This window comes from Phaethon aethereus, assembly GCF_964289735.1.
Source record: "Phaethon aethereus genome assembly, chromosome: 1".
NCBI classification, from domain to species: domain Eukaryota; kingdom Metazoa; phylum Chordata; class Aves; order Phaethontiformes; family Phaethontidae; genus Phaethon; species Phaethon aethereus.
In genome coordinates this window covers 91,060,912-91,121,790 of record NC_138575.1, presented here as the reverse complement: position 1 = coordinate 91,121,790, position 60,879 = coordinate 91,060,912, and the positions used below count along the sequence as shown (strand labels likewise).

General features: G+C 47.8%; 1 protein-coding gene across 1 annotated transcript; it reads left to right on the top strand.

The window, feature by feature from the left end:
- Window positions 1-14,172: 14,172 nt before the first annotated feature.
- Window positions 14,173-45,079, top strand: VANGL1 (VANGL planar cell polarity protein 1; the record flags this gene model as incomplete). Its single annotated transcript, XM_082014292.1, has 7 exons — window positions 14,173-14,255; window positions 16,017-16,143; window positions 18,948-19,555; window positions 37,795-37,928; window positions 41,172-41,304; window positions 43,313-43,547; window positions 44,819-45,079. 7 exons carry the CDS (start codon window positions 14,173-14,175, stop codon window positions 45,077-45,079), a joined length of 1,581 nt encoding a protein of 526 aa, XP_081870418.1.
- Window positions 45,080-60,879: the final 15,800 nt, after the last annotated feature.

The following is a 60,879-nucleotide window of genomic DNA, read 5'->3' as shown; positions in this document are numbered from 1 at the left end:
TCTACGAGAAGGTGAGGCTCTGCCTCTGTCCTGTGGCCCCCCACCCTGCTATAACTCTGACTAGAGTTACAAAGACGAGGAGGGCATGACTACCTGCCTGCTAGTGTCCCTTACCCTCTAAGAGAAGGTCCACAGGGGGCTGCAAGGTTCCTGGCACACGCAGAGGAAAGGTTATGGTATGCAATAGATTCTAGCCCTCTAACTTAGGGGCAAGTCAGGCAAAAGATGTTCTCTTTTTTCCCCCTCTAGTCCTCTTGGCCTGTACAGATGAAATCTACCTTATTTTTTCCCTTTTAAATTTACTTATGAAATGCTTCTGGCGTGTGGGGTTTTTGTTTTTTGGGGGTTTTTTTCTTTTTTAAACAATAATATTTAATATCCTTTAAATCTGCTGAACTCAATGAAAAGTCTTACCTCTGACTTCTTTGAAATGGAAGTAAAATTTCAACTGAATCTTTAACTGGGTTTTGCAGAATTTCAGCCAAGTGAAGTTTTTCTAGTGTTTGCTACCCACCACGATTTCTCTTTATTTGGGGAGAAATCATGTATTTTGGATGATTAATTTCATAAAGTGCTCAGTAGCTTTTATGCAAGTTGCTATGCAAAATAAATGTGTCACACTGTTTCTTCAGCTGTGCAGTACTAGCACAAAGCGTTTTCCTTTTCTAAATAGCAACCACCCCAAAAGGGAAGGAAGGTGTTCTTTTGTAGTCATGTCCCTCTGGCCTCTCTCTTCCTCTAAACATGATGTTCTGCAGTATAAGAGATGAAATGTGGCTCCTTGTGTGTATCTGTCATTACACATTTACTTTAGATGCATGTTGCTAGATTGAGGTCAGCGGCACAGAGCAAGATCATGCACAGTTCGGGTTGGCTACACCAAGCAGTTTCATCAGGTAGGACTGATGAAGTGGCATCCAGTCTCAGTGAAAAACGTTCCTCTCCACCCCATGCTGGGTGCTCCAGCTGATGCCATATAAGAATGAGCAGTAATTCAGAATGATGTTTATACATGTGTCGGCTCAGCTCATGCTTATGTTTCTTCCTTGACAAGGCACTGTCTCTGATTCTCAAAGCAGTGTGCAGACAAATTCTGTCTTTTGTGAGGACTCTCTATGGCCTGTAACTTAAAAAATAATCTTTTCGTTCTACTCGGGAAACAGTAAAAAAATTGAGAAACCAATCAGATTTTATGGACTTGTATAGATATGTGATTTTGTCACTGAATTTTGTCACAGACAAAAATTCTCCAGATAACGTCACTGTATGTTGCGGAAGGTGAAGTCTAGATTTTGGGAGAAGAAAGAGGAAGACTGGTTTCCAAGGTGATAGGGAAAATCTACAGCAAATTCAACCTCAGTATCTTAACAAAAATATTGTATGTATGTGTCTCCAAACAAGGCAGAATCTGGCCCACAAAAATGATCATTAGTAGAAAAATACAAGGATAAGTAGATGGTTTTATATAAAAATAAGTGAATCTAATGGTCCTGGAGGAAAAAAAAAAAGCAAACCTTTGAGCAAAGAGATGACTTAAAAGTGTTACCTATATGTCAAATTGTGTGAAAACTCCCACAACTTTACAATCCTAGAAGAGAGAGCGTAGACCTTTATTTAGCTAATTTGATTGGATAGCAGGTTGGTCATGCACTGTGATCAGGAAATCAAAATGTAAGACAAGAGTGATTCAAAACACTAAGGGATTTGCTATAAGAAGGGATAATGCCCACATTCCAGAAAGTACCTCTTCTAGTACATCCAAGATCACTTCTGTTCCACAGATGTGACTGAAAATCCATCTCTCCCTGGTCTTCTGTCCAACTTGTGCTTTTCAGAGTGAAAAATACAAGCCTGAGGAATGCAGTAGCAGGATTATTAGAATTTCAGATGAGTATTTCCTCTAAAAAAGCAGGTGTGTCTATCATTTTGAATTCCTTGCATTAATGAGTTTGGTGTGTGTTTTCCATGCTGGACTCCACCATCCGTCCATCTTGGCCTCGGTCAGATGGTATTGCATTTGTGGGAAGACACTTAGAACCTTCTGAAAGTACGATGAGGACAAAAATTTTCTGGATCCTCATGTTTCAACCAGAAAAAGAATGTTCCTGCTTGCACTTCCTAGCATTTTCTTGAGTATTTCTTCCAAGTTACGGATAGAAATAGTCCTCTCAAGGAACTACATGAAGTGAGAATGTCAGTCATCTTTCTACTGGAAAAACAAGCCAAAGGAGTGTTAAGGGAAGCCAGAAGCTGCTTCTTGTAAGATCTGAAAAAGTCTCAGGTTTTACTGCCTTGAGCAGAAAAGAATTATTTTATTAACTTATTTATTGAAGTAAGTGTAGGGCATCTACTAGCCTTCCTCTCCTACTTCCAGTGAACTTGAGGTTGTAGCATCAGCATTCACATGATAAGGTGAGGTTTTTTTCCAAATAGGAGAAAAGAGACAAATTAGGAGCAAATCAAAGGAATTTATGATCACATGCAAGTCTGCTGCAGAAAGGGATGAATAATCTGAGATCATATCACTTTTCTGTGTGCCACATCATTAAACACGATGACTTTGGGCCTGGCTTCATATGGATGTCTTGCTTCTTCATCAGTCTATCTGCGTGTGCATCTAAGAGCATGCCATAAAGTAGTGCCAGTCCAGCTACTTGATGACTTGCAGGTTCTTTCTAAAACATGCCCTGGCCACTATTCCAGCAGGAGTAGGAAAAGATCAAAACAGAAGCAAACTGAACAGTGAAGGTGTCTTGCATTACATGTAGACAGAGCACTCTCTGGACCAGAGAGAGTCTTTGTTTGACATGGACGTACTGGAGTTCGAGTCCAGCATAGGTCCACTAAAATGCTCCACTAATTGGAGCATCTGACGTACCAGGAGAGGCTGGGGGAGCAGTGGTTTTTAGCTTTGAGAAAGAGAGGTTTCAGAGTGGAATCAATGTGTGTAAATGTGTATCGATGTGTATAAATACCTGATGGAATGAAAAAAAAGGAGGCAGACTCTTCTCAGTGGTGTCCAGTGAAAGGAAAAGAGGGAACTGGCACAAACTGAAATAAATTAAATTCTGTTTAAACGTGAGGAAAAAAACATTTTTACTGTGAGCATGTTCAGACACGGGAACAGCTTGTGGAGGGAGGTGCTCAAAACACAACTTGGCACAGCCGTAAACAACCTGCTCTAGTTGACTTTGTTCTGAGTAGGGAGACTGGACTAGATCATCTCCAGCAGTCCATTCCAACTCAAATGATTCTCCTGTGAAGCTGTAACATCTGTTCTGGGTAATCTAAAAAACCCCTCTGATCTTACCTACCTACACTATACTCAGTAGTGTACAGGAGCATAGCACTTTACACATTTCTGAGCTATGATGCTGCCACACAAGGAGCTCAACTCATGCGAAACATTTCCTTGTGTCTCAGTGGTCTAAATAGACGATGAGAGAGTGGTTTAAACAGTGTCTTGGCACCTGCCCCTGAGCCCATCTTCAGTGTATGCCTCCTTTGCCAATGCTCTGTGTAACAACTGGACATAGCTGGGTGCAAGTTGGCCTCACTGCTGGGACCAGCAGGTATCTACACCAGCTAGGCCTGGGCAGGGCTGAGGTTTTGTATACATCCCCGGCTTAGATCTCTTAGCAATGTCTTCCTCTGTGAGGTACTGCAACAAGGCCTGCTGCTCTAGGCCATGAAACTTGTGTTTAGAAATCCTTCAAATCTCCTTGAGCAGCTGCTGGGGCAGCATAGTAGGAGAAGAAATACAGACTTAGCTGAGGAGTTTCTTGGTTGCTTTCAAAGAAGTCCAGTTAAAGACCTTTGAAGAAGTCCCCTTGCCCTCGCTGAAGTTCTTTCCCCTGAGCTTCTGTAGCCTTTCAGGCAGGGCACCATCTCTCCTTGTCCTCTTCCCCGCTCAGCACAGGTCAAACCTTGCTCCTTGCACCGAGTCTCTCCCCTGTGCCAGATGCATGGCCTGCATAAACTCTCGCCTGTTGCCTTCCATCACGTTTCCCCCCACCTCTGAGCGGGGAGGAAGAAAGCCCCATTCAATAGGTGAGCCATGACGAGCCCTTTGCAGGCAGCGAGGGTGAGAGGCAGGTTTTCAGCAAGTTGTCAGACGCTTTCCATGGCAGGGCCATTGCCTGGAATGCAGCAGAGTACTGAGGCCTTGGGCAAGTTTAGACACGTGTTGATGCATAATACAAGATGGAGCCTATCACTTGATATCGGCCTCTTCCAGTCAGTCGCGGGGCTGGGTAAGCATGTACACCATGCAAAACAAGAGGTAATTCCCAAAACAGAGTTATATGGAAATGTTTCTTCTACTTCCTGGTTGTCTGTTCCATCGTAAAGTCATTCCACGTTGTACGGATGTTGAGTAGGGGGCAAGCACCACAAATAAAATGGTGACATTGTTTCAGAAAAAAGTGAAAGGGGAAATAGGAGGGGAGAAATAAAAGATGCAATCTCCAGAAAAATCCACAACGGTGCAACACTGAAACTATCTCATAGGAGTAACTTCGGTATCTCCTGCATTTGTTCCCTTTGTAGACTGGATTGTTCTTACGTTGTTCAAAACACAGGACTGGAATCCAGGAGGTCTAGATTTTCTTCATGGATTCCCAGCTGCTGGTTCATTGCACAGCCTGAAGACTTAAGCATTTTCAAAGGGTAAGACAACCCAAAGGTGAAATAAATGAATAAAGGAGCAACATTTGAACATAGAAGAGGTGACTTGCACTGCATGCAGAACTCAGCCTTGTTTCCTTCCCAGCTGCCCAGAGCAAGTGGCACAAGGAATTTGGTGCCCAAGCTTTGGGCAAGCCTGCTAGAGGCTTCAGGCAAACCAGGCCCTTCTCTCTGGGCAGGCAGGAGGTCCTCCTCCATTGCAGACCTCTTGTGACCAGCGGCAAAGTGCACTGCAGCTGTGGGCTATGGTTGGAGGAACAGACCAAGCGGTCCCGAAGGCTACAGTGCCCAGCAATACATTTGGCCTTGGAGAGAAACACAAGAAGATGTTTGTCCTGGACGGGTGAGCTCAAAGGGACTGCTCTTTCTGTTGGAGGAGAGCGTGATGGTGTAAGAACAGGTGAGGGACAAGGCTGGGTGGAGGAGAGCTGTAGAGCCAGAGGGCTCAACCTTGGAGGGCCTGTGGGGTCGAGGAGGTGGGCACCCGGGAGCGGGGAGGGGGGGGCAGTAAGTAAGTCCCGGAAAGAGGGGCAGCGGCAGGAGATGCAAGGGTGCGTGGGTACGAGCCGAGATGCGAAGCTGCAGGGAGGGGCTCGGGGGGCGAAATCGGGCCGCGAAGGGGCAAGCGGCGGGTTCAGCTGGGCCAGGGGCTGGCTGGGAGGTGCCAGGGTCCGCGTCTTACGGGCGGGCAGCGCCGGGCTGCCGGCGTGCCGGGGAGCAGGGGCGGGGTCCCGGCGCCGGGGTCCCGGCGGGAGCGAGGGGAGGGAGGCCTCGCCCCGGGGGCGGTGGCTCCGGCGGGCCGGGGGCGGGGCAGCTGCCGGCGGGGGAGGGCCGGGGGTGCGGGGCGGTGCCGGGCACAGGAAGCGGAAAGCGGCGGCAGCAGCGACGGCGGCCGCCGCCGGGGGAAGGTGGCGGGGCACGGCGGCGAGTCGGTGCCGGTGAGCGGCATGGGGCGGCCGCGGGAGGGAGGTGAGTCTGCCTATCGGTCTGTCTGCCTGCCTCTCTCTGTTTGTTTGTTTGCCTGCCTGTCTGTGTGTGTGGGGGGCGGTGGCGGCGCTGCCGCCCTCCACCACGCCCTCCCGCCGCCTGACCCCGCTGCCGCTCTGTCCCGGGGTGCCCGGGCCGGGGCGGCGGGAGCAGCGGTGGGGCATCCTCCTCCGCTCCCGCGCCGGTGATGAGGGGTCGGCCGTCGTGTCCGTCCCGCCCCCCCACCGCCCTCAGCCGGGGGTCTGAGAGCCTGAGGGGGCTTTTGGTGGTGCTGGCTGCGGGGGAAGCCCCCTGTGTCCCCGCTCCCCTTGCTCGGCGTTTTCCGGGGCCGCTGAGGGCCGGTTCCCGTGGCTGGGCGGGCGGGGGCGGCTGCCGGGCGGCCTCGGCGCTGCCCTCGCCCGCGGTGGGGCTGCTGGGGCAGCGGGTCCCGGCTCCGATGCCGCGGGCAGGAGAGATCTCAACTCCCCGGGGTGAAAAAACAAGGGGGTGACTGCCGAGGGGAGGCAGGACACAGTCGCGCTTCTCTGCTGGGAAGCTGGTTTGGTCGCTGAAGCGATGCCCGAAGTCATGGGCTTGCAGGACCGAAGGGTTGTTTCCGTTCAGCGAGGTAGGGCGAGGGGAAGCTCACATGGCCGGAGGCAACCCTGCGCCAGCGAAAGGAGGGTTGTCTTCTGCGCCTTGGCAGCGCCGGCCGGGGCGCGTACCCGGGTGTTCCGGGGTCAGAGAGCGAAGCTTCAGCCTTGGCTCTGCGGGGCCAGCAGCGGCAGGCTTCGGAGAGCCGCCCTGGAACAGCGGCGTGTTGTGTACTGGGGGTTTGATCGGGGCCCGTAGACTTCTCTTCCTTTTTAAACTCAAATAGCTGTTTTCATATTTAGCAGACTGCCGAGGTTGTATAGTAACTCTCTTGTGCCAAGGGCTGAATTCTTTGACTGCGGGGTCTATGAAAGCATAGGTGACTTGATGGCAGGGGTTTTGGGCTGGGGAGGCAGATCTAACAATTCTATCACTGTTTGAAGCCGGGTTGGGGATTGGCCTTGGGTTTGTCGATAATGGCTTGCCCACGAGATCTTTGCAGCTATAAAGAGTTAAGAAATTAACTCACGCTGCCTGGAAGAGCAAGTTAAGATATTGCAGAATATTCTGTGATATCGTGGGGTTTTTGTGTTCAAAAAATGTGTGAATGTGTCATTTTGGGACATGGTTTAGTGGGCATGGTGTTGGATTGATGGTTGGGCTCCGATGATCTTAAAGGTCTTTTCCAACCTTAATGATTCTATCATTGCCCATGAGCCCATCACTGGGGCATCCTGTCTTTGACGAGAAGAGTTGTGGAGAAGGGGGCTTCAGGAATGCCTTGCAATCTTTGAAGAGCTTCATTCTGACCATGCTTGGTGCTTTTCCTCCACTGAGGGTTTGGCTATATAGCTGGTTGCAACTGTGCAACCAGTGCTGGCTCTGTGATAATTTCACTTGTTAATTTTGAAAAATAAATGGTGAATAGAGTCTTACAGAAAGCCTCCCTTAGGAATGCTCCCTATGAGCTGAAATTTTGGGAGGATTCCAGCCTGTGTTGGAACAACCCAGGCAAGTATCTAACTGCCCATGGTCAGTGGCCAGCAGCTCCCTGTGGCTACTGCTGGCCTTTTGGTTTTGGTGAGTAGTGGCAGTGTTCTTGGTAGCCCTTATCTTATGGATATGTGTACCTTGGGAGGGCTTGCTGTCACTGGAAGGCCAGGATACTGTACTAGGAAAATGCTACCAAGATGACTGCAGTTGTCCTAGCAAAACTGCATGTTGTGCTGTTGTGGTAGCCTGCCTTCCTTCCACCCCCACCTCTGACAACCAAAGCGAAGAATGGCATCAGAAATGTGGCTTTGCCGCTGTAGGGCATGTTGTGCTGTGTAGGGACCTGAGAGGCAGACCCGAGTAGAGAACTGTGATGTCTGTTTCTGCTGGTGGGAAACAGTAATTCACAAGCAGTGACATGCTGCACTGTATCTGGTACCATCGCTGGGGAAGATGAACCCTTGTGAAAACTATCTTAGGACTACTTTTAATTTCTCATTAGCCTTTACTTCGGAATTATCTAATTTGGGTCCAATTAAAAAACAGTGGTTATTTCCGCAGGGGTCAACACTCTTGCCCTTTCTCCTTGCAAGGTCGGAATGGCATTGGCTTTTACAGGGTTGAGCAGGAGGAAGGAGATAGAGGGAGACTCCATACTGTGGAGTCCCACTGTGTTGTGTACTGGGGATTTGATCAGGGTCTGTAGACTTCTTTTTCTTTTTAAATTAAAATAGAAAATGCAGAAAGACATGCAGTATCCTAAAGGAGGGGGTGCACTTTCAGTAGAGTAGCCTTTTGTAGTTTATAGTCTTTAATGCTATCTCAGTATCTAACTGCTGCGGCTAAAAGTAAACTTTGAAAATAAGGTACAGGTACTGCCTGCTTGGATAGGCAGAGTCTGAAAGGTCTTTCAAGAGTATTTCCCCTTTTTGTTTCAGTAAGGTTGTAGGACTTTCAATATCAGTATGGAAAAGTGTGTTCCTGTGCACAGCCCCAGGTGCTCTAGTATCATGAGGGTGAGGCCACAATACTTTCTACCATGTTGTGTGGCTCTGGGGTTCAGAGGTGCACTTGAAGGTCTAGCAACACGGGAGAGACGCATGAGCAAGGAAGCACAGGCTTTCACCAGTCTGACAGGATGGTAGCTGAGGTACAATTTGCATGATAGACTGGAATGCTGGTTGTGCTTCAAAAACTTGGACGGCGCAGGCTTTTGGAGTGGGCGAAGAACATCCTCCTGGGAGGTACTTCACTGATGGGTCCCACACAGAGAACTTCCCAACTTCCAGCTGTGTAACAGGGAGGCAAGAGGCTGGGGCTTACCTCTTGGAAACACTGCTTGCTTGGGTGGTGGTTTTGGCTGGGCATTTCTGTTGTCAACTTAAACAGCCTTGCTATGTTTTCAGACCTGTGGTGTTGCGTGTTCTGATTAAACATGCAGGTAGATTGCTTCAATAAACCAAAGTGACTTTTCATTTTGAAATATCTATGTCATGGAGTAATGGTTTTCAGCCGAGGGGCTGGAAATTCCCGGGGGTCTGAAATCTTTCTAAGAAGCCTCTGAGAAGCCAAAAAAAAGGAAAACCTATTGCTAGAGAGCTTGTTTGCTGACGACTAAACATTTTTTAAGGATGAGGGACTTGCAAATCAAGAGCCACTGCCATAGAGTAAAAGCCCTGGTTTATATCTATATTGAAGGCCAAAATTAACCTTATTTGATTACATGCAAAAATAAATAGAAAGCTTTTGGAAAAACTTTGTTTCCAAAAGCTTGTTGGCCGTTAAAACCGAAAGCCGTGGCTCTGCAAGTGGATTAGCACGGGTGAACTTTGGTGCTTACAGATCAGATTGCTGGATTGGGGCCTCCTCAGGAGATTCAAAAGCAAAAGGTTCCTGTGGCATTGCTCATAGGTCTTACTATATATGCAGTTGAACATAGCAAGTTATGTAACTTCTTATTTTTCTGAAATGAATAATAGGAGTACGTTGCAGCCATACCATACAGCCAAGTTAATGCCAGAGTTGGAAGGCTTCCTCACTGCCTAGCCATCTTTTAATTATTTTTTACTCTGGAACCCTAGCGCTATCCCATAGCTTAGCTCTTGGGGTTTTGTGTGCTTAATTTGTAAAGCTCTTCGTTTTGCTAAATGAAGAAAAAAGTTTTCTCAGTGTGATAGCTCGTGGGCATCCATTACAATACAGACAGCTGGTGCTGTTTAACAAGTGAGGCCGACAGCGTGCGGAGCTGAATGTGCGCACATCCTTGCGGACACTTGTGGCTGCTTGTGCTCCAGATGGCAGTTCCAAATATATGTAACTTCATGAACCAACTGGTAAATCAACTCTAATTGATTGCAAGCTTTAAATGGGGTAAGATTGAAACTATATAGACAAGGATTTCAAAGCTGAGCAGCTTTGGAGTGATTTGCCTCATTCATAGGGGAAAATCCATCAGGAAAGCACGGGATGTAAAAGAGCATTCTTGTTTGCATTTGCCCTCTTTGATTTAAAGATGTAACTTGCTCTTTTAAATTTCCCTTGGGCTGGGAGCCAAACTGTGCTCCCTTGAAGATGATCACAAAGCGAACTTCACTGGAAATGGGACTGGGCTCCCAGCATGGAAAATCACGATTCAAAAGAACTCTTTTCTAGAGATTTATGAGCGTATGAAAAGAGGGAGTTACAATGAGTTTGTAGCTGCGTAGAAACTATAATTACAACGATCTCTGCAGTACTTGGGGGTAACTACATTTCTCGGCTGTCATTTGGGATGCAGCCATCCTTCTTGCCAGAATAGGGTCCCAAAATTTCATTTGGGGCATCCTTAGCATTGTTTCCCATCTAGTATTTACTTGCTGATGACAGAAGGATGCTAAGGGGAAGGCAAAGTGAGAGTGCTGGCCCTACTGGGAGCCAAGTGCTGGGTGTGCCGTCACACCGTGCATTGGTTCGAGAGAGGAGGCACTCCCGTCTTGCATCTAGCTGTCTGCTTGTGTTGCTATTCACTCGGGTGTTGATTTTGCTGTTTGGGGCTGTGCTGTGAACTAGGTCACGGAAAGGATCTAAGACAAAAGCATGGCGAGTGAGAGAAAAGGGATTTTTTTTTGTTTTGTTTTCCAGTGGTGCTGTTTGCTCGCTGAGAATTGTGTTGACACAACCAAGAGTAGTGAACCGTGGTGTGGAGGTGGAAGCTACTTACACCAGCTTCAATGTAATGTCAATGCCAAAATACAGTGCAACTGTACCCTTGGGCCAAAGGCATGCAAACAGAGCATGCCTTCAGTGGCGTCCTGCGAGATGTAATGATCTTTTGTGAAGCTGTTTCAATTGGTTAAATTGGACTCTCAATTCACACTTGTTTGTGGAGGGATGAGGCCCCAGATGATGGGGCTGCTGCTTCACGCAGCACAGTTGTCTTTGCCCAGAGGAATAGGGTAAGAATCATCATTAATAGTGGTTTAGTAATGGAGGTGTTTAAAGACTGTGCTTAGTTTGGATATGGTTATAATATGTAGGATACACATAACAGCTTGTCTTCTCTAGCTTTGCTCAGGCTCTAGAGGTGGGCACTATTGGGGTGGTGGCTAATCCAGGGTTGACTTCTGTCTATGCCACTGAAAGACCTCCAACCCAGAGATGGTTTAGTATGTTATTTGTCTTTTGGTCCCCTTCCTACCTCTCCCCCAGTAGTTCCAGAAGCTTTTCTGGGGTAAGGCTGGTCCCCTTCCTGCTGTAAAATAGACCAGGAGATAGGTAGCCGGCTTGGCTGGGCTATGAGGAATGTGTGTTTGCACTGTGCTCCTGCCTCCTTGGTTTCTTCATCTCATCCTGCTCCATCTGGGAGTGGTGTCTAGCTAGCAGCCCAGGCTATCCTTTGTTGGCCAAATCTAGGAAGTCTTGTTGAAGATCAGCCTCAGCTGGGCACCAAAGCTGATGGTCTTCCACTTTTTCCAGTTGAAGTTGGGTAGAAGTATTTTATTCCCAGCAGCCCTGTAACCACCTTGGCAGGAAGATCTGTTTAGCCACCAGTGTATCCTGCAGAGTCCTCAAGCTTATCATTTGGCTTTTGACAACAATCCAGGAGGCTTAACGTTTTTTGGAGCCCTTCTTATTGACTTTTCATAGAGCTGTGTCAAAACCGTTGCTCTTGTTTACACAGAAAATGAAAGTTGGCGTGATCCAGCCTGCCCTGATGTTCCTTGTGCTGGTCTTCCCATGAGTCTGCTTTCTGTTCCTGGTGCCCAGCACTGCCTTGCCTCACCACCATCAGATGGGCACCGCTTGCTTGCAGTTCCTGTCTAGGCAGCCCGTGCATTTCCACAGCAGCTTCTACCTGCTCAAATGTTCTCCAACATCTCTAGGGAAGTGTGACCCTGTGCTGCTGGGGATGATAGGGAGCAGAAGAGGGACTTTGCTCCCAGTCCCTGTCTCAGCTCTGGTCCTTCTATCTGGGAGTTGAGGGGGGAAAAAATTCTGTTATGTGGTTAGAGGGGAGGGCTGGGAGTCAATAATTTCCTAGAAGCCTAAGAAAAATGTGTAACCCTTACTGATGTATGCCAACAGCTCTCCTTGCTTTCCCTGTTCCTGTAATGTGGTGGTGTTTTTGTGAAGACAGTGGTTGTTCTCAAAAGGACTCTAGTAACATCACTAACAGTCAGTGGTTTAAGCCTATAATACTTGTTATCACATTTTGTACAACTGAGAGTGTTTCTGTTTCATAATGCTTAATGTTTGCAAGGTCCTATGTAGCTGTCTCCTCTAATTGGTATCATAGTGCTTTTTGAAGGCAAGGGGGTGGTGGCTTCACCCTCATTTACTGGGGAAGGACAGACACAGAGGAAGGATTTTTCCAAGGTAGCCTAGCAGAATGGAGGTAAAAATCAGGTTTAATGAGTCCCAGCCTATTGCTGGAGCCATAAGCTGCAGGCTGTGTGCAAGTCTGTGGAGTTAACAAGTGCTAACATCGTGTGTCCCAGGCTGGGGGATTTTTATTCCTGCTACAGCAATGAAGCTGCGCTGTGCCTTGGCTTTATGTTTTGCTGTGTTTAAATCCATCCTTATTCCTCCCTTCCCAAAACCAGGCCTTATGTTCCTGTCCTTATTTGTCCTTCCTAGCTTCTCTGCTGCCTTTAAGGAGTTTTCTTGAGCACGGTATGGCCTTAGAGTCTGGAAATTCGTATACACAAAAGGTCCCTCCCAGCCTTCTCCTTTCCAGGAGCCGTGGCAAGCCCAAGTGTTGTGCAAATACCTGCAGCTCCTGATGCAGTGGGACCGCTGCTTTAAGTTGTTGCAGATTGCACTGCTAGCCAAGGAACCCTGTGGGGAAGTGGCTTCGTTCTTTGGCACAGCTTGCATGTGGTAGAGCTCTCTGCTCACTTACGGGCTTTTCTGGAGGTGTTAGCGGAGGAATCTTATGGCTGGGAAGAACGGTTGGCCAAGTGTAAAGCCCAGCTTCTGTTGTTGTCCCTCTGTGTTTGGGGAGGGAGAGGGTGGAAAGCAGTGGTTTATTGCTAACAGCTTTGAAAGCTGCTGTGAGCAGAAAATAATGGAGGGATCTAATTTAATTTTAAAGCGGTCTTTTGCCTTCTCGGAAAGTACAGCGTGGCTGTGGCCCTCCCTTCCACCAGCGCTGGCTGGAGGCACCTGGGCAGGAGGCACGTGCAAGTGCTCCTTCGTGCCAGATGCTGGGCTGTGCTGAGGTACCTCCATCTGTAGCTGCAGTCCCTCTGTCTGTATCTCTTCACCGCTTGCATGCGTTTTCCCAAATGGGTGACTAACTCTTCTCCTTTCCATTTCTCTTCTCGCCTAATGCAGGATGTGGGTTTGGAAAGCGGGTTGGCGTCTACCCTTCTTCCCTACGGGGTTCAGGGTTTTTGACATGTCACTGTTGGGAATTTTTCTGATGCCATCCTGCGCCTGTTCCAAAAAACATGACCCTCTTCTGCCCTTTACGGATGGGACCTAAGCTTCTGTTCCAAATGGAAGTACGTTGTAAGAAGTGTTGGCCCATATAAGCTAGATGTGATCTCTAATCAGCTCTCCCTGGTGTTATTAGTATGTGTATATATAGATATAATTTTCAATAAAATTCAATTCTTCAAGGCCAAAATTAGCTTCTGGAAGGCAAAGGTTACAGAGAAAGGGAGGTGCTTGCTCCTAGTGCCATTGACTGTGTAGTAACTAATGCTTGTAAAAAGGCACACCTTGCAGTTGTGAAAACAAAACAGGTTCAGACATGGTGGCCTGATCCTCTCCTGCATTTCTCCTAGGAGAGTCACCCTCATCCCCCATGCCTTCCCCTTTATGCAGGCTATAATGCTGTCGTTCCGGATCTGGGGGTATTTGGGCTGTGTGTTACACAGGTGAAGAGATGGGGGTGTGGAAGTCGAGCCCAGTACTCTTTCTGGGGGTGAATTTCTGTGTCTAGGTTGCCAAGCCTTCTCCAAGTCACTGCCTTTTCCAGGGGACTTACGCTGTTTCTTCTGGATTTTTAGTTGAATAGGCTAGGCTTTGCAAAACAAGAAATATATGCATTTGCAGAGCTTTAAATAAGCTTGGTAACTTATTTCTCTCGACTGGAAAGAGATGCTGGCCAGGATGAGCTTGCAAATTGGGCACAGTATGATGAGTGGTGATGTGTGGCCAGGGTGAGGGAATTGCCACAGCAGGAATGCTGTTTTGCTTTTCTAAGAGTGCACTTCCATGCCCATTTGTCTTTCCTTAGGTAGATCGTGAGGAGCCGAGCACCCTCCCTCCCCTCCCCTCTGATTGGATTCCTTGTAAATGAAGCTCACTCGCTCCCTGAGGACCAGACCTCACTGATGACTGGGAAGCAAAGAGTACCCAAGAAAGCACTTTTACCACGGACTCCACCTCAGGAGCACCAGGAACTCATCTTCTAAGTAAAATCTGTGCCCCTTCCGTGGAGACCCGATGTCTGCTGCAATGGATACAGAATCAACATATTCGGGATACTCTCACTACTCAGGTCACTCCAAAAAAGCCCACAGACAAGGGTAAGGGAATGTTTATTTTTAATTACTTGCTGCTCTAAGCTAGGACATGCCCCATGGAAAAAAACCTGTAAGCCAGGATGAAACTGGTGGGGCCACAGCTCTGGAGGACATACATGTGGAGAGTCCTCATGAGGAGGACTCTCCAGTGAGGAGACTGGAAGCAATAATGCTGCTAATTTAATGATATGCACTCTGGAGCCATGTATGGCCAGAAAGATTGAGAAAGCGCCAGCTGAAGGAAAAGATCGCTTTGCTTTTACAGGGTGAGGGATGAGTAGAGTCTGGGGAGAAGATGTGTCAGACTTCCTAAACTGATAATTGCCAATTGTTTTCTCTTCTGATGCCATTTCTTTATTGTGTAACAGTAAGGTTTTCTGTCTCTCCCCGCTGTCCTTCTGGCTGCTCTGTTGCTGGTGTGTTGGGTTTTTTAATAGCATTTGAGAGGTACTTGAGACCACAAGAAGTCCTTTATCAGCATTGATTGGATTAGAAGTCAGGCTTTCCTGAATTTGAATAGCAAGTCCTCTCTGTTGTGGTAGTTCAGCAGCCTCAAAATCCATCTTGCTCTAAAACTTCTGATTACTTGGAAACACTAGCCTTTTTTTTGTTATCTGCATCATCATTAGTTTTACATGCAAAATGTGTGCTAGGTACAGGCTTTGCAACTCAGAATTGAGCTGGTCCGGAATAACTTTGCATTTCAGAAGCAATTATCCTGTGTGGTTGTAAAAGGAATTCTTCCATGAAATGAAGTCTCTTTGCTTGCAGTCCAGTTATTAAAGTAAAACATCTCTTGTTTTCCTTTTCTCGTTTCTTTAATACCCCCACCCCCAAATATGGATTGCCTTTTGAAACTTAGAATGCACTGTGGAAAGATGCCTTCAAAGTTCCCAAAACAACATACAAAATCCTAGAGCCTCTTACTGTGAACAGGAAAAAGTCTCATCCTATGAAACCTTTGGGCTTTGGTAATTCCAAGAAAGATGCAATGGAGAGAGCAGAGCTGGGACGCTGGATGCTCCTGAGCACAGTGAGGGTCTCTGGTGCAAAGGCTACTTTCCTGTCCAGGTAGGAAGGGGGAGGAAAATATTGGTGAGCAGGTTGGTGGGGCTTAACTCATCTTGAGACATTCTCAGATGAGAAGCCATGATGTCTACAAGGGCACTCTGAAAGTTAGTACTACTGTGGTACCCTTGATGTTCTTGCTGTCTTTGTAAGAGTTTATCAGGGGGTTATTAACCGGTAGAAATAGACTTCACCAATTGTCCTACAGTGTTAAGGTTCTAGTTGACAAGACTCTGTTGCAGGAACGAAAGCTGTCTTGATTAATTCCTTGTGTCCCTGTGAGGCACTTGATTGCAGGTGGAGAGCTGCGTAGACCGGTTAATCCCAAATGGAGTTGCCAGTTTTTTGGAGAATGCAAGCTTCGTTTTCATGTACAGGACTGGCAGAAGCTGTTTTAAGAGAAGCCGAAATGGTGGGGATGTGCCCCTGTCCCCTTTGCTCCCCTCTTCCATTACTGAGAGAGTTGACTGTCCCAGCCACCAGGCTGTAGGCTGTTCTGGGCAAGGTCCCCTTCTACCTCTTCCAAAGCTTGTTTTGTCACCGATTGAGTCAATATTGATCAAGAGATGGGCAATGGCCATGGGAGACGGCCCTATTGCTTAGCGCACCTGCTGCAGGTAGAGGTGTAGCAGATTCCAGGCCCTGCTCCAGAAACTATCTGGTAATGTTTTTCTCCTCTTGCTCTGTTTGGAAAAGGAGTCGGGACAGGCACAAATCACCACGAAGCAAAGATGGCAGTCGGTCTGAGAAGTCCGTCACTATCCAGACACCTCCTGCAGAGCCGCTGCTTGGGAACGATGCCTCTCGGGCGGAGGAGGGCCAGGTAAGGAGGAAGTGAAAGCAAACATGTAGTGTGGTTTCTTCTATGACTTGCCAACACGTGAGTAGAAAAAGTGTTGCTCATGTGCTGTTAGGAAAGAATCACGACTATAGGCACCCTTTATTCATGCGTAAAGCAGTTTTGTCTTTTTCCAAGAACATTATTTTCAGCAGCACCAGTGCTGATGTGACTACTCCTGGGGCACTAATTTGCCTCTGTCACCAGAGTGTCATCTGCCAAGCTCTGTAGAAACATCTTGTTTCCATCATCTCAGTGTGCATTATTCAGGTCAGCCCTTTCACCTGTACGTGTGCTTCTGTTTTTAAGGAGGATTTGCTCTGGGTAATCATGTAAAGCACATTAGGACCAGGATCCCAGTAGGGAAAGGGGACAAGAAATGTGGAACTAATGTGAAATAGCTGGGAAGGAGGGTGAACTCAGAGAAGGCTAATATATTAATACTGGGTTAAACAAAGAATGGAATAAAGCTGGCTTTAGATTGCACATAGGATGGATCCAGTACTCTCTGTGCTCTAGCAGTTGATGTGAAGGTGCATATTCATTTTTGAAGAATGGCTGATGCTGCAAGACATAGAATGCAGGGTATTTCCGTGCCTCCTGGGCTGGATTTGGGGTGTGTTAATCTTTGGCTGTGGGGCTCCACTTTTGCCCTTTCAAAAAATAATTGATACCCAGTTTCCACTCAAAGTGTGTATTGTAACGTAGTACTTGTAACGGTATTCGTGTAGCTACAGGTAGGCTCACTTCATGTGCTGCCATTTGGTATTTTGTAATCAGATGTTAGTTTTCATGAGTCTCAGATATTACTTCGAATAGGTCTAAAGGTGCTGGTGCATTCTTAAGGCATTACTTTCATGCAGACCTCCTCAATGTGAATTAAAGTCAAAGCAAAATAAGTTGATGTATGAGCAAGACTTTTCTTCTAGGGAGCAGCGTGCCCTGGGTTGGGTCCAACAACTTTGTACCACTGGAGCTCTAGACTCCTATTTCCATATAACTGCACAATTTTTTGTTTGTGCCACTTACAAGTGGAAAGAACTGTTACAGGGGGTGGACTGGTACTAGGGTTGCCTGTTGTCTTCCAGGCTGTAGCCTTAAGCTGCTGTGGTGTTTCTGTCCCTTCTCTCTTCTGTAAAGTTTCTCAGTCCATCAAATGGAGGAAACTATGCAGAGCTATTTCTTGCATAAATATAAAATAGTTGAAATGCTTAGATTGCTTTACTGGAGACACCGACAAAGAGGGAAATGTGATAGGATTATGCTGCCTTTCAGGACATACTACAATGCAGATATCTCTTCTGGGGCCTCTGCTTTGGTGAGAAATGACTCAAAAACCCCCTCATATTAATTCAAGATGCTGACTGTTTGTGGTTGGTCTGTCTCAAAACCCTACTGCTCTAGGCATGGGAGGTATTCATGTCTTGGAGTGCATTAGAAGTTAAATCTCTGGAGTTGTTCATAGTCGTCGTGCTGCCTCTGTCTACTCCTTAGTCTTCAAGAATCTTTGGCACTTTCCTCTAACTAAAGAAGTGAATGAAGGTTTAAAATGATGCCTGTTTCTTTAAAATAAAATTGATCAGCATATGTAGCTGCAGAAGTCTGGAGGAAAGTGTAAATCCTATTAGTGACACAGGCTGCAGGAAGATACACTCAGGAGGGTAGGAGGAAGAGCAAAATGTGTGCTTCTGAATGAGCGTTGCAGCTACAAAGGTGTCAGGTGCCCAGCAACAAAGCACATGCGTTGCTGCTGTTTGGTGTGTATTTGTGGGAAGCACCAGGAGTCTTCGTGTGCATGAGTCACTCCAGCAGCAGCTGAGAGTCAAATCCATACATGTCAGTGTAACTCTTTGGCTGTGCCAGCACCAGGAAGGAGCAATTGGAGGCATCGTGGGATGGGAGAACTAGCTTGCAGAAGTTCTCTGATACAAACTAGGGAAGAAATGAGACTTTCAGAAAGCGTAATGTAATCTGAAGCTTGACTATGTGGAGACTGTATTTCAGGTAAGCTTCTTTGCAGCTGAGTGGCTTCTGACAATGTCCTGGATTCTAAGACCAGAGCTACTTGGCAGTCTAGGATCCTCTAAATTTAAAGCCCCATACACGAAAATACCCTCTTTGACCACCTATGATTTGTTGTTTTAACTAAACTTTTATTAGAATATGTCAGCTATTGAGGGTGGTGCTACTGTAGAGGAGAATAAAAGAAAACAAAGTGGAGGAACTTGCTGGAAGTGCGGTTGCTTCTGTTACGGATGGAAAAATAATGTGTGAACATGTTTTTGATTGTGTAACAACAACAACTGGCTTGAAATGCTGAAATGAAAGTTCCCCTTCCAGGTGCTTCTGTGGTGCACTTGCACCACAGAATTTGTGGGCTGGAAGAGTGCTAGTCCTTGCCCTGCACATGGGAACGGGTGATTGCTGCAGTTTCCAAGAGTTACGTGATACTACTCGTTAAGTGTGCTAGAGAAGGAACCTCTGGGGTACAGTGAGTGGCACAGCAAGCTGAGCTACCTGCTGTACAGTTACAGGTTTTTAATATCTAACATTTTATAGTCACTGGTTTGGACAAGTTGCTAAGTTGCTGTTGTTTCCAAACCTTTGTTAATTTTCAGTGTTGATTATTCAATATATTGAAGGTGTTGCTTTTGCTATATTTTTTTTTTTCTGGAACTTAAATGTGTAGAAGTCTGTAGCACTCTTTTTCCAGGAAAGAAAAATAGAAGACCTAGAAGGAATAACCTGATTGTTTCAGTATTATTTTTGTTTATCTCTTCCTCCCTCAGGATGACAACTGGGGTGAGACCACGACAGCAATCACAGGCACCTCTGAGCACAGCATTTCCCAGGAGGACATTGCCCGGATCAGTAAGGATCTGGAGGACAGCGTTGGGTTGGACTGCAAACGTTACCTGGGCTTAACAGTGGCAGCTGTTCTCGGACTCCTTGTCTTCCTTACCCCCATTGCCTTCATTCTTTTACCCCAGATCCTGTGGCGGGATGATCTGGAGCCATGTGGTACTGTCTGTGAGGGACTGTTCATCTCTGTGGCGTTTAAACTCCTCATTCTTCTGATTGGGACCTGGGCTCTGTTTTTCCGCCAGCCTAAGGCAGATATACCAAGGGTGTTTGTGTTTCGGGCCCTTCTGTTGGTCCTTATATTCCTGTTTGTGTTTTCCTACTGGCTCTTTTACGGCGTTCGCATCTTGGACTCGAAGGACACCAACTACCAAGGAATAGTGCAGTATGCAGTGTCTCTGGTGGATGCTCTGCTCTTCATTCACTACCTGGCCATTGTGCTGCTGGAGCTGCGGCAGCTGCAGCCCATGTTCACTGTCAAGGTAGTTCGGTCAACGGATGGAGAGTCGCGATACTACAGTTTGGGGCACTTGAGGTAGGTACAAGCCCTTGAAGTCCAGCAGTGTAGATAAATGTGGCTGTGCTGTAGTGTGAAGCATCAAATGCTTTTGTAAATGTGATATCACTGGTTTCTGAACTCTCCCCCTGGCGTGTCCTAAAGTCTCTCCAAAGGTACCGAACTGAGCCTTTCTTCCCCTCTGCAACTGTGGGAGGGGTTGTCCCTGCTTCAGAGGAGTCTGGTGCGTTTCTGTGAATGAGAAGAGCTGATGGCACAACTTTAGGCTGGTCATTGGGCTAAGAGCCCCTTCTCTGGGTTTCTTGCCCTATCTCCTTACTGGAGGAGAGGGCAGAGGCCTCCTTGTGCGGCTGGGGCTGGCTTAGTGCTCTTTGGCGGCACGGGCCAGGCGCCGCTTTGAGAGCAGCTCCTGGGAGCCTCCTGACGGCAGGCCAGGCCACATGGCAGGGGCTGAAGGAAGAAGTAACCAGCCTAACATGCTGTTGAAAACGTCCATCTGCCCTCATTGCCCTGTGCAGCCAAGAGTCACGCGAGGAACCTGAATAAACTTCCCTTGGGGTTGGATCAAGTGCCGTCGTTTGGATCCTGTGTGTGCCTTTTGCAGCCAGTTGAAGTGCTTGTGCTCTGAAGCCTGTTACTGCGACAGGTTGGGCTCTCTGGAGGGGCTTGGCCAGGTAGCTACACCGATACCTAGATCTGAAGGCTGCTTCCAGTGTCTCGGGATTCTTTACTAGTTTCTAAGATCAGCAGTTTTTCCGGAGTTTTGTGATGACTTGAGTGAAATAACGTTTAGTCCTGCCGGAGCAGTTGCCTTGATGCAGCCAAAATCTCACAGCAGTTCAGGCATTTAGGAATAGTATTTTTGATGAGTACTGGGGCATATGTAGGTGCCTCTTTTGGCAATGCTATGCTGCTTCTGGTTTGGTTTTGTAGCATGATGCTCTTTTTGTCATAGGTATGGATCAGTTCGCTGGGTCAGATGTATCTGGGAGTGTTTGGGAGCTGTGCAATATCCATAGGTATGATGCATGCCTCCTTCCATCTTCCTGCTGGGGTTAATGCTTCCCTCAGCAAAGTACAAGATAGGACAGGTGTCTCAATCTCCTTACTTCCCGTGTCCTGTGAAGCTCTAGAAATCTCTTAGTTCCTCTGCCCTGTGAAGCTAGCAGCTGAGCTCTGAAGATGATTCTCCAGACTGTATGTGCACTTAAACATCTGTTCTGCTTATCCTGTCCAGACCCCTATGGCATGCGTATCTATTGCAGATGGAGAGATTAGTGTCTGCTGGTTTAACTGGATGTAGGAACAGTCTCCTGCAGCCGTTAGCTTAGCAATGGAATCGCTTTGAAGTGGGTTTAGTTGTTGAAGCTCAAGTCTGGGAGTTGACTCGTGGATGTTGTTTCTGGCTTAATGGAAGAACTCAAGGCCTTTGGGTGAACTAGGACTGGACTCTGCTATTGTTTTGCTTCTCTGTAAAATGTGAAGGAGAGCCCCTCTTCTGTAATGGACATCCTGCCACTGACTTAATGAAAAGTCACCTTCAGAGTTTAGAAGAAATTAACTAATCTCTGCTGGTTTTCTTGTGAAACCAATTTTTTTTTTTAATTAACTATGTGGTACATGACAGATCCAGTGTAACCTTTAAGACTAGGGAGATGGAGAAATGACTATCAAGGAGTTCCCCTGTACCATGGCTTATGCCTTGAGGCATGCTGGGGCAGTTCTCTCATAAGTGAATTCTGCACAGGAAGTTCAATACATGCATGTTTATACCTATATACATACACAGTGTGCAGGTTTGGTTTGAGAGAGTTTGCTGGTTGCTTGGTGGTAGATTGTGGGTTTATGTTCATAGATAGGAGTTAAGATACTAGGCCTGCCAAAGTCTGTGTCCCTGGCTTTAACCATGTAAGTAACCTTGCCATTAGATGCAAAGAATTTGCTTGAGAATCAAGACCTAAATACATAATAGTGCATGTGTTGGAAACTGTTCTCTCCAAATGCTCTCTTTGCAGCAAGGTTTTGGAATGCCTTGGGTGATGCAAGGGCAGCAAAGAGTTGCAAAACCTAGGGTAAAATCTGAGATGTATGAAAAATTAGTAACTCCTCATTTGTTGGCAAGCTGACTGCAATTTTGTTTGGCATATTGAATCCAAACCAGGCAGCATGTAGATGCTTCAGTGTCTTGTGTTACAGGAGAGTCTTGTCAAGCATGTCTAATAATGGTAAACTAGTGTTGGCGTTTTCCTTAGTTTCTGACAGATGAGTATTATAATGTGTATTGACATGTGTTTTGAAGCTTCTGTGTCTTTCCATCTTCACTAATGTACAGGCAGAACTGTGTAGGTTTGATCAGTGGCCAAGTGTCTCCCAACTAAGGGGAGAGTTGATTCCCTCTCTTCCCACCCCCTTTTTTTTCTACAAGCAACAGGGAGAGTTGTGTGTAAATGCCAAGAGCTGCTGGTCTTGATACATAGTGTGGCCCCGAGGTGATAAACACTAAGAAGTGAATGTATTTAGTATCTCCTTCAGCTTCTAAAGGCTTAGGATTGCAAGGTGTTTATGTAAAACATGAGAAGTTTGGGAACTTTTGAACATCTTTGCAGCATAATTTTGTAAAGTTTTCCTAAAGCTCTTGACATGCTTGTGACCCTAACTGACATTTCACCAACAAGGGGCTGCCTTCTGCCTCTGGTTGGCTCTCTGGCTGAGGCATGGGGCTGGAATGGGAGGCCCGTTGATGGGAAAATGTGGAGACAGGCAAGGACAGTTTGGATTATTCAGGAAGACTGGAGAAGCAGTGTTGTGGGTGTGCTGGAGAGGTGTTTGTAGCTATGATGGAGCATGCATATACTACTTGTAGCTGCCTCTGGGCTCTCCATTTGCCACCATGCATGCTTGCCTCACTCCAGCACTTTTAAAGTGGTCTTAGATAGGTTGTGGGCTGCCACCTGGAAGGAGGCATGATTTAACAGGTATAGCTAGCTAACTGCCTCCTGAATTCAAAACCTTATGGCCTCAGTCCAGCCTTTTGTCCTCTTCTTGTTCTCAAATATCTTAAAAGTTTTGGTCCTTGGCTGTCCATGGAGTCTGCCTTCCTCAACAGTCCAGTGTGCTCTGGAGAAGCTGGTGGTGAGAAGGTTCTTGAGACATTCAGTGTCACTTTTTGGAGTAGCTCTGGATTTTCCACAGGAAAAGTAGAAAATTTACTTCGTACATTTGTACACTCCACTATGTAAGTATGAGCAAAACAGGCTTTATGGGGGAGAAGGGAAGAAAACAATAGCTCAGCCACCCTTCTGGAAAACCATGTTTTTGCCAGGCAGGGTACAGACAGGATTTTCCACCCTCCCTGGCTCCAAATGCAGCAAAGAAGCTGAAAGTGCTGAGTTAGGTATTCCACTCCACCCCTGAGGGCCCTAGGTCCAGGAGGGTAAACATATTTGGGAGTAGTTCCCCAAATTCATATTATAATCAACCTATTAATAGGCTGGCTTGGTCCCACCCCCCGTACTTTGGCTGTAACTTTTCTTCTGGGAGACTTGACTGCCAAAATTAGCGTTCCCTTTGGCATTGATTCAGGAGCTTAGGGGGGGAGGTAAAAATTAAATTGGAGTCCCAGTGAATGTGGTGCCAAGTCTCAGCTCACTGACTTGACTGCTCTGCTGCTCCTGGTAGGAAGGGTTGCCACGCAGGGGGAATGCTTTACGGTGGTACATATGGGTAAAGAGCAGGGAACAGAGTAGATCCAAGAAGGGTCAAGCCTGGGAAAATGCAAGAGTTTGGGTGGGGATGCTGGCAAGACTTTAGAAAGCAACAACAAAGGAAAGCAGAGGTGGGGGAGAGTGACAGTAGATAACTTCTCTGTTGCAAGGCTGGTAGTTTCATGAGCTGAGGCTTGGATTTGCAGCTGAGGCTTTGGTTTGCCCCTTAGGATAGGGACATTGATGGCTCCTGTCATCCACAGTTCAGTACCTTCTGGATGGCTCAGAGACTATGTAGGAAGGATCTTGCTTGGAGAAAACCCTCATTTTCTGTAGTTAGGGTGCTAAACATATTCCCTTCCTCTCCAGTGAATACTCTTTCCCCACTCTAGAGCTTTGCTAGTCTAGACAGCGCAAGAAAATGAATGGCTTCAAATAGATGTGGTAACTACTGATCTTGCACATAGGCTGAATGTTGGGCTCCAGTATAGTCTTGGTTTTCTGAGGTTAGAAATGTGTGAGAGTGGGTCTTTCTCTTCCCTTTTGCTCATCCTTGCAGTAGGGCTATGAAGAGCAGGGCCATGATAGTTGGTCATGTGTTGGGCTATATGAAGTACTGAGAGCTTCAGTCTGCTTTTCTGTCCTTCCTGGCACGGGCTTGCCTTTATGAACAAGGTCGTGGGGAAGCTGGTGGGGAGGCCTCCGTACGCCTTTGGAATCAGGGTACAGCTTTTGCAGACATCTGTGAGCTGGTTGATGTTCTCTGTCCATCTAATCAGGAGAAGCTTAGTACTCAGAAATAGTAGCTCTGTATGGAAAAAGTCTGTTAGAGCATTGCCTGTACCATGTTACCTGTCTGCATTTTGATGGATGTTTGCTGAACTGTGGTTTAAGACAAACCAGGAAGGGAGCAGCTGCTTCCTCAAAACAGGTGCCTGCTTCTGAAGAGCCTGTACCTTCCTTGCAGGAACTATCAATATTTTATTGAGATATCTCATGGTATGCACATGCACACGAAACCACGTAGATGCATACATGTTTTGTGGAAGGGGAAAATATTCTCCCAGCTGAACTGGAGGCAGCAGAGTAGCTGTTTCTTAGGCGGTGCGTGAGCCCTTACCTTTAATACAAACCACAGCTGAAATGCAATTCTGTGGTGGAAGCTGAAGCCACTTCTGACGCAGCTGCTTTGGGTTGGCAGTCTTGTATGTATTGAACCTGTTGCTTTTAAAACTGATCTCTAGGCTGTCAGTATTTACTGATCTAATCTGATGAGCACTCTCTTGTCTGTGTCCCTTGGTGCCACTGTGGCCGTCTTCCCTAGTGAGGGAGCACATAGACACCTAAGGAGTGGGATTAAGCTTCTTCATACTCCAGCCTGCATTTGTAAGCCTCGCACATCTGATCGTGCAACAACGAGGTGTTGCTCAAACATGCCTCCTCTTATCAAGGGTGAAATTTTTCTAATGAAGAACACCTCGTCAACATTTGAACTGTACAGAGTGCCCTTGCCTGGAGTTGTGTCAATGCTTCTCTAGGTTATACTGTCCTAAAATCTCCATATCTCCCCAAAAGGAAAGCTTCCATGGACTATAGAAACATTTGTGTGTAGCATGGTGAAATAGATCAACTTAACCGTGGGTTTAGAAGCTAGATCTCTTGCCTAAGGCAAGAGCTGCTGAAATCTTGCTGTTTTCTGGTGAAGGAACTTCATAATGTATGTCTAACTGCACTTGGTTGTTCCTAGAGTGACTGATGCCATATGCTTGTAGGCTATTTCTGTTTCCAGTGGGGTGGTTGAAGTGGTGCTGCAGAACAAGTGTTGGTGTGCACCGGTGCAATGCTGTACCTGCCCAGCTAAATCCTGCTGGAGGCAACTCTGGGCTTGTGTGCTCTTCCTTCTATCCTGTGTGCAGTTTGCTTGGTCTGCGTTCCCAGGGACTAGAGGAACTACACTGACCCTCCTTTCTCCCTGGGGTTTCTTCAAACCTCACCATCTTCCATAGTGATAAATACTGTGATGAAAGAGATTGAGCTGATGAGTTTTTATCTTGTTCCACAGCGAAACATCTTATTAAACTGTCCTGCTTCCTTGAACAGCATGTTCCACAGACTAGCAACTTCGCAGAGCGGCTCTGTTGCCAGAGCCTCGTGCCTGTGTGAAATTAGGTAGCCTTATTCCTGAATGCGTATTTTTTTTTTCCTGTCCTGAAATCTGTACAGCGCACCCTGATGAGCATTTGTGTGACTGTCCCTCCCCCCTGCCCATCACCAAACCTGCTGAGCACCAGCATTAGTCTCTGCTCCCAAGAAAAGTTCTGGGATAGCTGGCTAAATGGGTGTTAATTGCATCTGCAAGTGTGAAGCTCCTGAAGAAGCTGAGCTGTCTGCTCCAAAGCAGCAGCTTTAGCACTGAGAGGTGCTAGACTGGTGACCTCCAAGCCAATGTCTTTCCAGCAGCACTTCACATTAACTGGGTGTTTACAACCACCTCTTTGCAACTCCCCGTCTCTGCAGCTGGGCTGCTTCTCCATGCTCCTGCTCCTGAGCTTGCAGAGCTCTCTGTCCACAGTTTGGGTGGCATGGGCGGTTGAGCGTTAGCACCCTTCAGACACCTTGTGCCGTGGAGTAGGGAAGGCAGCTCTGACTTGGGGCTGAACTAATAATGACTTAATGGGAAAAGACTTCCAGCTGCATTCTTAGTCATTTTTAGTCACAGGCTGTACCTTTCCCTCTCCTGCCTCTATCAGCCGCCTCGCCTCCAGGAGGATGATGCCGCAGAGAGGGGTTCGCTTGCTCGCTCTTGCCGTGAGGGTATCTGTGGAATTGCAGAAGGGAATTTTCCAGTAGCCTCTGAAAAAATGTGTGCTGTTGCCTGCTGAGCAGGGAGCAGTCCCCTTTGATGCTCCGGATGAGTTATGGGAATGGTGCCTTGCTCTGTTTTACGAGGCTCTGTTTGATGGTGCGTGGGGTGTGTTGTCAGCAAAGACCAGCTAGGGCATCTTACTGGGGTCAGAGCAACACCTCATTAAGAGGATGTTTGTTTGTGACAGGAGTGAGCAGCAGACTCCTGAAGTGCCAGGTGCTTCTCATTAGAGGGGAGGGGAAAGCTTAGGACAGACTGTCAGTATCTGACTACATACACAACTCACCTGGGAGTTTCTGATGTGGTAAAGCCTGTCTCCAAAGCCTGGGAGGGCTCTGCTTTTCTGAAAGGATCATGTTTTCCTAGCCTCTTGCCTTTCTGCATATTTCTTGATCACTCCCACCACCCGTTGTACACACACGGCCTCGCTGCTCCTTTTCACCAGGAGGAACTTGGAGTTGGCTGGATTAGAACCACAGCCCGGGTACCAGTCGTATTGCGCTCCTGCAAACGCACCAGGCAGCGATGGCGAGCGCTGCAGGGTGACTGTTATACCCTAGGGCGGTCTCACATTTTTGGAATACTTAATACTTTAAAAGTTTACAAGCCTACTTGTAAGTGAAAGGCCCGCTGTCAATTATTAATCCCCCTGGCTAGTATGGTATTACTTGCTCCCTGACAGGGAGTCCTAGGCTTCTTCCTTCCTAAAGAGATGGTGTGGAGCAAATGCCATTGGTTTCATCTGCAGGGATTTCCCTTCTTGTTGGTTTGTCTTTTAAAATCGACACTGCCCAGAAGTACAAGAACAGCATGCACTCCAGCCTACCCTGTACTTAAGGGGTTTGTCATGTAATTTCCTTTCCACTGCTGTCGGTGCCCTCCAAGTTGGCTGTGTGTACCACCCACGGAGACAGATGGTCTCCCTAAGCTGCTGAACAAATTTTGTGGCCGTGAAGATACTTTTATCTTCAAGTAGTGGTGGGGGAAAAAAATCCACCCCCTCAACCTTTGACATCCATTTCTTGTGGTGAATGATGAAATACAAATATTCTACAAAGGAGTGAGCTGTGTGCCCTTTAAGGGAAAGGAGAAGGCTCACTTTTATTAAAAAGTGCAAGAAGTTGTGAATTTAGAGTTCTCATACAGCAGCACCAAGTAATATGTCAAAGGAAAGTGGAAGCTAATTCCTGACCCTATGCTGAAGGAGTGGGAAAGAGTTAATAGGGAGCTGGGTGGTAGTGAAAGAATTACTTCCCCCCCCCCCCCCCCAAAACGGAGGGCAGTATTTTCACTTGTAACTTGATTTCCCCCTCCAGCACCCCCCCACCAATGTACCTCTGTGCTTAAATTCACCTTGTGCAGTTTAGGTCGAGTGGAGACCTTGGCTGATGCTTTGGGGAGAGCTATTCGCTGGCAAAACAAACTCCTGGATCAGCAGTAAGGACCTTAACAGTGGTGTGGGGGATGCAGATTCTGGCTCATGCTCCCAAAGTCCTGGCAGAGGGTCATCTGCATCCTTGTTGGGGCTGGATTTTTGATATGCTTACCTGGGAAGTGCGGATCATGTCCCTGCGGCCCCAGCGTTGTTTGTAGGGTCGCTGGGTGGTGGATATAAAATAAGACGGCTCTTGCTTGTGCAAAGCTTGTTGGAGTGGCTGCTGTTGGAACAAGAGCTGAATATTGCCGTTTCAGGGCAGCAGCATCTCAATGTAAAGTCACATTACAGCACTCAAATTTTGCTGCCAGTAGAAGCTTTGAACGCTTTTTCTGTTGTTTCCTTGGAATTAAAGTTGCATTTCTTAGGGTGGGGGTTTTAAGTGAAAGCGTAGTTACTTCATAACTATTAATGTAGCTTGAAGAATTCCTTGTCTGAAGACTGGCCTTTTGATGCAGGGTCGGGTTTTATATTATCTTTTGAAAATGTGGACTCTTACGAACTTCTTGCCATACCTGCCAGTTCCTGCATATTTTTTTTTTTCTTTTGAGGCTTCGACTAATCAGAGGCATAGCATACATGTATGTGGGGAAGAGGAAGTACATCGCTGTCATGGATGATGCTACTCCCAGGGACTGGAAGTGGTAATCCAGGGTACTGCGTATCGCTGACAGACGCAAAGTTCCAAGAGCTTGAGCAGGGCACAAGCTAATGGGTGCCCTGTAGCTCAGGGCTGGGGCGAGTCTGGTGTTTCATCCCTTAATGTGTCTGCACTAAGTGCCTGTTTCACTCTGGCGTGTAGGGTAAGCTCTTGGTCTTGCTCCTAACTCCTGCATTCAGAAGGCAGAGCACAACTTGGTGTCATCCTGTCCCCCCGACTTGTTTGAAACTCCTTAAATCCTAAACATAACCTCAAATGTGTAGAAATTTTTGAAAGAGGTAAAGCCTCCTTCATAAATAACTCGATACACCCCACGATTACATAAATGTTTGATCATAGTTTCACATCACTTCTTAAACTAATGCTGCTGCAAAAAACTATCCTGTCAGTGGTCTGATCCTCCCTCACCCCTCCCAAAGAAATCTTGCCTGGTTGAACGGAGGAACTGGTAATTCATAGCTCTCTATTACCTGTGTAGCTTTATAGTTTGTATCTTTCTTCCTGGATTATTTAGCCCAGCTCAATTTCTGCAGCCTTTTTAACTGCCCTCCTGGCTCTTGAGGCGTACGAAGGCTTGTGGTGTCAGAAGAAATTTTTGTGTGACGTGGGGCAGAGGGGAAGAGGCAGGGCTGCACGCTCTCGTGGCGGTGACGGTTTCACTGAAGTCAGTCTGCCGCGGTTCTGAGCGAGGAGGGAGCTTGCACATGTGGGTCGCTGCAGTCCGCCTGCAGAGCAGGAGCACAGGCACGCTCCTCTGCTGAGCCCGGGGAAAGGAGAGCCTCAAGCCCTTGCTTCTCCTCCCCTGCCTAGCAGGCCCGCAGGGGACCAGCTGTGGCCCAAGCGTGAGGGACAGGTGTCATGCCCCAGGCCGTGTCCCTTAAGGTGCGGAGCTGGAGGCGGCGGTCCCTTGGCAGCTTATTGTTGTGGGCTTGGCGTGGAGTCAGGAGGCCGGCTGTGAGACGGGGCTCTCTAAATTATCTTGAGTCGTGCGGGTCTCCTTCCGGGGGGTTATTGGCCTCAACAGTCTGCTCAGCTACAGAGATGTTAACTGTAGGACTGAATTCAGCAGTGTCCCTCACTCTCTCAAATTGGTCACGGGTCCGTACCCAAGGCTACGCAGACAAGTGGAGCCTGCTTGGGCTACTAGCTGCTGGGTGCAACACCCCCAGCTGCCCGGGAAGGATAGCTTGCCCCTGCTCTGTTGGCACATGGCGTCTATCTGGTGTGCCATGCGCTGCAGGTTTGTGGGGGCAGCTTGGCAGCAGCTTCCTCCCGTCGTCTTTTCACTTAAGTTGTCCCCTTTGTGCTCTTCTCCCACTGCCTTCTCCTTCCCAACCTGCCAATTTGCTCAATAGATGAAGGAAGCCTTTCACAGCTTTGGTTTTGCTTCAGTGTGAGCAGATGGTAGTTTGTTTTGGGGGGGGGGGGGGGCGGTTCTCCTAAATAAGCAAGTTAGTATTCTCACTAGCTCCCTTGAGGATGCCCCACCGCTTTGCAAAGCCGTGGCATGGAGGCAGACTGCTTGATGTGCTGGCCGCATGCTTGGGAAACCCATTTCTGAGCTCTAGCGTGTGGATCCAGCTGCTCTCCGGATCCGATTCAACTACTGCCGGCTCCTCGGGGTGCTGGGTTGAGCTTACCGTGCGGATCGTCCAGCCAGGCATTCGTTCGGTTTGCTGTGGGTGTCTGGGATGTGGCAGATACGTGGCCAGGCACAGGCAACTCCTGTGCTCTCATCTTTTTTTTTCTTTGCCATTGCAGCAGACCCTGGGGCGATGAGGTGCTGGTAGCAAGGGCTTGCTCTCTGCTTGATGAGAAGGTAGCGCCGTCGGCTGTTTGAATGTGTTATATATGGTCAAAGGGAAGTGGATGTCTCTAGTTTGAGAGCTGTTGGGGCATCTGCGTGTGGTTATTGGTGTCTGAGGAACTGGTTGAAATCCAGCCCAAGCTGTTAGTGCCTGAAAGCTGCCATTGTCCACTGACTAATCCATGAGCTGTACCGTTTGGATTTAGTGGTTCTGCTAGGTGTCTTGCATGGTGAGTGCTTGGAAACACACGCACACACGCGCTGTTCCTCTTGAAGACGCGGTCTTGGCATAGGAGGATGTGAGTGGTTTGCTTTGGAGCCTGCTCTCCCGGCAGCTGGCTTCCTCAGCCTTCTGGGGGAGAGGTTTGTCACGCCGCGTGCTCAGGCTTTCACAAGCTGCTCTTTCAGATGCAGCCCCTGAAGCTGCTCTTGTTGTATGCTCACATACCCGTCCCAATGGATGGGTTGAGGTGATCGGTGCAACGTACCTTTGCCGCACGCTAACAAACTCCCTTTTGCTGTTCTGTGAGGGGGCTGGAAGACAGCCTTTCTGGTTACCTAGGCTGACCTTGCAATACGGCATCCTAGAATTGCATAGAGTGAACCTGGGAGGAGGCTCTAGGCTCAACGAGGGCTTTCTTGTGAAGAGAGTCTCCTGTCTCCCATAGGAAGCTCTTCTAGTGCTCTGGGACCTCCATTGTTTCTAAAACTCGCATTAGGCTTTTGCAGCTTATTTCTTATTTAATTTTCTATCTGTTGAATATGAGGCCAGGAGTAACAAGTGTCCCTATGGTCTTTGCCTACCTTGGCACTGTGTATGAAGTCAGATGTTTGCTATGTTACTGAGGAAGACAAGTGTAGTGCTGTCACAGTATCTGACCTCAACACAGTGACTGTCTTTTCCTGGTAAATCATATTGTTGGACCTTTTGGACCATTCTTCCAAGTGAGAGGATTGCGCTCTCCTCTTCTTCCTCATTATATGTTATGACTAGTGCCTTGGGGTTTTGTCCTAGATAATTATACTAGGTGCCACCTTCAGCCGTTGGAAGTGGAAGCAAGGGCAGTGTGGCTGTTGAGAAAGCATTCATTGAAAATTGAAGTTCTGCCAATAAAGGTGACTGGGAAAAACATTCAGCCCACATGCTGGTACCCTGAAGACCAGTTAACTTCTTGAAGTATCAGGCTGGAAAGCTTCTCAGAAGGAGATTTGCAATGGGAGCGTGCCTGTGGGTTTACTGGGTTTTTATAGCTGCTTGCTAAAACTTAGCACTCTGTACTTCTGTAGCAGTATCTTCTTAGTACTAGCCAGGGAATACTTTTATAGGGTTTTTCAGGGGGGCTTAAATAAGTAGCTTGTTTGGGTTATGTAACATAAAGGAGTGGATACCCACCCCTCTCCCCCCAAGTTTGGTCATACCTGTAAAACCCTCTACTTTAAAAGCTTCTGTTTCCATACTCACAGTTTCTCTTCCAAATAAAAAGATTAGAACATACCGGTGACATTAGTAGTAGACTTTGCAGGAGTCCTTTTCTTTTTCATCCATACTGGAGCATTTTGCCTAGGCTGCTACTGAGGAAAACAAACAAACAAAAAAAACCCAACCTGAAAATGAATCCTGCTCTTCCCCCTCTCATTCAGAAAATCTATACGTTGAAATCCCTTCTGCATCAGCAGCAAACTACTGTATTGCTGAACTGCTGTGTTGATTCTGGGTTTTGTCTCACAAAACATGAGACTTGGCATAGAGGTTGTGTGTGTGTGCTGGAGAGCACTGCCTGTGTCTCGGACCATGCAGGGCAGAAAAGGGCAGATCTGCAGCTAGAAACTGAGCTGGTGCTCTGGCTTAAACTTACAACATTAATGGGACAGTTGTTCAGATGTCTAGTGTTGGGGGGCTGGACACACACTTAAATTCCTGCTCTTTTATTTTAATTTTTTTTTAAAAAAGGCTGGGAGGAGGAGAGAACAGAAGGGGACTGGTTGCCGCAAAACTGTGGGGCTAAACCCTGTTGTGTGTGTTTGGGCTCCATATAAATTGCACCATTAATAGATGAATGTTTGCTTCCTTGGGGGCAGCAGCCGTGCTGCCATCACAGTGACAACCTGTTACTACACTGAGCTTTCCTTCCCTTCCCTGATAAAGGCTTGACCTTGCAAGTTCTCTTTCTTGCCTGACCAAATGCCAAAAGGCAGGTATGTAAACCAAACTTGCCGTGTCCTAGTCGCCCAGTGCCTGTTCCAGGGAGGCCAAGGATTGTGCTTGCCGGCCTTAGCTGAGTGGAGACTTCAGTTGTGGTTGTCTGACAAGAAAATGTGGTTTTCCTGTTCCTAGGGGTTGCGGTCTTGTTCTCTTCACTGTACCAAACTGAAATGCTGTTGCAGTTACGATGATCAAAAGGCATTTTTCTGCTGTGCTTGTTTGGCTGCAGCTGCTGAAGGAGTTTCTTGTTTTGGCATCTCTGCTGAGATCTGACTCCGTCTCTCTTTACTGGAGAGGACAAAACTGTAACTAAGGCCTTGGTGCTACTGCTGGTGCCGCAAAGGACTTCGGCATGACCCTGGTCCTCTCAAGAGTCTTGTTTCAAGGTGCTGCTTGGGAAGGACAGTGAGTACCAGTCCTTCCAGCCCGCAGGAAGGCATCTCCCTAGGCAGCCTGCGCTGGCCACACCACTAGCTATGGTAGGTAGAACAGAGTAGCAAGCCTATGTAGAGGATGGTGGAAATGCCTTCTGTAACAGTTTCCATCAGGGATGTTGTTGTTGTGGGAAGCACTTTAATTCTGTGTTTCAGTTGGGCATCTCCAGTCTTATTTCTGAGGCTTTAGTCCCGGTGACTTTGCTTTGGAAGGGCAATCAAGTGTGGTGAAGGACCAGGAACTCAAGCCCCAGCTCTGTGCCTAGCAAAGGAGTATGTGAAAGAAAGGGTTTTCTGAGAGGGAGATGTGATTGTGCCTTCCCAGGAGCAGCCTACAGAAGTTTTCCGAGCCTGTTGGGTGTGAGCTCACAGCACTGCTAGAGAGTAAGAAGTGCTGTGGTTGAGCAGCTCAGTGCTCCAGAAGACCTCAGCATCTCTTGCCGTAGATGAGCTTGATGCAAGTTGTAGGCTGGAGACAGCCAGTAAGGCAGAGCCGGCTCTGCATGGAAGGTTGCTTTGTGCAATCATTGCTCAGCTTCTCTTTGAGGTGCCAAAGCTTCCCAACTGTTCCCAACTGGCTGTGACATGTATTTTGTGTGCCCAGAGACCTTGGCTTGTTTTGATGCTGTGTCTGTTTTGGAGAATGTAAAAAAAAAAAAAAAAAAAATTGTTTGGAGGAGAAGAGTATGTGCTGGGAACCATTTCATTAAATAACCTCCTCTGCCCTCAGCCCCCAGTTAGCACAGCAGTGATCAGGCTTCTCTGACTATCCCTGCGGATTTCAGATGTACAGCTTACCCTAAACTCTGATGCTGCGGGATTTGTATCCATAGCGAGGTAAGGAAGTGGATGCCCTGGTAGTGTGTATTTTTATCTGTATCTGTTGCAAAAGCGTGAGGCACTCCTCTGCCTTCGATGCTTAGCAGTGTCTAGCTGGTGGTTGATACAGTAGCGTGACAGGCTACATTTCTAGCTTAGCAGGAAAGCACAAAACTGCTAAAACCATGTGAATGACGGCTGCTGCACGCTGCTGGGTTTGAGCCCAGTGTGTCCAATGGCAACTTTGAGCATAGGGGTGTGGCTTCGGTCTTTGGTTTTTTCCTCCTTACTTTCTTTTTCTCTAACCCTTTCCCACCACCTCAGAAGACTCAAAACCATTTTTCTAGAAACCGGGAAGGCTCAAAGCCAATATTTTGTTATATAAACAGGCTTCTTTCTCTGTGTTTTGCTTCAGTATAGCACTGGCTTGTTTTCCTGGAAATTCTCTGAAAAAGCCAATTTCAGTATTGGTGTAGCTGTGTCACAGAAGGCAAATAGAAAGCCAAAATGGCCTCTGAGCTACAGAGTATGGCAAGACCTCAAATATCAAAATCCCACAGCAAGTATTCAGGCAAAACTGTACCTGAGTTACTTCTTGAGAGAGAAAAATTGGCGAAAGTTGTTGCCTTTGTGTCACATAGTCCCCTCCTCCACTTCCTTGGATGCCCTGTAAAAGTTAATTCATTACTGTTTGTAAAGGACTCTGCATTTCTCTGCTGCCAAATGCCGCTGAGGTACCCAGCCCTTCTGTTGGGTCTGCTTGTTTGCTTTCCCTCTTGGCAGCATGCTGTGACATGGCCTTCTTCAGAGTAGTAATAATAATAACTACTAAAAAAAAAAAAAGCAACCCTCCAACTACACAAAATGCAAAGCAACAAAATGTAGAGCCTTAGCAATATTGCCTACAAGGAAAACTGGGTTTCCAGTAGGCCACTGGCCTGTGCAAGAGGTTTTTTCTCATGTCATAGGTTTTGAGTCTGAACTGTTGCATGAAAACACTTTTTGTGTCCTGATACGCTTTTCTGTATTCCGGTGGTTTGTTACAATGCCAGATCCTCTTGGTAGGACACGAGGAAGATCCTCACTGACCCTCTTGCAATTAAGTGTTGAAACTTTCTGCTCATTTTCTTCCTGCCCCTCCCCATTCTTTTACAATTCTGAACGCAAGGAAAGCCTCCGGTCGCTGAAGTGCGGGCTGAATGAGCGCAGTGACCGACATGGTGCTGAACTCCTCCTGAGACGCTGCTGCAAGGGAACGGCCTCTGAACGCGGGCTCCGGGAAGGCTGCCAGTTTCCATTCCCGTCGGAGCTGGCGTGTGGGTGGAGAGGAGTCTTGCTGCAGCCGCTTCACCTTGCTTGCAAGGCAGCAGAGGGTCTGCCCTGCAGTGGAAAGTCCCAAAAACCCTGAATTTCTGCTGGGAGACAGCAGGCTTCCTTAGCGTTTTGCTTTCCTCCTACTCGCTGCTCTGGATGCTTGTTTGCTTGCAGTTACCCTCCTCCCTGCTTAGTTGTGTCGCACAGGCGCGTTGGGTCCCTTTCCGCAGGGCGCGTGATGGCTGTGCCTGTTTGAGGGGGTTCCTGTTGCTTCGCAGCTCCGGCGTGGGGCAGGGCTGGCTGTCCTGCGCTGCGCAGGGTGAGGCTTCCCCTTGATGTGGGTGAAGAGGTTGAGCAATACAGCCCAGAAGGCTCTGATTCAGCCTTCTCTTCGCTCTTGCTAAGTACTGTGACCCTTCTAATTTTCTTGTCCACAGCATCTTGTCTTTAATTTTGATTTTTTTTTTTTTTTTGCTTTAAAAGAGATTTTGAAGAGTTGCAGTCCAGCTGTCTTCCTAACCTGCCGTGCTTAGGAATGGACTACATGGGAGACAGAAATGGGCTGGTAGAGGTTTAGGAAACTGATATTTAATTACAATTCTCTCCCTAAAGAGCAGATCCTCTGTGTGATTGGGATATCTCATGTGCAGGGCTGAGCCTATACTGCGTTTGCATCAGCAAAAAATAGCTGGGCTTTAATTTTCAGGGCAATGATTGTTGCTTATTGCAATATAAAAGCTTTGTTGTATTTGGATTTTGTGTGTGTGTGCCAATGAATTGGTGGGGTAGGTTATTTAGTGAGGGGATGGAAGGGGTAGTGGGTGGGGAAAGCCGGCATCCTGATGATAACATTCTTTGTAGGATCTAGGGAAAATGTGTATGTATTAAAAGAAATTATTCTGTCCTGTGATTCATTGTGTTTTGTTCTAATAGAGCTAGTTGGTCAATGGAGCACCTCCCAAACATTTCCCACTGCTGGGATGGAAGTCCCAACACTCTCTGAAATGAATGCAGTGTATAATACTGTTCATCTTTATCTTGTTTTCAGTTAGTCCTAGTTTTCCAAATGTTGGGTTTTGAGATGAAACTCCATGGAGTTTTACCTTCCTGGGAAACGGACATGGAAAAACTCAGTCATGTTTGAATGCAGTCAGAAGGGGCAATATGTGCTGCTGCCTCATGGCTGCTTTTATGAAATTTTGTTTTTTAAGCTGCAGCAAGTTCACAGTACAAATCAGAAGTTTGGCAGGAAGAAATAAATCAGCTTTCACTTGTTCTGTGTCAGCACCTACGTGTGTGTGGCAGTGGGTCAGTCTGTACTACTTCATTAAAGGAAGATTATTTCCTTGATTAAATAGTGGCTTTTCATTACATACCAGTAGCTGAGTGCTTAAATGGAGTTGCTTTTAACAAACCTGGTATGAGGAAATATGAAGGACTGGCACCTGAAAGGTAAAGCTTCCTTAAGATGCTCTAGCTGGATGTAAAGGACCCTACCAAACAGTCCTAAAGATGGAATTTGCTTCAAAAGCAATTCATTGTCTTAAAGGCGTACAGCTAATGACATATATTGTGCTGTACCATAATACTGACCGATGAAGGTACACAGTGAACAAGTCTGGGTTTGTTCTTCTTTCTCAGAATCTCGTGAATGGGCTGGCATCTATGCTTAATTCACTGATCAGTGCGGCAGGGGGGGAGCAGCTGGAGAATGAGGATGGCAGAGGATGTGCATCTGTTTAAGATACTGAGGTGTGATGCAAAAGTTTAATGTTAGCACAAGGCACAGGAAAATTTAAATTGCTCCTCTGGGAGCACGCGTTGAATCGGTGGTAGTGCTGAGAATTGAATGTAGGTCTTAATTTGTTCGTGTCTTATTTTCCCACGTTACTGTCCTTGTAGTATTTTCCTATGTTGTAACATGTGTGAGAATACTTAGTTGCTTTCCTTAGGAGAGGCTTCATTGGTAAGTGTGAACTTTACAATTAACTGGCAACAAATGTGTTGGCAGTTCCCTTATAATTTTTGTGGGTTCAAAATGAAATTAAATATGGGTTCTTGGCAAACTGCAGCTGACTGAATCGGTGATCTTGGTGCTTTGCTGAGAATACTACTGCCAGCCGGACACCACGCTTGGGGCATGGAGCCAGAGCAATGTGGAGAGAGCTACGTCCTAAATCCCGCGTGTGTGTTGGCATTTACAAACACCATAGCTCTGGCTTGTTTTGAAATACTGTCCTGTTTGTTGGTAGCAGTGCCTTGCAGACATCTCTGTCGAAATGACTGCTAAGGAAGATACCTCTGGGTTGAGCCTTTCCTGCTGCTGGCGCGTGTGCTGTTTTGCTCCCGTCTGTCATCATTTTATGTAGAGGCATCCCTTCAAAGGGAGGGAGGGAGTATCACTGCTCCGTATTCTGTCCCTTGCCTGGGACTTAACAAGCAATACTGAGGTAATCCCTTCTCCAGCAGCCTTACTCCTCAGGCAGTGATCTTATCTTGCTGTGAAAGCTGAAGAGATTGGGCTCTTGTCAGTGCTTGGATGGAGGAGATCTGAGGTGCGGCTGGAAATGACTCAAAGGGAAAAGCATCCATCCTGAGCCAGTCCTTCCATCCAGGCCGGCCAGCTACAGCAAAACCAGCGTGGTGCTCTGATTTTTCAGCCTGGGCAAGGTCTCTGCGTTGCAGCTGCCCCACTGCTGAGGCGGGCTGAGCTCTTGTTCTGCATTTTCCCATGCTGCAGGTAGGCTAGTGATTCAGTTTGTGCTGCCCTTGTTTAGGGATTTCCTATCGTCCCCTTACTGAAGTGAGGGCAGACAGATTTATCTTGCATCTCAGATGAAATTTTACGTCCTAGAGAGAGTAATTAATATTCTGCACATTGCATAATTCTGTGGGCCCGACAACCCGTTCCAAATAATGTGGCTATTTCTTCTTTTCTTTTTATAAGGGAACAAAAGAACTTGTTGCACTTTGGGGGTTTTTGTCTTGATTTTTTTTTTTTCTTTTTTCCCTAGCATCCAGCGAGCTGCACTGGTGGTTCTGGAAAATTACTACAAAGATTTCACAGTCTACAACCCAGCCTTATTAACAGCCTCCAAATCCCGTGCAGCCAAGCATATGGCTGGCCTGAAAGTCTACAACGTTGACGGTAGGTGAGGTGAAATGTAGTCTCTGAGACTGGGTGGGATAGGGAAGGGCTGGGTTGGCTTTATGCTTTGTTATGCACACATTCTCACCTTTTTGCTTTGCCAAATACTTGTCTGTTGCTGGAAATCTTCCTAACAGTACTGAGTTTGCTGGTTCCAGATGACTTTACAGATGTGTTTAGCCCGCAATAAGGCTTTTGTCTTTGCCAAGTGAAACGGCCAATTTTTGGGTCAGGATTAATTATACCATGGCTTTTCAACAAGCACTTTTCAACACCACTGCTTGTTTTAGGCAGCCTCTGCTTTTTGTCACCCTTGGGTCATCTCCTTGGTTGTGCTAGCACCATAAACACAACTTTTAACCTAAACGAGTTCCTCGGTCGTTTACTGTGCCACTTCCACAGGCAGCCTTCAGGAAAGTGAAGGAGGTTGATACCAATGTGGGAAGAAGCAGCAGCCTTAGTACTAAATTAGCCATACTGGGCTTAGCGTGGCCGTGCTCCCAAGTCATCGTGATGCTAAACCGTTCCTGGAAATTAAGAGACAGATAACTGTCCCCCTTGAGATTTGCCATTCTGCAAAACTGTTTCAATCTTTTGGGCTTTGCAGAGGCCTGTGGGAGGGTGGCTGGGTGGATCCCTGTGGACACTCAAAGCAGTGAAAACTGGACTTAATCATTTGACACTCTTTAAACCCTATCAGTGAAAGCTAGGCTTGATAAGCAGGGTGTTCCCAGCCATCACAGCCTTTATAAAAGTGCGCATTCCTTTGGTGGAAGAACTGAAAGTGTGTAGGGAAGCTTTTATGGTGAAGGACGGCTGAAGTCCTGTGACAAGATGTGGTAAGGTACATCCTGCCCATGAATAGGTTAGTATTGAAAAGGTTTGAGAGCTGGAAGGGAGAAGGGACTGAAGGGACTTAGCTGGGCAAGGTGGTTCTGTGTGCAGGGTGTGGCAACAAGAAATAATAAGACTATCTGTCACGTGGAAAAACATGAGACAGGATTGTTTTGCCTTCAACAAAGTTTCAGTGCCTTATGCTCCCTCTTCAATTTTGATGACTTCAGAAGTTTCAAAGACCTTAACTCTAAACGTTTCCCCAAACCTGATGCAGCACTTCAGAGTCCATAAAATTAATTGGAGGTTTAGATCCTTACAGTGAGATGTCCCCATCCTGACAGAGGAGGAGTGAAGGGAAGCAGGAAGGAGGGAGAGGGGCAGGCTTGCTCTTCATGTTTCTAGAGCTGAAATCTTTCATTCCAGCTGCTCGCTCTCGATGAGGCCTGGTGTGTGGAAAGTGAGGGCTTCCCGATCCCATAGGTGTCTGCACACCATTCAAACCCAACAGCCCACCAGGCTGGCCGCAGGACATGCCATTCTGGTTACTAGCTGGATTGTCATCTCCTGCACTGCAGCATCTCTTCAGGAGGTGGCAGGGTCTCTGTTCCTGCAGCACCTGCTGGGACATTGGGACTCCCAAGCTTGGAGGAAAAACTGCTGGTCTGGTAGCGTTAGTAGCTTAGGAGCTGCTAGCTCACGAAATTTTGTTGGAAGAGAAGGATCCAGAAGCAAGCTCCAGATGTGGCTGGCAGGCATTTCCAAGTGTCAAGTTCATGAGCCTGCCAGGGCCTGAAAACTTGTGTCTTCCCTTCTGGGGCAGTACAGGTTCCCTGGGCTGTTCCTTGTGCAATGCTGCTGCCTTTGTGGACGTGGAAATCTCAGGCTTAGAGGCATGTCCTTAAGAAGATTCACATCCATTTCACAAAGCAGAGTATAGTTCTGGCTGCAGCTTGCCTTGGCGTCCTGACTGTCTCTTACACCCTCCATGTGAAAAGACAGTAATGCTATTAAGGCAGCCTAATTTGTTGGCACACCTTTATTTGATATGGGGGCAGCCAGGAAGGAAAAACATCTCGCTGTAATCTCTCTTATTCGAAGTGGGTAGGCTCACCTTCAAAACCAGGATTTTCATTACCAGGCATAGTCAATGAGGCAAATTACAGTTCTAACCCAAATTTGGGAGCTCGTGTCTCCCTTGAGTCATACCCTCCATTTCAGGACTGTCAAACAAAGTCTGAAGTGTTTAGACTCTTAAGCTGTCTGTGTGAGTGCTGGTCCTTCCCACTGCTGAGCTTCAGGTTTCTGTCTTGGAATCTGGTTTGTGCTTTTTAGGAAAAAATTAAAAAGTTGCCCTTGCATGAGCAGAACAATTTTAAGCATGTCTGTGCAATTGATTAGCCTTAACCACTGCCAGTTGAGAGTGTGGGCTTTCAGAGCAGTTAGTCAGAAAAGCAGCTCTTGGTGGTTTGGAGGCAGTCCTAGACTTCTCCTTTTTTCCCTCTGGGTAGACCCACCTCTGTCCTCTATCTAGGCAGAAGGGTTGGTAGACTCTTCTGGGGCAACATTTTTTCCTCTCTCTGCCCAAACAGCCAGAGCTGTGAGCTTCATGGGGAAGCTGTAGAACCTGCTGCTGTATTTTAAGGTCACTAGTTAAGGTCCTGTAGGAGACAGCTCTGTCACTTGACTGGGTGTTACAGAGCAGATTGCACCTTCCCTGTTCCTGTAGCTGTGTAGGGTCTGTTAACAGCACAGAAGCTGTAATGGCAGGTGCTGCTTAGAGTGCCATGAGAAGCTACTACACATACACACCTCAGCCTACCTTATTGCAGGACCGCTGCTCTGACAGCATCTGCCCTTCTGGAAAATGCTATGCTTTGTCTAAAGGTGACCCTGCTGCCTCTGCATCCTGTTTTTCCTCCCTGCGTGTGATTGTCTGGAGTTTGGCTTTCATTCATTCATCTCCGTGTCTCTTGATATTCATGTGTTTGTCTTTCTCCTCTTTGCAACTCCCCACTTCTTGGTGCTCTCACACTGTCTTGTTGCTGAAATGTGGTGTGTTCCAGCTGCCCTTGCCTTCAAACTGAAAACATATATAACGGGTGGTAAGTTGCATCCTTGGCATGTGCACCTCACATCTGCCTTTGTGTACGTTGCATGAGACCCTTCATCCCAACTAACTTCCCTCATCCACAAGCCAAAGCCCCCTCTCCAAGCCTGTGCCATCTAGCGGGGTTTCTGTCAGAGCTCCTGAGGACCGGGGAACGGTTTACAGCCTCGGCTGCGAAGGCTTGGAGCCACAGAGCCCTTGTGACAGATCCTGTGGGGTGCGGGTCTGTCCTAGCCCCCATCCTGTGGCAGTAACACCACCTTTCTCATCTCCTTTTTGCTTGTCCTCACCTCCCAAAGGCCCAGGTAACAACGCTTCGGGACAGTCCCGTGCCATGATCGCAGCCGCGGCCCGTCGCAGGGACTCCAGTCACAATGAGCTCTACTACGAAGAGGCCGACCACGAGCGCCGAGTGAAAAAACGCCGTGCAAGGTAGAGCCGTCCGTTCCCGGGTGCTGCTGCTCAGTGCTGTGGGGCTCAGTCACGTGGGGCTCGCGGAGGCTGACGAGACAGGGGGACCTGTGATTAAGAGCTGGGGGTTGGCTGTAGATCTGTCACAGTGAAGAAGCGTATGAAACCCAGATGCACAAGGATTGTTCCAGCTTGCAACTGGAATTATCTGAAGAACATGCATAAAACAGAGCTCATGTATATTATGCCAGATAAGCTAATGCAATGTTACGGATTAGGGAACAGTCCAGCGCTTGACAAATCTATAGTCGGTTGCTGTAGGAAATCCCATTATTTCCCCCATGCCCAGGGTTGTCATCTCAGCTCAAGTAATCCAAGGACAGGATTGGTGGAGCCCTCGGTGTTGCCTGTTCATGGGCAAGGAGAATATTTGTGTTTGCAGTCAGCTAAAAGGAGCAGTTTGACTGCCCTTTTCAATGAGTTGAGGACGAAAGACGTGACCAGAAGCAGTTGTATTTTATTTTGGAGCATAGGTATGTTTTCTGCCAGGCACACTTGGGCTGCAGAGTTGATGCTTTGTTGAGGTGACCCAAGATAGCACCTCTGCTCTGGAGCCTAATTACAGTTTGCAGTTAACATACCTAACAGTTTGAGGCAAGTTGCTTATGGACAGGCACCCCTGAACTGAGCTGTGCTTGCAAGGAATGTGCCGTAACTGGAAGGAGCTGGCTTGTTTTGTGTTGTGTTTTGGCAGTTTATATTTCATTGGGAAAGTGCTGGCACAGTGTCCCTCCATAGCCTGCTTTGGTCTGACCTGTGCGCCATAGCTGCTGTCTTTTGGGCTCTCTTCCAGCCTCAGAGCAATAGGAACTTAAACTTTCCTTTCTGTGCAGTGTAGCATCCTAACTCGGGCACATCTCCCTTGCTTGCCAAGTTTGGTTAGAACAGCTGCTTACTGAGAGGAAAACCATCAGTCACTAGAAGATCAGGCCAGGTGTTTCAAAGGAGGAAGGTCAGAGCTGCAACAAAAAGACATGAGATTAGAAACTGATTTCCACCCCCCAAGTCAAATTAAACAAAAGGGTCAGGGGTCAGGGCTTCTTGTGCTGTTCCTCTTAGATAGTCTGAATGCAGTATGCTATGCCTCTGCTTGTCATGAGGCAGCTTCCCCTGTCTTTAAGATGCTTTGGGTATGGAGGGCAGCATGGTGACATGAGTGGAAATCTAGTGTGAAGCAAGTCCTGTCTGGAAGGGCAAAAGAGTCTTGTTGGATGGCTCTACCATTATAGCTGCTTTTTTCCTCACTAACTGCAGTGTAGCCCCTCACTTGTTACTTAGTACTGGGCTAACTTGGAAGTGTCGTAGGGCATCTGTTTGCCTTTTTATGGTGTGGGCTTGGTGTTTGCTCACCTGTGCCAACACGGGAATGGTTTGCAGAGGATGTCTCTAGCTGCAGTGTTAGGAGTGAAGATGGGAGCCCTGTCACTGTTCAGTGGAGGGGTGCAGAGCAATCATCCAGCAGCACAAGTTCTGTACCCAGTTGGTGTAAATTGGAGCAGACTGCAGCTCGTGAGCACAGAGTCACGGAGCAGTCTGGGTCCTGGGCCATGCTAGTTTATAGCCAGCCCTGTCCTGACATCTCGCCTGTCATTGCGCTTCGGTACTGTATGCTGGAACTGTTGTTTACAAAGACATGCATTAAACATCAGGGCAGCTGTGTCTTGTTTAAGTCATGTAGCTGATGTTTATGCTCTGTTGGCAGAACCAAGTATGACACTCAGGCTTTTAAAGTCTTAATCCTGGTTTATGACCCTCAGTTGCTGAATGGCTTGGGCAAGGAAAAGAAAAGCTGCTGTCTACCCTCAGACTGTCAGCAGAGATTTTATGTAAATTGTCTGATGGCAGGCAGTGAGTCAGTGGCAGAGATGGGAATAGGAGCTTGTAAATCCTGACTCCCAGGTTCTGCCTTAACCACAGACCCATCCTACCTCTTGTTGTGACTCTCGCTGTCCTGATTTTCCTTCTGCAGGCTTGTGGTTGCAGTAGAGGAGGCTTTCACTCACATCAAACGCCTCCAGGCAGAGGAACAACAGAAAGCTCCAGGAGAGATGATGGACCCCCGAGAAGCAGCCCAGGCAATCTTCCCCTCCATGGCAAGAGCTCTGCAGAAGTACCTTCGCACCACCCGCCAGCAACAGTACCACAGCATGGAGAGCATCTTGCAACACTTGTCCTTCTGCATCACCAACAACATGACACCAAAGGTAATGCTTTCTCTAACGTTGGTGCAGGAGGGAGGGAGAAAGGGATGGCACATCTATGTGTGCACGCAGAACAGAAAGTTGTCAGGGGAGGTGAGTGGAGCTTTTCATATTTGCTGCCTGTGATATGATCTGTGTGTTGTAGTTTGCATCAGGTCTTAAAGGGAAGTAATGTTTCCTCTACAGCATCATCTAGCTCTCTTCATCTGAAAGTCCCTATGAGATAATTGTTCTTATATCCAGTTCAGCAAACGCAGTACCAAAGAAGTGTCTGAGATGGTGGCCTTGAGTCACAGGGTGTTCTCCCAGTTGGCTTATGGTAGCAGCATGATGCAGGTGGCAACCTGCAAAGGACCTTTGGTGGTTTGGGGGTTTTTTTGTCCCCTCTGCAGTGCTGCATTTTTTGACTGCTTTGAATTACCGCCTTCTAAATCCCTGCCTGTCTGACAGTGTTTCTAATGGTGGCTTGGTCAAATGTCAGTTTACTGCTTCACGCCCTGACTGTGACTGTAAACTTGCAGACACGGGGAGGGACTGAATGTTGAGGGAAACAGGTCACACAATACCCCTCCCACTCTCCACCTTCCCCTGTAAGAACACCCTGCAATCCTAGAGAAGGGTTAGAAATGTGAGAATTTACTCTTGGGCATTTACCCAGGACTTTCTACAGTAAGAGCAGAAATGCTGTCAAGAGATGGGGCTTAACACCCTCTCGCTGGGATCCACCTGGGACCTCACCCAAGTATGCAAGGGGGACTTCTGCTGCCATTTAGATTGCAAAGGAGACTTTAAAACACAAGCAACGTCAAACGGCATTCCCTGTTCTGCTTTCTGTTTTGCAGTCTCAGTCAGGCTGCAAACATGGGAACCTCTGCTTTCTACCTTAGCTTGGCCTGAGGAAGGGAAGACCAGCTATCCCATCAGCCTGTCTGGGACTGCAATTTTGGGATGGGTTATGGGGCTGGTAGGGCAGAAATGACCTCTACTCTGCTGAACTGCTGCTGGATGGCAGTGCTGACAGCAGAAGTCAGGGCTATAACTTTTGCTAGCTTGCTGGGATGGACTAAAAGAGGATCTCGTGGTGATTGTGTCTGTTCCTGGGGCCTGAAAAGCTGGGAGGGACTGGGGAGAGGATGTCTTCCGAAGTGTGCAAGCCACAACCATTTGCAGCATGGCAAGCCCGTGCTCGCGGAGCTGTAGCTGGGGATGGGAAGAGAGCAGTAACGCAGAGCAAGCTGCAGGGCTGGTGCTAACGGGTGTCCCTCTCTCGGCAGGCATTCCTGGAGCGTTACCTCAACCCGGGCCCAACCCTCCAGTACGACAGGGATCGCTGGTTCTCCAAGCAGTGGACGCTTGTCAGCGAGGAAGCGGTCACAAGCGGGTTACAAGACGGCATTGTTTTTGTTCTCAAGTGCTTGGACTTCAGCCTTGTTGTTAATGTGAAGAAAATCCCCTTCATCAAACTCTCAGAAGAGTTCATAGACCCTAAATCTCATAAATTTGTCCTCCGCTTACAGTCTGAGACTTCAGTCTAAGGGATTTTTGAGGGTGGGTTGTTTGGGGATTTTTTTTTTTCTTCAATATTGTGCTTTTGGGTTTAATTTCCCCAATGCTGACTGAAACTGGCAGATGATGGACCAGTAATATTTGACCATCTGCACTTTATTTGGAAAGGGGAGGGGGGATTTCAGATATCTTATCTAGAAAGGAATATCTTAAGAGGCGACAGGGTGACTTGGCTCGGTTAGCTCAGCCTTGGAGACAGAACAGATTTTTTTCTTTCTCCTCGTTTCCAGGCATACGGTAAATCTCGCGCTCTCTCTTTCTCCGCACGATTGCAACGTCGGTATTTTTGTTGGAGCGCTGCCTTATGCTGTACGTGCGCCTGCACTTCTGCGTCTCTGCTCTTGCTACCTGTAGCTGTTTCTGAGAGCACGTTGCTCGCCTCTCTGCTATAGAAACCTGCTTGCACAGGGGTGTGGCAGTCCCTATTCACTCGGGGAGGAGAAGGTATCAAAGGGGAGGTGTGAGAGGGCTGCTTCTGTGAAACACCTAATCTGGAGACTTTTATTCTTTTCCTCCTATCCATGTGCCCTCTTCTGTCAGTGCTGGACCCATATGAGCATAGTGAGATGGTTTTGCTCTCTGTGTCTCTCAAGTTGCTTGTCTTGAACCGGATCGCCCACCTTCCAACTCTTCAAAATTTCTTTTTTTTTTTACCAGTGCTTGTTACTGAAACTGTTCTGTGTGACACAGCTCCTTGTTATCTCTCACCTGCTTCACTCTCTTCTGCTTGTTTGCATCTGTCAGGTACTCCCAAGGCTCCCCGTTTCTGTCCCCTTCTGTCTGGCTTTCCAAATGTGTTTCTCCAGCCACAGTCCCTTCAGGGTCTGCCTTACCGCCACTTCCCTTTGCACCTGCAAGGGCTGAGTATTTGCACTGGGACAGGGTAGGTAAGTAGCTGCCGCCTCCTCAGATAAATCACAGACCCTCCCTACATCTGACAGCCTCTTTGAGGGGAAGGGGAGTGCAGGCAGGAATGCGCCCCTCCCTCTCCAGCCAGATTCAAGTGTGTCTGGAGGGAAGGCTGGCAAAAGCGCTTCCCTCCTTGAGGAGGGGAGCCAGGGAAGGGCTGACCTGTGCCACATGCACTTGCTTTGGAGAACTGCTGCGCTCTGGAAACACTGCAGTGTGTCCTTCCCTGCCGTACGCCTTCACCTATAGCTAAGAAATACCAAACTATGTCTGAATGTTGAAAATCTGCCTGTCTTTCTGTACTGCAGGAGATTGTGCTCAGTGCCGGGACCTGCTCCTGCGAGAGATGCGTAGCTCTTAATGGCAGTTTGGTTTGTAGGGCCACCTTTGCCCATCAGTGCAGCTTCCGCGTGTGACTCTTGTCGTCTGAGATTTGCGGAGTTTTGAAAGGTTTGCTTTTAACGGTGAGCCTAAAGCAGCGTTTGAGACCTGATTTGCTGTCACAGGGCATCGTGTGAGTGTGGAGCCAGCTCTGAGGCTGGCAGTGACCTGCCTTCAGTCAGGTCCTTCTGAGACTGCCCCAGCTCTGTGGCAGTGGATTTGCAGGTGTGAATGCAAATGCTCGATTCATTCTGCCCAGTCTTTTGCCGTGCAAATATCTCTTATCAGGCAGGATCTGACCTGCCTTCCATATGGATGTCTTGACACAGCGGGCCGTAGTTCAGCGAGGTACATAAACCAGTGCCTTTCACTGCCAGGGTGCATTGTCTTCCGAGGGGGACTGTGACATCCCTTCTCATCCCCTTTGGCCTTCTCCGGGCCTTCCCTGGGCTCCCTTCACCAGCCCATGGGGGTGCTCCCCACTCCCACCAGTGTGTGGTGGCATGGCTAAGAGCCAGGAGCAGGGCTCTGCTAGTCTTGCATGGCATGGCTGGTGTGGGCTGGCTGGCGCCCACCACGAGCTGGTGGGAGGAATCAGCTGCTTTAAGCAGAGGCACTGGGGACAGGGCAGGGGTGTCCAGCCTCTTCCAGCAGCAATGCAGCTGCATGTCCAACAGCACCTGCAGATAATCCTCTTGGGATCAAGGGGGAGCATCCTGGTGGGTCCTGGATCCTGTCTTCTCCATGTAACGTGCCAGACGTGGTTGTGAAGAAACTGGATGGCACGGTACATGATGGGATCAGGCCCATGTCCATTAAAGGATGGGAAGTAGGTGGCATTTTCCCTTCTCTAAACTTACTGTTTGGGTTTCTTTCTAGGTCAGGCTTTCTGATAGTCTATACAGGGACTCCTTTATTGGCTGTGGCCTTTGCAGTATTCTATTTTGAAAAAACAGATTATTTTATTCCCTCCTGAAAAAAAAAGGGCAGGGGGGAGCATAGGGAAGCAGATAGTATCTCACACTTGGCGCTCATAAAGATGCATGTATGTGGCTTTTATGATGTGCATAACTAGCAAGGTGGGAGAGACTGGGAGTAGCTTGGGAGACTGTGGAGCACTTATGCCTGTGTGGAGGCTACTGCCTGTGGCTGAACTGGCTCATTTCTGTGAAAACCAGAAGAAGAACCACCTTGCTGGGGGCTTGGGTGTGCCATGTGTGTGACAGCACCTTGTCTCGGGCACCTCTGCAAAACTTTCTTACTTTCCCAGGGTTTCCTTCCCCTTTCCTTTTCCATCCCTCATGAGGGGAGTTGTCTGACAGTATCTGCTCAGGAAACTCATGTCTTAGTTGTGTTAAATCCTTGAACACATGGACAACCAGATGGAAGTGGCATGTGCTCACTCTGAGTCTGCTTCCTCATGTGTGCTGTGGTTCAGCACTGCCTTTTCTGCCTGCTGCTGAAAAGGACAATGTCAACAGGGGCCAACTCTTACATTAAATGCTCTTCCCTGTGTCAGCAGCATGAATGCTTTGCCTGATGAAATCTGAAGGTGATGACTTGGTCTCTCAAATGGTCTCTTTAGAGATGCAGCCTGCTTAGGGGTGAGGATGGACTAAAAGGGAAATCGGGGACTCCTAAGTATTTCCTGGCTTTGGTTTGGGTTTTTTAATGACATTTTATTTTTCAGGGTCTCTCTTGTTTCCCCTGTCCATGCAAAACCAGGGGACCACTGTCTTGCCTACCTCACTGGGATGTTGTGAGGCTAAACTCAACTTGTCGTCAAGTGCTTTGGGACCCACGGATGGATCTGTGGCATCTATAGGAATTCAGACTCTTTATAAAAATGCTGAGCAGTGAGAGCAGACTGGTTTGTTTAACTGTTTATAGGCAGCTAATGAGTAAGAATCAAGTCACAGGGAACAAAGCTCTGATCCAAAAATCCTGCAGTCCTTACTTCTGCAGAGCTTGTCTAGAGCTGAGTGTAAATGATGCTTGTAGGGTTTGCCAGCCAAGCGCAGGCTGTTTTCCTCCTAATGCCTCTCCTATGTTGCACCGTCTCCTTGCACATATTCTCCATCCTCCCTCCCAGCCTGGATGCTTGTTCCTGGCTGGGAATTGTTTTTTTTTCTTTTTAGAATTCAAGCAATTAAGACAACCCTGTTTGCGGTGAAGTGGGCAACGTCCCCTTCAGAAATCCTTGCACTGGACATCCTTCACTAAAGGCTGAACCATCTGATAGGGCTGTGCTGCCTGGCCAGGAGTGGTGTTGCCCCACTCCTGTCTTCCACGTTGGTGTTTTTCCTGTGACTCTCAAGCATGCTGCCTGGATACTTTAAAGGCTTTGGTTTTTGCTCTCAGATTTGTTGCAGCCTAAATCCAAAGTCATGCTGAGATCTTTCAAAACCAGATGCAGCTAAGGCTTTCAGCTGCTCCAGAGCAGATGGAAATGGCTGTGGGTTTCCACGAAGGCTTTCCTTTTCATGGCTAAAGAGTGAAAGATTCAGATTTCTTGCAGCATCTAGGAGTGCAGGGGCAGATATTAGACTCTTAATACCTTGCCAGTCCTGTAACTAGGCTTGAGCAAAGGTGTTTAGCACATCTGCTAGCCTCTCATTGCCATGTGGCTGCAGCCATGCGTGTGTGGGCTCTGTGGGTCTGCCCCAGGTCACAGGCTGCCGCTCGCAGGAGCAGGGCGGGCAGTGCTCTTGGAAGTGTAAGCATTCTAGCACTCCCCTCCATAGCGTACCGATCCCCAGCCAAGCCCCTGTGGTCAGCTTTGGGGAGGTGGGAGAGCTGCTTGCAAGTGCCAGTTTTCACCCTGTGGAGGGGAGACGTTGCCACCCACACACCCCTCTAGGGCAGGGCAGCTGGGGAGGGGTGCAGCTTGCTTGCAGAGCAAGGTCAGCTCCTGCTTCTGGGGATGTCCTGGGTGCCCTCAAGAGCAATCCCCCCTGAAGGAGGATATTGGAGAGAAAGGCAGGTCTGATTTCAGCCTCTGACAGCTATTCCTCTGACTTCTGCCTCTCAAAATCTTCCTGCCAGCAACTTCAGTCACTCCAGCTCCCATCCTCCCATCTCTGTGTTTTTTCCCTTGAAGTTTCCTAGTATCAGAACAAGTATCTGCTGGGATGGGAGGTGCTGGGGCTGCAGTTTGGAGCTCGGGGGCAGCTCATAAGGTGTAAGTTTGGGGGAGATCTGAACAAACGCCTACCCTCACGGAGCCTTTTAAACTTTTCCTTTGGGATGGGGATCTCCACGCAAAGCCTTGGGAATCTGCTGTTGCCAAGTATGCCGAAAGCTGCAGGGAAGCAGTTTTCTGAAACTGGCCCTGCATAAGCAGCTTTTAAAAGTCTTGTTTGAGATGTGCTTGTTTCTAGCACTTGCTGATGAAGAAACTGGAAAGATCCATACCGTGCTAAACGTGGAAACCTATTCAAGCCAATTTCATCTTGCTTACCAAAACTTGACCTTTTCAAAGGTAAAACAAAAGTCTTGCAGTCTTTTGCAGAAATGCTGTAGTCTGGTCCCAGACTTCACTCTTCAGTTGCGCTCAGCTCTGCCCTGCTGTATGAGAGCTGTTCACGAGATGCATGCACAGATGTCTGTTTTCTCATTCAGCTTGGGTGTCTGTGTGCTTTTTCCCTTATAGGTGTGTGCATTTCACATGTCTAAAGCCTCAAACCAGGCTTGGTGGTTCAGTGTTTAAACTGTGTTAAGAAGGAAGCGCTCTTGGGATTGAGCTGTTTATTTTTAAAAAGTAAACCCCCCCCAAAAACCCCAAATTTCTGTTCTCCTGAGAGAGACAGCTTTGGGCCATGAAGTCTCCTACAGGAATATGCATCCTCCTGCGTTCAGGCTGCTGCCTCCGATAGATGATGACCAAAAGTTGCTGTTTCCAACAGCTGCTCTGTGACGGGTGCGGATCGCTTTGGGATGCTCCTGAGCCAGGTCCCTGCCGCGCCAGCGGTACAGCTGGTGTTACCCATCCCTCAGCATCCCTCCAAGAGCCCCTGCAATGTACCGAAGCCCTGTGGGCAGCAGGCAGCCAGCCCTGCCCTCCGTGTGCTCTTCCCAGAGAAGGAATCCTTCCCTCTGGCTGCCTCCCGGGCACCCCTCACCAGCGCTAACCATGCTTGGGGGTATCTGCTGCGTGCACAGGGGGGATGCTGTGGCTCGCTACCTGCACAGGCATAACTGTGAAGGAATCTTACACTTTTCTGTGCCTGTTCCTTTGATTCAGCATTATTGTGTCTTGGGGAAAGGGGGTGGGAGCGAACGCCCTTCCCTCGCCCTCTTTTGATCACTGTGTAATACTCTTTTTCTACACAAACTGTGTATAGTAAGATGGGTTTTGCCAAGGTTTTTCTAATTAATAGAAACTAACCAGCATTTCTTTTTTTTTTCCTCTTCTTTGCACATGTGACTTTAACTGCAATGGTACATGGTCTTTCTGTTCTTTCCTAATCGTGAACTTAAGTAAGCAAATTCCTGGTGTCTGTGACATTAATGCACTGTGGGTCTAGCCTAGTAAATTGTTCTGTTCCAAGCTGGGTTCTCTTAAGTTATAGCTGGATGGGGGTTTTGTTGTTTTTAAACCGAAACATAAAACCGTTTTACACTTTGCATATTTTGTACAGTAAAATTCTGGAAATAAACTGAAACCAGATTTGATTGTCCCACTCCTTCCTCTTACCCTTTCAGACAAAAAAAAAAAAAAAGCTTTTCTGGCCTTCAAGCATTCCTTAGCTGTGGCTGGGAGGGGCCCTGCAAACATGTGGTTTAACCTTTTTGAGGCTTTTTGTCACCCTCGTTCTAGACTTTTCTGATCTGCCCTGCCACAGTAAAATGCAAACTCATTTGTCACTCCTGAAGAAAGACCGGTAGGTGACTGCTTTGAACACCTGAAATCTCAAATGATGGGGAGCAAAGGGGGTGGGAGGGAGGGGGGTTGACTGGAGCGGGAACAGGTTTTTCTGCCTCCTGTCTTCTCACAGTTTGCACACAAATTCCGAAGTGGAGGATTCGTTGCAGAGTTCCTTACTTGGACCTGGTGGGGAGGAGGAGCAGCGAGAGGCGGAAAAGCCAGCGCTGTGTGTTTGCTCCGCTAAAATAACGCGTGGGGGTCCGGCCTCCACGGCCCCTGTGGGTGCGGCTGTCCCCACCGCCAGTTCCCGTCACGGGCAGGCCGAGAGCTCGGAAAGACCGAGCGGCTGTGCCCAAGGAAAGGTGGGAGCAGCTGCCTGGCCTAGGCAGTCCTTGGTACCCGCTCTTCGGGAAAGCTCCCTTTGATGGGGGAGTGCCTGGCCTCGCCGCTGTGCCCTGCCCGGTGGATCTCCTCAGTGGCTTTGACTGACAGAAAAATCCACAGGATGCTGCGGTGCAGCGAAAAAACAGAGTGCGGCTGTTGTGGGGATAAGCAGCACGTGTATAAACACTGGTGGCGGGAAAGAGCCAAATGGGTGATTCTCCGCCTGGAGGGAGGCGGATGTATTTAGGCTGCTGAGCGCCCGACTGAGGCCCGGGAGGAAGCAGGAAGGGTGGGATGGGGGGTGTGCTCGGTCCTGCCTCCTGCCCTCCCTTGATCTCTCTGCTTTTGATCTGTCCCCCTCATCCTGCCGGTGCTTTGGCAGTGCCCAGCCCTGGGCTATTGGCGGTGCAGCTCCTGTGATGGCTGTGCAGCCATTTCTGGGCCCCTCCTGCCCCTCGGGGGAAGACCTGACTTGCTGGACTGGAGCTGTGTGGGTCAAGGCTCTCTGGGAGCCGGCCGCAGGTGTGTGGTGGGAAGGTGTAAGAAGCAGGAATTTGGTACAAACGAGGTAAGGGGCTTGTCAGCCTCATCCTAGGCTCTTAGCCTTGAGGGTTGTGTCTTTACACAGGAGTTCAACACGCTCTGCTTCTTTTGTGGTGCAGCGCTGATACCAAATCAACACCCCATTGCTGCCATCCCTGGTGCTTTCTCTCCTGCCATGGGTTGTGGAAGCTGATGGAAGGAACAGGCTTTGCTAGAGGGACTAGTTCCCTTGGCTTTTGCCCAGAGCTCAGCCATCTGAATCATAAGGGGCTGTGGTGTGTAGCTCAGCAGAAATTAGAGCTGAAGATGCTGTTCTGGTTTCGCCAAGTCTTTCACTGAAGTTGCAAGGGTCTTTGAGGTGTGATGGTGCCTCAAAAGTGCAACGTTGGGTTAAATATTACCAACCCAAACCTCTGACACAAAGGGGATGGAGGCTTTCACTGGAAAACACTGCTTGGAAGGGACCCAGTGTGCTGAACAAGAGGTAAGAACCTTCTGCCTGAGGGACGTAGCAGACTAGGGTCACTTGAGGAGATGCCTCTCCTCCTTCCTAACCATAAGGGCACAAAGGCTGTGGCTACCCTGAGATGGCACAGCAACAACCACTGGAGTAGAGTATTTGGTGGCTGAAGTGTGGCTGAATACACAAGGTCAGTTGACCTCAGTAGGTGATGTGACCAGGCCTCACAGTTATGGACGGTCAGAAAACATCAGCTTCAGGGAATTCGGTGGGGAGATACGGAGCAAAGGGGCAACACACAGGGTATAACAAATGGATTAAGAAAGTGATTTGTCACCTTTGTCAACTGTCTCCAGAGCCTTGGGTGAACCAATAGCAACACCTCACCATACAATACTATTAGCTACATTAATAGGTCAGTGAAACATCTGGTAGTGGAAGTAGGCAGGGCTTCAAACACCAAAAGAGCTGCTCCTGGTGCTATGTACTGACTCTGCTGTCTCAGCCCTGGATCTGAACTCCTGGGAGGTACGGGGAGGGATTGAACTGGAGAGCTTCCAGGGTTCCCTGGTGCTCGGGGCAGGTGGGGTGGGTGTGAGGGAAAGGGGATCTCAACAGGACATGATGTCTCACAACAGCATGCAGGAAGGGAAGGTGTGTTGGGAGTTGGCCAAGCGAACCGCTTTGATTTGTCTTTCAACACCACTCCTGAGTTTATGTTGGACAGGGAAGGTGATGGGTTTAGGTTACAGCCCTTTCCGGTACTGACAGATAATCCACTGGGGTAGGGGTGTCCATTCCCTTTTCATGTGTGCATCCATGCGCTGCCAGGTCAGAAGGTGTTGAGAGAAGAGAGAGCGCTGAGCATAACATGTCTGCAGATGTAGGTAGGGATGGTGTAGTGGGGTAATTGCATATGCATAAATCACTATCTATGAACAAGGTTACCTGGGTTGCTTTGAAATGCTGCAACGAGTTTTACAGCCCTGCTGTGAACATGTGTGCCGGTTTATGCTGACAGGTTGCTAGTAAAATGGAGAGTACCTCGAGCGGTAAGAAAGCTGTTCTCCCGTTTCTCCCTATCTCCCTGTCCCCCTCCATAATGAACTTGGAAAAGGTTGTGGGTTTTGTTTTTCTTTCCCTTGGCTACTGCTTATATAGTGCTCTGCGGTCAGGTTGGGCCCACTGCAAGACTGCCAGCCTACTCCGAAGCCCTGACCCGATCTTCCCTTCCTCCAAAACCTGGGGAGCTGCATGGGGTGAAGATAGCCGCTTCTGTACATGACTTGGGGCTTGCTCTGGTTCCAGCTCAGCTAGTGGAAATAGCCTGGGGATGCCAAGAGCCCTCACGCAGCGGGACTGTTGCTTGCTGGCCTCCCAAAGCCCATGGGTCCTGCCTGTGGGAGGAGGAGAACCGCTGTTTGCTGACGGGGCCATGGCCAAGATGAAGGGAACAGGCAGTCTTCGGGCTCCGTGTGGGCAGCACTAAGTACAATTTAGAAGAGGAAGAAGGGAAGTAGCTTTTAGTTTGTGGATGTGCGTTTGGGATAGCTCAGTACGTCCACCTTGCTTATGTATCAAAATATGGAGGAAGTAGCAAAACCTCAAGAGAGACAAAAAGACAAGGAGGAGGCAATATGAAGTCAGTGAAAGAGACCTTGGAGAATAGGGTGTGGTTTTTCCCTCCAGCATCCTTAGAAACATGAAGGTACAAAGATTTTAAAAACAGAGACACCACAATTGCTCTAGGCGTGAAGCTACTCTGTGAATTGAAACATTTTAAGTCTCTTTCAAAGGCAAAAATAAGGCTTCTGAATGCTTAGACATCTACAGTCTTGGTCGTCTTTTTTTTTTTCTTTCTTTTTTCTTACCACTTGAAAAAGTAGCGTGAATGAAAAGCGGATGCATGGAGAGAAGGGATTTCTTGAAAAAACACATTTGATTCAGCCTCTCTGGAAGTTTTAAGAGACACTCAGAACTTTTTACCTCTTTGGACCTTTCTTCAGCACGAATCAGATACTGTGGACATGTTTTAAAAGAGGGAACAAGAAGAAGCTGATTATATCTGGGCCACAGATGTGAAACAGATCTGCAAACCTTTTAGCTTCTATTTTGTAAAAGTTCATTCTTGAGTGCTCATAATACCAGATTCTACAGTTGATTATAATTTTGCTTTGTAAGTGGTTGGGAGAAACTGGTTTAGTAATTCAGTAACTAGACTGTGGGAAGCTGTGCAAATTCCTTCAGCAATTTCATTTTTGTGAGGACTAAAAATATTCTTCAAACTTCTAGTTACTTTTGTCGTTCAATAGCCTCTTTCTTTGTTGCTAGCAGGAGCAGGGCTTTGACATGTTGGCTTGAATTTTAAAGCAAAAATCTAACACTGGGCAAATTTCAGGGCTGCTCTCTGGTCAAACATCATTTTATTTTTACCTGTGTCACTGAGGGGAGGGACCTGATTCAAGCAGGGCTTCCTCCAAATCCAAAAGTGGAGGATGAGGTCGCCCATGGCTGTTTAAGTCCTTTGCCACCCATGATGGAAGGAGGGCTCAGTCAGGACATCTGCTTGTCTTTTCAGGCAGGTAGTTGGCTTTCTGGCTGCTGCTGAAGTATGGAATAACCCCTCCAGGAAACTCGGTTCGTTTAACCCTTGAGGCTTATTTCTTGTGTGCAAAGTCATGCCGCTTGTCTTCTGCTTAGGTGGTATAGTGGTGTGATTGCTGGTGGCACTGGGGGTTGTTGATCTCTTCCTGCAGTGGCAGCAGTCAGGGCTTGGTCGCAGGGTGATGGTTCCTCATCTGCATTTTGGGACCATGGGAAAAGATGCCCAGCCAAAAAAAATCCTGGTATTTCCTTAGGAAATGTCTAATTAACACTTTGGAGAAAATGAAGCATTTGCTAAGAGAGGGACAGTCTTAAAAGACCTGCCTACAGAAACATTCAGTGCTGCCCACATCCACAATTTTTTTTTTTAATGTAAAGAAGGCGGGGTTTTTTTCTGGTTCCTCACCCAAATGTACCAACCTTTTGCTTTTCAGTGTGTAGTGAGCAGGGTTAGGCTGACTTTGTTGCTCAGGGCCACCAAGCTGGTGAAACAGCTTCACCTTGAGCGTGTCCCACCTGACCCCCCCAAAAAAAGAAAGCCAGTCTCAGCCTTGTCCGGTTGCCTTTCTCCTCAGGAAGGAAACGTTGTCCCTCCTCATGTTCACAGCCACAGCTCATGCATGGGGGTTCACCATGGTTGGTTCCTGGCAGTGGTGAGACAGAGGCTGCTGTCTCCCTGGGCTGGGGATGAGATTAAGCAGTAGGGGTAGGGGAGGGCCTTGTTCTTAAGTGACCCTCAATACCTTATGCTGTGGGGGTAGATTGAGGAGAAGAGGAAGACAGGCTAGATAGAAATGGGGAGAGGAAAAAAAAAAAAATAATTAGGGGAGCCAGTGAAGACCGGAAGAGTAATAAGTCAAGAGGGATGAAAAGAAGGTGAAAAAGCTATGTTTTCTTCTTGTTTTCCGTAGCATTAGGGACAATACCTGAAGTCCTCTGAGTGCTTTGCTGATCTCCTTCATCACAGGGGCTTGGCAAGAGAAGGCATGAGGGGGGAGTGAGGCACCAGAAGGATGTTTGCTTCCATCCCAAAAGCTGCTTGTAATCTGACTCCAGAAGTGGGTCTTCAAGCTGCAAGGAAGCTCTGTAGCTTTTTTTTCCTCACCCTTTAAATAGTTTAGCACCTTTTAAACCTGGCAGGGAACGTTGTGGGAGCTGGGCCAGAGGCCTGGCTCTGCCCTAGACCCTGCCCCATGGTCCGCATCGTCATTAGACATCATCTTCTGCCAAACAGGTGTGAGAGCCATCCCACGGCTGGCCCCGGGAGGTACTGACCGTTGAAGGGCTGCTTTGCCCAGATGTCGATGGTACAAGGGAGAGGTGAAAAGGCAGAGGATGCTGTAGCACAGTGGGTTGACACAGAGTGTCTTGGATCTCGGGTAGGACACAGTCCTGCTGGCCCAGCCTCATTACTGAGGTTAATTATCCTTCCATTTGTGCTCTGCTGCTTCCAGTTTCTAGCAGATGGTGTTGCACTGCATGGCATAGATGTACCCGGGGTGTAAAAGTAGGCAGGAAGCAATTTGCTTTGCACTGGAGGGCCTTGGTGCTTGTCGCCTGTTCACCTGTTCCCCCTCTTCAGCCACCCAACTCCAGGCATCAGTTTGCAACTGGCTGTGTGTGGGGCTTCACCAAAGCCAAAGCGTTGCTGGGGCACAGAGGAATCCAGATGCAATCCTGGCCTGTTTTTGGAGGACTGCAAGTCGGCGGCATCTGGGAAGTGATATGTTCCTGTTCAATTAATTATTTCCCTGGGAATAAAAGGCAATGTTTTTTGTTTGGTCTTTGTAATGAATCAATCATTTCTGAAGTATGATGTGCAGACAGACATGGAGAAGCAGCCGGTGTCCTTGGCTGTGCATGCATGTTGGTGTCTGGCTGAGTAGCTTCATTCTAGGATAGGAAGCAACCGCGATCTCTGGTTTTACTACGGGGCCATTCCTCTCCCAAAGGCAGCACAGGAGACTCTTACCACTCCTCAAACATCATGAAAACTGCTGACCTTGAAAATATGGAGTTATCTGTGATTTCCAGAGTGCCTCCCTTGTCCTGTCCTTTTGGAGCTGTTTCCCAAGTGATTGGTATTAGCTCAGAGCAGTTTTGGGATCACAGAGCTTCTCCATCAGTGTCCTTGGGTCTTCTGCAAAGGCAGAAGCTTTCTCCTTTGTGCTTCTGTATGATAGCTGCAGTATGTAGCTCTTGATGGGTTTCCCTCCGCCTTGATCATTGCCCATGAGCAGCATGGGGTGGCTTGTGGTACAGCACACTAAACCAACCCCTCTGCTGTGGCCCTGGGCCCCATGTCTGGGAACTGGGAGGATCTGGTGTATGACTTCATGTTCTTGCCACATATCACTTGTGAGGGGGATCCCCACTGTCATTGGGGGCTGGTAAGACTAGGTTTTTGGGTACTTTGAGGGGATTGATCAACTTGAAGCACTTGCAGTTGGATGAGTGCAAAATATGATTCCTTGTCTTTATGTGTATTAAGACCCATTTAACATGAATGTCTAATTAACACTTTGGAGAAAATGAACCATTTGCTAAGAGAGGGACAGTCTTAACAGACCTGCCTGCAGAAAAACTCAGTGCTGCCCACATGCACAGTGGTTTTTTTTTTTTTAAATAAAGAAGGGGTTTTTTTCCAAACATACCAACCTTTTGCTTTTCAGTGTGTAGTGGACAGGGTTAGGCTGACTTTGCTCCTCAGGACCACCAGTGCCTTTCAAACGCCAGTTGTGCCTACTTCTGACAGAAGAGCCCAGGAGCGCATGTGATACCTCCCCATACCACTGTCTTACCTGTCCCTGCAAGAAAGACACTCAAGTTCAAGCTGCCATCTCCTTCACAAGGGCTATTACCTCATTCAGTGGTTTGGTCACTATGAACTCAGGGCAGACGAGGTGTTACGGGTGAATGGGAGAGGCTTTGCTGCCTACTCATCTTCATTGCTGCAATCCTTCCTCCGCTGCAACATCTTCTTAACTTTTATGTGTTTATCCCAAAAGCTGGCAATAAAAAGTTCCTGTTCGTGGGTACAGAGAATGATGAAACGGGAGGATGAGGGAAGAGAGAAATGGTGGCCCCATCAAGGACTGCACTGGCACCGTGAAGGAATGGCAGCCGTAGGATTAGCCCTTTCTTTCATAACTCAAGGGAAACTTTCCATAAACCACTGACACCGGCCCACCACCCCCAGTATGAGCTCAGCCTCAGTGGCCTCTGTCTAAGCCTAAGCACCACTACATTAATTATTTTTTTCCCCTGAGCTCTGTGGCTTGATGCACTGAAATGTGTATCGCCTGTGAAGCACCTGTGCCCTTGAACATGTCCGTAGTGCCTGTGTAAACTGTGCCTCTCAGAGCATCTAGAGAGGGGCACATCAGAATAGATGGGTATCCACAGCGGGAGGGGAGGTACACGGAAAGTACCCAGGCAATCAGGATGTCCGGAGACAGTGCCAGTTGGGAAAGGCAGTAAAGCAACTCTTTGTTTATTCTTCATGTTTATCGAAATTCATGGCACTTTGCAGTGACTGATCTGGAGCTGCAGGGCCTGTGCAGGCTGTTACCTCATGCAGGGTGAAACTGCATGTTTCACTCCTGGGAATAGCCCCAAGGTAAAGATAAACAAGTATTTCCTCAGGTGAGTATTTGTCCCTTAATCACAGACTAGGAGACTACCAAATGGCTAGTTTGGCCTGGTTTTGCTCCTTACCAATGATGTGCTTCAATGAGACCTTGAGTCCTGCTTGCTCCCTCTCTCTCTGAGCTGGGGTCCACCAACAAGCCTCTCAAGGAAACAGCTGAAAGGAAGGAGCAGAAGGAGAGTTCTGGGCACCCCTCTGGCCAGGCAAGAGGGGTGTGTGAGTGAAAGACAAGAGGGGACCTCCAGGCTGAGAGCACTTTGCATTTCAAGGCTTTTGAAAGTCTCCACCAAGTCCTCCAGGATGGGGCTGAGTTGTTCGTAACCCCAGTGTGACCAGGTGGATGGTCTCCCCAAACACGCTTGGTTCAAGTCTTCCAGGCAGCGCTTTGCTTTTCTTTGCATAAAGAAGCAAGAAAGGGCAAATAGTTGACCTGGAGGCTTTGCTGTCCTGTCTATTTTTCTAATAGGCTGTGCCTTAAAAGCACCAGTTGAGTGATGTTCAATGAGGAGCTAATGTGGCCTACAGTCATATGCCATATAAGCACAGTGTTCATTCATATATAGAGATATATAGATATCCAGCTGCGTGTTGTTCATGCTGGCACTTTCCACCAAGGGCATATGGCACACATAGGAATATAACAGTACTTCAATTTTTTTATACCAGTAGTTTCAAATTTCTATTTCAGCTAATGTAGACAGAGAGTCAAAGAGACTGATCAACAGGCAGGAAAAAAAAACTATAAAATCTTGCTTTGTAGTTCATCTGGTAAAGGAAATATATAGCGTGTAAACCTTGTTTCTCATCAGGCTGATTTGCATTCATATAACGAGCTCTGATTCTCCTGTCCCTTGCACTGTTATTTCCCCTAACATCACTTACCTCTGACGTAAACCATTATTAGAAAGGTCAGAACAATGTTTTTCATTCCTAGCAAGAGAGGACATATGTACCCTACCTATGCTAACAACTCTGAACAACTGGAGAATGTATTTATAAATGTATTTATAAAGGTAAAACTATCTCCAAACTCTCCATTCATTGCACTATTGTCAAATCTAGTAAGCTAAGACAGTTGAAATCTGCTGGCATGGGAAAGCAGGGAGACCTAAAACTGTTGCAGTGACCTGCACATGGATGATGCTGCACTCACCAGGACTGAATTGCTGACCCTTTGCTTTATGAGTGACCCCCTTGACTGTGAACTCGCACCCTGAGCTCCTTTTCAGTCTGCAGTCAAAAGAGGCTTCTCATGGGCTACCATGGGATATCCAAGTCTCTAAGCAGGGAGTAACTGTGCAACTGAATACTTACAAGCCAAACAGCTCAAATCCTTTCACTGCTCATTGCCCAACACACATTATCCAGCATCTAATATGGTTGGGCAGATGCATTTTCTCCCAACATCTTGGTCATGGGAAAAGATGCTATGTAGGCATTGAGTTAAAAGTCAGCTAAAGCTAAAAAGTCAAGGGCAATAGGAGGGCTTCAGGGTGGGCCCCTATGAATGTTTCCACTGGCAGGAGTATGCTGTCTATCTCATGTGCACCACTTTCAATCCAGCTGAGGTCCACCTGAAAGAGAGGGCAGGCCCAGCCCAGACCTGGCTGCAGATGTTTAGAACTGGCCTGGAGTCTGCACTGGTGTTTCTTTGGGGTTAAGACCAATGGTTTGGCTCAGTGCCATGATCTTCAGCCTCAAGAGTTTGGGCTCAGACCTGGATCAGCCTTTCCAGCAGTTCAGGAACTCACCAGCTTTGATGTCCCATATCAGACCACCTGTACTTACCCTATTTTTGGCCTGAGCTTTCAAGAAGAAAGAGGTTCAGACATGGACTGTGGTGTTTGGTTTTGCATTGCGCTGCCAGACAAGAATATCCTGTCGTCATATGGAATCACTGAAAACTTAAATAGCATCCCTAAAACCTTCCTCCCCTCCCGAAGCTTTTTGCTGCTCCTAGCATGTTGATGAG